Source organism: Adiantum capillus-veneris, chromosome 22 (genome assembly GCF_014529385.1).
Source record: "Adiantum capillus-veneris isolate H3 chromosome 22, ASM1452938v2, whole genome shotgun sequence".
NCBI lineage: Eukaryota > Viridiplantae > Streptophyta > Polypodiopsida > Polypodiales > Pteridaceae > Adiantum > Adiantum capillus-veneris.
Window position 1 is genome coordinate 148,835,994 of NC_140952.1, and position 72,089 is coordinate 148,908,082.

At 41.1% G+C, this 72,089-nt stretch overlaps 1 protein-coding gene across 1 annotated transcript; it reads left to right on the forward strand.

The window, feature by feature from the left end:
- The first annotated feature begins 23,294 nt into the window (after positions 1-23,294).
- Positions 23,295-27,324, forward strand: LOC147430413 (uncharacterized). The gene is made up of 12 exons (XM_086495137.1): positions 23,295-23,458; positions 24,259-24,364; positions 24,419-24,472; positions 25,500-25,790; positions 25,870-25,959; positions 26,031-26,129; positions 26,217-26,285; positions 26,386-26,490; positions 26,572-26,652; positions 26,740-26,814; positions 26,890-26,952; positions 27,052-27,324. The coding sequence occupies exons 1-12, from the start codon at positions 23,295-23,297 to the stop codon at positions 27,322-27,324; spliced, it is 1,470 nt and encodes a 489-aa protein (XP_086351263.1).
- The last annotated feature ends 44,765 nt before the right edge of the window (positions 27,325-72,089 follow it).

Below are 72,089 nucleotides of genomic sequence, written 5' to 3' on the forward strand. Positions count from 1 at the left end.
TCCCTGTCCCTGAATTCGCAAGGAATGGCTCTGTTGAGCCAGCAGAGGATCACACCCGCATTTTTGCTCACACCCATCATTTTGTAACCATTGATTGTAATAAATGTCTTTCCGACATTAATTTTGATTTGAGCCATTCATTAAGTAACGGGACTCAATTGAATTTCCAGCCTGTAATCCCGACTTAATTTCACCTGCTGATGTAAATAATTAGAGATGTTCTCACCTCCAAGGCTGAGGTATATAAGCCAAAGTTTTGTAACCTAAGGGGGATTCAATTTAATCAAAGTGAGTTTTGGAGCGCCGTGACTGTGTCTGAGAGAGAGAGAGAGAGAGAGAGAGAGAGAGAGAGAGAGAGTCTTATCTTCTTGCTACGCGAGCTACGGGGCCGCCATTGGAGAAGCGACACCGTCATTGTGTTAGCAATGGTGAGAGCTACGCACAGATACCAAGAGTGCGCGCCATCGGCTTCTACGTGTGGTAAGTTCCTACGAGCTTCGGTGTGAGTTTTCTTCCAACTCGTGTGTCGGAATAGAGCGTGCAGCATATCTATAGAACCACAACGAGTAGAGCTACACATTAGTACCATCGGGGTCAAGTTTCGGTCACCTGTATTTTTCGGCCTGTCTTCATACGCGTTTACCGCACGGAGTGGTTATAGGTTGATTTTGCAGTTCAAGTCTTTAGGGTGTTGTTCTTACCTAGTGTATAGACTTCCCCTTGAGTTTGAGATCGATTCCATGATTCTAGATCCTGTTTCGTATAGCATTCGTTCGTAGTACGGATTTCAGTCACTTGCGTCTTTTAGAACTTAGATTTGATTTCCTTAGTAGTGATTGTCATTAGAAGGTCGAGTAGGTGATTTGACACCCACCTAGTTGTTTCCATGCGCCTGCGGGTCAAGCTCCGTCCTCGTCTGACAAATTCTGTTGTTGGTTGAGTTCTCGCTATTTAGCTTCCGCTAGCGGCGTAACCGCCTTAACATTTGGCGCCGCTGCCGGGGACGAGAGCCCTAAGTAGGTGACCTTAGACTAATCCTACGAGGTGAGTCGTATAAACTACTTTGTATACTTTAGTTAGAAAAGATCTAGGAGTGGTGGACTCCGAAGGTCTCGAGAGATACTAGGAAGTGGGGTATTCCTGGGGCTTCCGTGTTGACAGTATTTTTAGTTTAGCTTAGATTAGATTGTTTTTGATGGTGTTTAAGTGGTTGTTGACATAAAAAGCATTTGCTACTCCTTGTGTGGTAGTAAATCTCTTTATATTTTCAATTGCAAAAAATCCATTTTATGATTAGAAGTAGCTTAGGTAGGGCCTGATTTGATCCTGATCTAGAGCTATCAATTGGTGTTCTATTTGCTTGATGTGTTTGATTGCATGTTAGATCACTGAAAAAATCGCTTTGGTAGTGAAATATGCAATAAACAAAGTTCAGAAAAATTTTCTGTGTAACTGATTGTTGCTGAGCACTTAAAAGAGCTATTGGAAGAGTTCTGTGCTGAAAAACTGGAAATCTGCAGCTTTAGACATCATACGCGTATGATGTCTTAGGACCTAAACAGAGACTAAAATTGAAAATTTGACATTGCCAGAGTGTTTAGAAGGGGGGTTTTACCCTAAGATCAACTTAAAACAAGAGCATTAACACTCAAAGAAACCCAAAAAGACAAGTCGGAGTCCAAGAAACGCAAAGAATAGGAAATTTTGGATTCAAATCTTGTTTTTACATTCAAACCTGACAAAAACACTTGAAACTCAATTATAAACATTGGAGAAGGCTTAAAACCAAAAATAGTCAAAATCTGGGACAAAAGACATCATACGCGTATAATGTCTTTTGGCACATCCACTGCTTATTTTTGAAATCTGACCTGACAAGATTGTTACAAACACTGTAGAAAGCATAAATATCAAGTTTGGACCCAAATTGATGAAAAAGACATCATACGCGTATGATGTCTTTGACCTAATTTTGGACATATTTTGATACTTTGCTAACACAGATCCATTGTAATAGCTATCTAGAGGTTATATTTCAAGTTTCATACCATTTGGATCACAATTGACCCAAAAAACAAGTCAAAAGCGGAAAATTGCCAAGAAAAGCCTGAACTAGCCATAACTTGCTCAAACAGAGTTCAAACTGAATTTTGTGAATGAACAGAGCATAAAGGGGCCACTGAGAGTGAGCATAACCAAAATAGTCAAAATCTGTGAAAAAAGACATCATACGCGTATAATGTCTTTTTCAGCATAACTGCAACAAAATTCTCACCTGATGAAACAGAAGTTGTCCCACTGACAAGATTAAACAATTGACAAAGAATCAATCAGTTTGGATCAATTCTGACCACAAAAACTTGGGGAAAACAAATTGCCGAGACGGAAAAGTTACAGTCCTTTAGGGGAATTGATGAATTTGAGATCGGGCAGGAATCTCCGGAATAATCAACCAAAACAAGGGGAACCAGCAAGTGTCATATCAACCGAGGGAAGTGTAAACCAAAGTTGGGTGCAACCATTAGAGCCGATCTTTGAAGGAAGTGTCTCTGATACTTCTTCGGAGAGATCTTACGAGATTTTCACCGAAAACTTGGAACACTTGAACCTGAACAACAGAGAAAATATGGCAGCAGGATCATCAAACCCTTCCGCCACAATGAAGCTATTGTTCATAAAATACCAGTACAAAAATGAGCAAGGTGCCAAGATCTTCAAAGATGGAATGGACCGCTATTGTGTAAAGATAGAAGATAGACCTAGTGAGTTCAAGGACTTAGTGCCTGTGAGCTATAGCGGAGATAGATATCTAGATGACGAGGGTACCATGTACTTGGTAGTCCTAAACCCTAACATTGTGGACAAGTGGGGATTGATGGGCACCAAAGCCAAAATAGATGAAGAACTTGAGGAGAAAGCACCAATAATGAACTTCCCTAATGCGAGGTTAAGAAGAGAGAATGAAACTACAAGGATCAACACTGATAACATCTATGTGGGGCTGTACAAATATAATAATGGGGAGCAAGATCTCTATTATAGATGTGAAGAACCCTACACCGGAGAGTTGACAGACCAAAAAAGACTTTATGTCTTTACCTACACAGAGGGATCGGAAGTGAAAATTGCCGCTTACGATAAGTATGGCAGGCAATACTCAACAATGGGCAAGAAAGAATTAGAAGGATATACATACTTTGGGGGACCACTACATCAGTATTATGTTACTTCTAGCTCACATAGACCAGCACCAACAAATGGAGTGCAAAACTCAATGACAACAGGAGGACAAAGAACTCAGGTTGCTGACTCTTTCAGTCAACCTTGGGACTCGAAGCTCGGACCAATGGGATCATTACATTCCAGAGAGTCAATGGAGACGAATCGAGGTAGTGCAGTTCCAATCCCCACCTATACCACGCCAGGTCCAAGGTTTGAAGCGGAACCATCACATTTACCTCCTAGTAGTAGATTCAGGGCGGGGGAACCGACAAAGGTAACCCATGAAGTCCATGATGCTAGAGAAAGCTTTAGCCGAGACACAGGAGCAATGAGATTGGTAGCAGATCATAGACGTATGAGACCATCTCAAGTAGCCAAGTGTATGCCAAAGAAGTATGGTGGTTCAGGAGATCCGTATGCACATGTGTCACTCTTTAAGCAAGTTTTAAGAGCTGAGCAGATAACAGATTTCCATACACAATACGAGGGATTTGGTCTTACTCTAGAAGGTACTGCATTGACATGGTTTCAACCAATGAACATTGGGGGATTCCATGACATCGACCATTTGCTAAGAGAGTTTGCCGAGGAATTCTCAAAACGAGGGATTAAGCACAATACGGTCTCACAAATATATGCTTTTAAACAGAGAGAACACGAAAAAGTGAAGGAAGCTTCACTTCGCTTCAAACAATACATTGAGAGATGTCCAGTACGTGAAAGACCACAAGATGACAGACTATCTGTTCTCTTTATTGAGGGACTGAGGAACGACACTCTCAAGAAGGACTTGCACTTGAAAGCTTGTACAAGTTTCGAGCAAGTAACAAGAGAGGCATTGTACTTAGTGGATAACTGTACGGTTTATGGAGAGGTGTCAGCGGATACAGATTTTGCATCCAGTAGCTCCTCCTCCGTAGCGAGCGAGACCACCACTAAAAAGAATGTTCAAACAACAACCATGCCAAATGTAGAGCAAATGATAGAAGATGCTCTAAAAAGGATGGCACCATACCAAAAACCATTGCCAAAAACACTGAAATGGTGTGCTATTGAACAAAAATGGACAAATCATCCAACAGAGGAGTGTTATTACAACAAAGGGTATGTAAGGGAGCGCCAGTACGCACCTCCTGCTCAATTAGCACCACCTCAAGTACATCCAGTACCTCGATACCCAACGGGAAATGTACCTGGACCTATGGGGATAGAAAGACCGCAACCGGTATTGGGACAACAACCACCTTTACCAAGAGCAAGACCAGTGGGCATTAGATATGCACCAACCTTAGAGAATTAGGAAGAACAAGCCTTAGTGCCTATTCAAGCCTATTACGAAGAATCGGGTGCACACATGTCTCCGACAGTTTATTACCCACCAGAAGAACCAAAACAACCAGAACCATGGGGCATGATGGGGAATGTTGGAACACCAACAGTTACAAGTGCTTCTGATGAAGAGAGATACAATTTGGACGCAAGGACCTTGATGTTCATAGCTCATGGAGGGTTAGCAGGACAGAGACCATCCTATCCACAAAGGACGAATCAAATGGGACCAAGACCAGCACTAGGACCCTGTTACAAGTGTGGAGGTGACCATCTGATGAATGTTTGTCCACATACGGAAATCATTCGAATTAACGCTTATTGCACTGAGTGTGGGGTTACTCACTTCATTGAGGATTGTTCAAAGAATCCAAACAAAGTGCAAAAGACGACATTGAATATGTTAGAAACTATTCCTACCAGCAGTGGGTCTGAAAATGAAACTCTGATACCAACGCAAGTTGTTACTAGAGCTCAAGCTAAGAAAACCACTAGAGAACCTGAGAATGGAAAGTTAGCGACTGAAGTGGTTAGTCAAGGACCGCGGAGTCAGAAAAACACATGGAAAGCTAGAAAAGCACGCATGAAGTTGAGAAAAGAACGTGAAGATGCTATTCTAGCTGAGGAACTAAAGCAAACTAAAGCTAGATTAGAAAAACTTGAGAGTCAAAACGGGAAACGAGAGATGAGCCCGGAAAGAACGAAACAAAAGAGTATCCAAGAAACAACGAGTTTAAGCTTAGGGGGATCAGTGCTAGTCGACAAAGTACACGAACCATTGGACGCACTGATGAGAGCTTACGAAGCTAGGTTAAAGAACAACCAAACACAAGAACAGAGGTGGATGACATACCCAAACGCAGAATTGGAAAAGCAGAGACTTGAAATGTGCCAGAGAATGATCGAGACTGCACAAGCCTTATTAGAACCACCAAAAGAAACAATGAATTGTGGAAAGGAAAACCCAATTCAGCAAGAGACTATCGTTTCACGGGTAGCTGAAAAGACTCCTAGTGCACAAAAGCCTGAAGATACACAAAAGGATGACCGCATAGTATTGAACACAACCGATCAGGAGATAGAGAGTTTTCATCCATTCATACAGAGGATTTACGGAAAAGATGAGGATTACAATGAATTTTGGAAACAAGTGAGAGAGGCAAACTTTGCAAACGAGCTAAGTTGCCAAGCTAATCAGACAAATTGGGAAAAGGACATCAGGAATCCTCCCATAGTGGAATTTGAGGCAGGATCTCAAGTAGACTTGGATCTGCAATCTTACTGGGAAGATGGGGGCTCTGTTAGAACAATGGAGAGCAAACCTCATTCACTGAAAACCTTACCTTCATACTTAGGAGAGTATGAAGCAAAATCCGAGATTAGAGCACTTCCCTCAAGAAAAATCTCATCAGAAAAAGTCATGGACTCGCAAGGATTGATAGAGATTTTGTCAACACCAGTGACATGCACTATCACTCTAGCTGAGCTTTTGAGGCTAAGACCACATATGTGGACCACTGTAGGAAAATGCTTGGAGAAATTCGGGATAAAAGATCCAACATCGAGATTGCAAGAGAGCATTGAGGAGCTGAGCAAGCCACCAAAGAACGCTAAGCATGTACCCTTAAACAAGGTCGGAGAGTATTGCGAAGGTGAAGAGGGGAATACAACCTTACCAGTTGAATTCCAAGGAGTGAACACAATGGCAATACTAGACAGCGGAGCTGGGGTAGCCATAGCTACAAAAGAAATCTGGAAAAAATGGGGGAAACCAGCAATAAGGAAGACTAGGTTGAAACTCCAATTAGCAGATGGACACATGGAGAAACCTATGGGGTTATTAGAGAAAGTTGTAGTGACTTCTTGCGGCATTGAATACGAACATACTTTTGCTATTGTCGATTTTGGCAAGGAGAATAACTATGATATCATACTGGGAAGACCATTCATGAGACAGTTGAAAATGGTCCAGGATTGGGGCTACGATCACATATACCTGAGAAGTATGGAAACCACTACACGTGTGAACCTGAAAGACCATAGCTACAAAGATGTGAACCGAACACCAGTAGAGAAGTTTGATTCAGCTACTTTGGCGGGATCCGAATTTCCAGCTTGGTTAGGTAAACCCAAGGAGTTATGGATGTGTGGAGCTTCGAAATGTGGAAGTCTGAAACGAGAAGAATGTGTTTTAGAAAGGGCTATCGAAGACGAAACTTATATAGGAGAACCCTTTCCAGAGGACACGTTTGAACCATTAGAATGGACACACATTCTAGCAACCCTAGATGTTTGTGCAATTCCGGATGGTCCCACAACGAAATTTTGCGACAAGGACGGGTACGACGTGGTTCCGTATTTCATGTTGAGAACTGTACTCGAAAATGAAACTGAAAAAAACGATACACTGGAAAAAGAAGATGAAGAAGAGGTGTTTCACGACATTCCCAATCATCCAGAGTGGGGAAATGAAGCAGACAACGAGTCAACGGACAATTCAAGCGGAAACGAAGAAACTATAATGGATGTCCGATTTTATGATTTTCCGAACCAAACTAAACAACGCCAGAAACACTATAGAGCAAAGAAAAAAACAAAAGGGGTTAGAACCAATCCGATGCCTAGAATAAGAGGAAAAAATCAATTCCTAATGCTAGTAAAGGCTGAAGATTATGTTAAGGATAAGATTTCTGGAAGAAAGAGAGGCAGTGACCAAAAGAGCTTACGAAAAGACAAAAGAGGCTCAAGAAATCAAGTTCAAAAGAATGGAACGAAAACTGAAACAGAAAAATCAGAAAAGAACAAGCGCAACAGAGAACACACGGAGTCCAAGCTAGAACGTAGAAACAAGTACCGAGAGCTCAAGAAAACTCTGAAAGAAGTTTGGACTACAGAAATTGAGAGTGGAGAGGACAAAAACGCCAAAATCAAGGAAAACATGGATGTTCCCTCTCACTATAGGAAATTCACTATAGAGGATAGGAAGGTGATATTAACCCCACCTATTCGAGAGAGGAAGGAGAACGAATCTTATGACGGACCGGAGGATGCAAAAAAAGTTGATTTAGCAGCTCCAGGTGAGACACCTAGACCGGTGTACATAGCCACAGATTTGTCTCCAGGCGAGGAAGAGAGACTTTTGAGTCTTCTTAGAGATTATAGGGATGTGTTTGCATGGTCTTATAAGGAGTTAAAGGGAGTTGACCCATCGATATGCCAACACTCAATACCATTGAAACAAGACGCAAAGCCTAGCAGACAGAGACCATACACATATAATGAAACGTTTGCTAAGCGAATCAAAGAAGAAATAGATAAGCTAATGGAAGCTGAATTCATATACGAGATTGAACACACTGATTGGGTATCTCCGATTGTGGTAGTACCTAAGAAGAACGGAAAACTCCGAGTGTGTGTCAACTTAAAGAAAGTGAATGCTGCAACAATTAGGGACAATTATCCCCTGCCGATAACTGATCATGTTCTAGAGCGTGTATCAGGGAAAACAGCATACTCCTTTCTTGATGGTTTTTCAGGATATAACCAGCTAGCCATAGCACTGGAAGATCAACATAAAACAGCTTTTGCAACGGAGTGGGGAATTTATGCTTATCGAGTTATGCCTTTTGGTCTAACCAATGCTCCCGCAACCTTCCAGAGGCTGATGACGCATGCTTTCAAAGAATACTTAAGGCTGTTTCTCGAAATATACATGGATGACTTATGTGTACATTCTCTACTGAGAGATGAGCATCTAGAACACCTAAGAAAAGTATTTGAGAAATGTAGGACATATCGCATTTGTCTCAATCCTGAGAAATGTGTGTTTATGATCCAACAGGGCAGAATTCTGGGACATATTGTCTCACAAAACGGAATATCCACGGATTTAGAGAAGATAAAAGTTATAGTGGATATGCCTAGACCAACCAATGCGAAACAAGTACAGAGCTTTATGGGACATTGCGGATATTATAGACGATTCATTTACATGTACGCTATAATAGGCCAACCACTTTACAGGCTAATAGTGAACTTTGAATGGACAGAGGAGTGTGAGGAATCATTCAAGAAATTGAAAGAGGCACTCATTACTGCTCCAGTCTTGAAATCACCAGATTGGGAGAAGATATTCCATGTGCACATAGATGCTTCTGCATATGCAATAGGATGCATTCTGGCTCAGCCAGAAGAAGGAAACATGGATTTTCCTATCTGTTACGCCAGTCGACAGCTCAACCATGCAGAGAAGAATTACACCACAACAGAGCGAGAGGGATTAGGAATGATATATGTTGTGAAGAAATTTCGGCATTATCTTCTAGCTAACAAGTTTGTGTTTTTTACGGATCACCAAGCCTTGCTCTACCTAGTGAATAAACCATGCAATACCGGGAGAATAGTGAGATGGTTCATTATCTTACTGGAATTCGACTTCACGGTAGTAGTAAAGAAAGGAAAAACACATCTTAGAGCTGATCATCTTTCGCGATTGACGAATGGAGAAGACCCTATAGGAGTAGATGACGACATGCCAGACGCGTACTTGTTCAACATATAAATGATACCTAAGTGGTCTCAAAATGTCGTTGACCTATTAACCTATGGAGGAGAGTTTGATAGAAGAGAATACAACCTGAAACATATTGCTATTCAGCAATCCAAGAATCTTCAATTGATTGCAGGAAGGTTGTATCAATTAGGAAATGATCATGTTTTACGACTATGCATCAATCCTGAGGAATATAATATATATCTGCGTGAAGCACATATTCAGGAATGTGCATTTCATTGTTCAAGAAGGAACACATATAGGAATTTGTTACAATTGGGAGTCTATTGGCCAGGAATGAAAGAAAGCGTACATGAATATGTCACTGTATGTATTGTATGTTCATCAAAACCTCCAGCCGAGTATTCGACATTATATCAGATAATGATCGCTCCAGAATGGAGTCAGTATATTGTTGAATATCTCACAAATAGAACTTTCCCAGAAGGAACGTCAAAAGCTCGTCAGAAATCTGTAGAGACAGAATTACATTACATATGGACGCTAAGGAATATGTTAAACGGTGTGATGACTGTCAGCGGACCAAAGTACCACTTAAAAGAGATGATATGCCTCTTAGACCAATGATGGGGGCAAGGGCTTTTGCAAAATGGGGGATTGATTATGTTGGACCCATTTCACCTCCTGCATATAAGACTCATGCACAATACATTATTGTGGCTACAGACTATCTAACAAAGTGGGTCGAAGCAAAGGCAACTCAAAAAGCAGATGCCAGGACCACGGCACAATTTCTGTATGAATACGTCTTTGTACGATATGGATTGCCAATAGAAATTGTGAGTGATCGAGGCACACATTTCATAAATGAAGTGATAAAGATCCTTCTAGATGAATTCATGGTAATCCATAGGAAATCAGCCCCGTATCATCCACAAGCAAACGGACAAGCTGAAGCAACAAACAAAACCATATGTACGGTCCTCACGAAGATTGTATCTGAGTCGAGAACTGACTGGGACCAAAAGTTACATTCAACATTATGGGCATATAGGGTGGCGTATAAAACATCCATAGGAACGACCCCATATAACATGGTTTTTGGGCTAAATGCTATCTTGCCAATAGAATTCTTGATTTCAACCTTAAGGGTGGCTAAGGATCTAGAGTGGACAAGGGCACGAGCTCTCTGATAGAATAGATGACCTGGAAAAGCTAGATGAGCTTCGCCTAAAAGCAGTAGCTTCCATCTACGCTCAAAAAAGGCGACAAAAGGAATTTTTTGATAAGCATGTGCGGACTAAAGAATTTAAAGTTGGGGACTATGTCCTAGTTTACACTCTGAAACAGCATGCTAAGAAGCTTAAAAAGCGAGGGATGGGTCCTCTGGTGATTAAAGATCTATCACCAAGTGAAGCCATCAAGCTTGCTACATTAGACGGAGAAGAAATGCCCAATTGGATTAGTGGATGCAGAGTGAAAAAGTATCCGTTGCCGCTAACCCAAGACATGCTTCTCAAAATACATCAAGAAAAGCTGCGTGTCCAAAAAAAGAAAAAGATTGTAGAGGAAGCGCAAGCTGAGGCGAAGGAAAGAATGGAGAAAAGAAGACTACTGCGTCAGAAACAGCGCAATGAAGGAACAATACGAATAAACGCAGTTAGTATAACAGAAATGGGGAATGACAAAGAAGAACCCATCATTGAATGTAAAGTAGGAACCAACCAAATCAAAGCCAGAGCACTATTGGATTCAGGAGCTCAAGCTAACCTACTGTCACTCAGTTTGTATAGACAATTGACAAATGACACTAAACTACAAACTGCCAAGCAAGAATTAAAAAGTTACTCTGAGAATTCAATCAAAACTGTCAGATGCACAGTTTTACATATACAGATTAACCAATATGTGTATCCTCATATGTTTTACGTGGTTGAAGACCAAGCTACACAACATCCATTATTGCTAGGACAACCATGGCAGAAGCAATACAATGCAATGATTGACTGGAGTTCTAAATCAGTGCTTATCAAACGCGAAGGTGAAAGTCAATCAGTTAAGTTCACCAAAGGAGAAGAGCCAACTCTAAAGGACGATTCCAAAGACAAAGATGAACAACAAACAGAGGAAAAGAAGATGCAAGGGCAACCAAAAGTTTCTATACAACCGGATTACTCGTCGACGAGGAACTCTCAACAGTGGATAAGGAAGACAAGCAATAATATAACAGCTCAACCTTGGGATAAAACGGAGTCAACGTTGGTATGGAGACCAAAAAAGGTGATGCCAGAAAACACAAACAGAGTCTTCAAGACCAGACAACAGAGTGATCCCCAAAAATCAAGGACAGTGAAACAGATCTGGATTCCAAAGAAGTTCATGACGGCACAAAGCTACAGCAAGCAAATTTGGATCCCAAAGATTTGTAAACAGGAACTCCCTTCAATACAATCAACGGAAACTCCTAGGTATTTCAAGGCGAGGAAATCAACACACAGAACAACACAGGTTTGGGTCGCAAAGAGTTTGTGGCAAGCACAAGCAAAGCGGAGGCAGATTTGGATTGTGAAAAAAGACAACAAGGTAATGAAGAACCCATCTACTGATTCTACTACCGAAGTGCCAAAACCAACCCAAAACCCGACCACCAATCCTTCAATCAAACAAAGAGCAGCTTTATTGGAAAGTATGTTGTATCGTCGCTCTACAATTGCATTGGGAACTTATGACCAAAACAACTACAATGCTTCACCCACAGACACTTCATAGTCGTCCGGGAGGACTCAGACTAGGAGGGGGGGAGGTATACAGGAGCTACAAAGCAGCTACAAGCGGAAAAAACAAAGAAAAACAAAAATTATATTACAAGGGCAGTGTCTTACATGATTTTGCAATTTTTTATGTTTGATTGCGGATATTGATAATATTTATGCCCTTATATACCTTGTTTTGCAACAAGAAGAGATCAAATGATGAATTTGGGTCTCTAGATGTGTAAATATCACTAAATAAGAGTGTTTTTGGAGCTAAAAAGTGGAAAAAAGTGGTAATCCAAGTCCAGAAATCACAAAGAAGTGTATATTCATATACACAGGGTTACCAGCTATTTATCATGTATGTTTGGAATTTTTTGGCTTCAATTTGCTATTTTTCTTTATTTTTTATGATTTTCTTAATAAAAATAAAAGAAAAATAAAAAAGCAGGTGAAATGAGATCGGAAAAAAGAAAAGAATAGACGGTGATGATCCTAATGACAAGGGCAACCCATGGTAAAAATGGGGTACAATTCTGAAAAAGTTGCGGAAAGCCCGAAATGACAGAATTTTGGCAAAGTGGACAGATTTCTCAGAAACAGGTCAAATGGAGTCCAAATTGAGAAATTTCAAATCCTAAAGTGCATTTCACGACGAGATAGGAGCACGTGTCAAATTTGGTAACAAGTGATCCGGGAAGCCCGAAGTTAAGTATTTTTCACTTCACTATCAAGCTCATTTCCACTATTACCTTCTTGGAGAGAGCAAAGAGCACACAGGAGCATCCGACCTTCTACCGCCTTCTACGACTGCTACGAGAGCTCAGAGGACACCAGACATGAGAGGTAGACTCGTTGCCATAAGCTTTTGATGCTTATCGTTAACTTTTGTCGCGAAAACTCACCAAAACCAAGAAACAAGAGCAGACGAGGAATGGGGAAGAACGCTAGGTAGGGGCACAACCGCCTAACCAAACCTTGCAAGAACTTAGAGGTGGGTTACCCTAACATAGAAGATGAGTTTCTAGCACTCAAAGCTCAAGAAAGAACGACTGGAAAAACCCTAGGTCAACAGAGCCTGCAAGAGGCAAACAGAAAAAAGTTGTCGGAACGACACAAAACTTCTCAGGAAGCTTAACAACATCAAGAGCAATGCAACCTTGGAGTATCTCGGGGTTTGAATCACCAAAAGTAGGTTGGAACAACCGATTCGGCGGCGGACACACAAAGCGTCATTTTGGCATAACGGCTAAAATTGACGACCAAATGACATGAAACTTCACGAGCAGTTTCAACTATACATGGATGACTTATGTTTGCAAGCAAAACCCAAAAGAAAGCTGATTCACTTACTGATGGTGAAAAAGACGCTTTCGGGCAACCAAATGGAGAAAGATGGAGAACGGGGAGCCAAAGTCAAGTCCAACCAACTGGATGGCTTCACAACATATCCAATGAGCTGGAAATGCAACTCTCAAGAAGAAAAGTTGAAGAAATTCAACTCCAAGGCAAAAAGACGACTTCGGAGACTGAAATGCCTATAAGGGGGCTTTTTAGCTAAACTGATGACTTTTTAAGTTGAAAACTAGCTAGCAGGGCTTAGGGCACTAGCACAAAGCATTCTGTGCACAAAAAGACCAACATTTCAAGAAAAGACATCATACGCGTATGATGTCTCACAGCATGATTTTCACATTCATTTCAACATTTGAGTGCATAGCCTCATTCCACATGTTAATCACATCCTATGAACCAAGTATCATGAGAATTGGAGTTAGAAAACCCAAGGAAAACCAAAAAGACGCAAAGTAGGCCATAAAATTGATTTTTGGTCCTAATTTTGTCAAAATAACTCCAAACTCATTGAAACTTTGTAGGATTGTTGATTAACACATCTACAAGCTATCTGGAACCAAAAAGCACCATTTTGACACAAAAGACATCATACGCGTATGATGTCTATTTGCACTTACAGAGCCAAAAATGCTCATTTGTCATCATACATCCATTATATATATCTAATACATGCTACATATGAAGTTTGGAACCATTTGGTCAGGTGGATCACCCCATTAGCCCAATTAAGAGAAAATCCTTCATACAAAGCCTATTTTTGTCCCAAATCCAACATATTCAAGTCCAAACCAAGATTTGAGTGTAAACAGTCCTTCACTAGCACATGGAGAGTCCACAGAACCAATCCCATGAAAAATTGATGAAAAAGACATCATACGCGTATGATGTCTCCAGAGCCATTTTTAGCCCAAAATCTATCCAAACTTCATAAATCCACTGAATAAGCCTATCTAAAGCCAAATCCTAGCTTATAGAAAAAATTGGTCCAAAAATGCACTAAAAGACATCATACGCGTATGATGTCTCACTATGTGATTTTGGCACCTCAGGGCTTCAACCACCAAACAGAAGTGTTCTACATGCCATTTGAAAGTAATCCACCGAGTTTTACCCAATTTGGATCATAAAATCCAATTCCCTTTCAAAATTTTGCCAAGAGCCTGAATTGGACTAAACTGGCCAAAACTTGACCAAATGGGATCCAAACTCAAATCCAAGCATATGACACTCATGTATACACTATCAGCTACAAGCACAACCAATATGAAGTCATTCTGACACAAAAGACATCATACGCGTATGATGTCTCAAGCATGTTTTTGAGCCCAGTTTGCATATTTTTTCACCTACATTGCATCCTTAGGCCCTGAATAGCTCATGTTTCAATTTTCAAGTCATTTGAATAGTTAAAAGCTTCATTTCGGCTTTCAGTACTAAAAAGACGCTAACTTCTGTAATTGGAGTTACAGGATCCATGGATTCCGCTAAGTCATCGGCAACTAAGAGAAAAAGACCAACCATCAAGGATGCTCTTGCAGAAGCAGAACCTTTTGATATTCCAACAGAAACCCTCAAGCCAACCAAGACTTGGATGGAGGAAGCAGTACCAAAAAAAGAGGGAATAAAGATCTACCAGGGGACTTTCAGAGATCCTCAAGGGCAATCAGTCGATGTACCTATGATCCCACGAGAATTAGTGGACTATAGCAGATCAGAGAACATCAGCAGATACCTGGAAAAGGCTGACTTACACATGTTCTTCACCTCGAGACCATCAGGTGTAGACACAAGAAGAGTGTATGAGTTGGCAACATCCATTCAGAAGGATGGGAAAGCCACGTTGACCGCCATGGATGGAGAAACAGTTGAAGTACAGATCACTCCACAGCTCATTGCAGATGCACTGAAGCTGCACAACAAAGGGAGTTCTGTCAGAGAAAGAAGGGAGGCCATAGAGGTCTATGGATCAAAGAAACAAAATACAACCTACGGAGATATGGCAGATCAACGAGCGGCAACCCTTTGCCGGTTATACAACCAGTTTTTCCATGTGTGCAGTAAAAGACCGCAGAAGTATACTACACCACCCCATGCCATTGCGACAACCATCACATGGGCACTAAAGAGCAACATGCCAAAAGAGGTGAATTATGCTCAATACATCCACGAGCAAGTAATCGCCATGCACAACCAGAAACCAAAGTACATAGGAGGAGGAGAAATCCTAACAAGAATAGCTTATGAAGCTATTGGAGCTAGAGATCAAGGGCCACGGATTCCCTCCCAGAATGAGTGGCTTAGAGAAGCCGATGAGGAGGAAGAACAGCAAGAAGTATCCAAGAGGGCGTCCACAAGAGCACGCCGAAAACTAGAAATAGTTTCAGAACCTGAAGAGGCTGTGGACGAGCCGCTCAAGAAGAAAGTGAAGAAGAAGGCCGATCCCAAGCAAACCAAAAGTCAAAAAGCCGCAAGAATGGAAAGGCTGGTAGAGCAGTTTAGAGCGGAAAGAGCTCTAAAGGGGGACTTTGAAGAAATGTGGGTGCCAGACCCCAGTAAAGTCGGAACTAGCTCAGCCAGGCCACATGTTGATCAATATGATCAATATATTAGAGCTTATGAGGAGTCGGAGGCCATACTGGAGCAGCAACCTGTCGAGCCTTATACTGAAGAGGAAGTACAGCTTTTAAAAGCTGAGCTGCAAAAGGACGACAAGGGGAAGAAAAAAATAGATGAGTCTACTGAACCTAAAGAGACAGTAAGGCAAGCAAACAAAGGGAAAGCCAAGGTGACTGAAGACAATCAGCCCTCTTTTATTGTTGTACCAAGCCCGAAGAAGATGGAAATTATTGTGGAGGAAACCACAATAGAAATAGAAACAGAAATTATGGAAAAGCCGGAGGCCGGGACCAAGGAAACGGAGATAGATCCAGTTCAGCAAAAGAAAGATGATTATGAGGATCTGGTAGCGATCGGATACAGTGAAGAAGAGGCCCTGGAGGCATTTTATGGGATATCCCTACGGAAACAAGATGATCGGAAAGGGACGAAGGAAAAGACAAAGGGTACAATGGAGAGTAAAGAGAAAATGGACGAACCGAAGCCATTGGAGGTGGTGGCACAAAGAGCTGTCAAGTTGACAGATGAAGATGAAAAAGACATGCACATGGTGCATGAACTGCTCAGCAAGATTAAAGAAAGATCCAGAGCAAAGGAAGTAGCACTTGAGACAGCAAAACAAAAGGAAGCAGAGTTGCAGAAGAAGTTATAGAATGCTATGACTGAATCTGAAAGTCATAAAGCATCACTCTACGATGCAGAAAACGAGAGAGACGGCTTGATACTCCAACTAGCCGAAGCTTCAAGAGAGGTAACAAGTTCACAGGAAGCAAAGGAGCGAATAGAAGATGTGAGCTGGAGGCAGCCAAGGATGAGCTCATTGAGCTGAGGGAAAGAGTCGAACTTCAAGAAAGGACAATCACGAGACTCAGGACCACCCCTAGAGCTAGCAGAGCAGGAACAGAACAAGAGGGAGCCCTCGTACCAGCTCTGGAAGAGCAGTTCAGAAGTTTGCAAAGAGAGCTGAGGTTAGAGCAAGTACAAAGATTGCACATGGCGGAGGGATCATTGGCTGCAGAGGAGAGACTTACATCAGAAAACCAAACACTAAGGACAGAAAATGAGGCCCTCCGCAAACAGCTCCAAGACATCCAAGAGCAACAAAGAAGAGAAACAGAGACACCACAAGAAGAAGCAGGGGGAGCAGCCATAGAGCTACCTGAAACTGGAGAGACAACCACAATTGAAGATCCAGCCCCAGTTCAAGAAGTGGCCTCGACTTCAGGAATCTCTGAAGAAGAAGAACAAAGGCTCCAGGACCAAATAGAAAAGTCAACAGAGGAAAGTGCCAAGGCGGAAATGGAATGGGAAAGGAGACTCCTCATCTCCATTAGACTTCAAGGTTTAGACACAAAAGTGCTCCATGAAGAGTGGATGCAACCCAGCCTGCCTTTCCCTCTGATGAAATTTGAAGTGATAAAGACGAAAAAGAGAATAGAGGAGGAGCAGTATGTCGCTCTTTACGAAGGCGACATCACAAAGGATGAACAATCAAAGAAGATTGTAGATTCTCAACCTAGATGGAGGAAAGGTTGGCTGAACAAATACCCAGCCTACCTCATCTACTTGGTAGAGGCTCCAAAGGAGATTCAGGAGGATGCAACCTTCTGCCCGGTGCCAAGAGTCAGAAGCTGGAAAGAGCATGGCAGGATTGCAGAAAAGAAGCCAAATTGGCTTAATTACCCCAGGATGCCAGGACCAAAGGCAGGAGAGAGAATAAATAAAGCCTACATGGTGAAAACCCTAACGGGCACCATCAAACTCTTTACTGGCTCTCCTGACCTTTCGTGTCAGATGCTAAAGAAAATTTGCAGGACTCTCTTAGCATGCATTGAAGTGTTCGCGCCAGATAAAGCCACGACCTCGAGTCTACTATCGACGGCTGACACAGTGACGGATATGATGTATGATCTTTCATTGCAACCATCACCAAAGGTGTTACATCTCTTGTACCAAAGAATTATGTTTTTGCCTAGCTTCCACATGCAAACATTCGAAGAAGCTTTCTACACCGGCTTTTTCACTCACAAAAGCAAAATATTCGGCCCAACCTTGACCATCGGCAACCTACGCTACGAATCACATTTGCAGATGCTCAAGACGACAGGACTCTATTGACCAAGCCTAAAAGTCATGTCAGGGACGACATGAACGCGGAGGGGGGGAGTGTTGAGCCAGCAGAGGATCACACCCGCATTTTTGCTCACACCCATCATTTTGTAACCATTGATTGTAATAAATGTCTTTCCGACATTAATTTTGATTTGAGCCATTCATTAAGTAACGGGACTCAATTGAATTTCCAGCCTGTAATCCCGACTTAATTTCACCTGTTGATGTAAATAATTAGAGATGTTCTCACCTCCAAGGCTGAGGTATATAAGCCAAAGTTTTGTAACCTAAGGGGGATTCAATTTAATCAAAGTGAGTTTTGGAGCGCCGTGACTGTGTCTGAGAGAGAGAGAGAGAGAGAGTCTTATCTTCTTGCTACGCGAGCTACGGGGCCGCCATTGGAGAAGCGACACCGCCATTGTGTTAGCAACGGTGAGAGCTACGCACAGATACCAAGAGTGCGCGCCATCGGCTTCTACGTGTGGTAAGTTCCTACGAGCTTCGGTGTGAGTTTTCTTCCAACTCGTGTGTCGGAATAGAGCGTGCAGCATATCTATAGAACCACAACGAGTAGAGCTACACATTAGTACCATCGGGGTCAAGTTTCGGTCACCTGTATTTTTTGGCCTGTCTTCATACGCGTTTACCGCACGGAGTGGTTATAGGTTGATTTTGCAGTTCAAGTCTTTAGGGTGTTGTTCTTACCTAGTGTATAGACTTCCCCTTGAGTTTGAGATCGATTCCATGATTCTAGATCCTGTTTCGTATAGCATTCGTTCGTAGTACGGATTTCAGTCACTTGCGTCTTTTAGAACTTAGATTTGATTTCCTTAGTAGTGATTGTCATTAGAAGGTCGAGTAGGTGATTTGACACCCACCTAGTTGTTTCCATGCGCCTGCGGGTCAAGCTCCGTCCTCGTCTGACAAATTCTGTTGTTGGTTGAGTTCTCGCTATTTAGCTTCCGCTAGCGGCGTAACCGCCTTAACAGGCTCCCATGTACTTTTCTTCCAGTAAAAATTCTCCAATGTTTGCAACGTGTAGTACAAGTATAAGAAAGTCATAGCCTTCTTGACTCCTTCTTGGTATCACACCAAAACATCCCAAGTAACATCGTAGCAGAAGTTTTTGTGTTAGATCACCAGAAACCTGACAGTACCTATTGAAAAATACTAACCTCTTTTCACATTTCACCTTCCTTCCACACAGTTTTTCCAAAAAGCTCCTTAGATCAACAGGAGAAGAATTGTTACCCGACCTTTAGCACTCTTGGATAGCCAAGAAGTTAGTATCATGAACCTAATCAGTTCCCCCCTGGGGTCTTACATATGGCTTCTTGCATGCATTCTCCAAGGCATACAACACCTTGAGAAGCATACCATTGCTTTGCAATATTTTCCCAGCAGCTGCCTCACCAAGAATGGGCTCTACTGTATCTATGTTGAAAAGACGGTCCCTTTCCTCACTCACCACTACACCCATCCTCATATGGCTTGCCACCAGGGTTTGTGCAACATTTGAGAAAGCCACCACCTCAAGCCCAATGCTCGTCCCTAAAATTCCCATTGCCATGTCCTCACTCAACGACTTATCCAACATCACACTTTCTAGAGAGCTACCTCAGAGCAGCTTTTGGATTGCATATGAGACAACATCACTTGTGTCCACTTCACCTTCACCTTACAGGCATGCACGCCAAAGAGGCCTACCAATAGAAAATAGCACTCTTCTAGCCTCCTCACCATCATGTATCCCGCAGTGCCAGATCCTTACTACAAAACCAAGGCACACTTGTTAGGCATAGGGGTGTAAACATCTTAGTCTCGAGTAGCTTGCTCTTCAGGCTGGGGTTTGCCAGGCGAGTGGGAGCAACCATCTGCTGCTTAGAGGACGTATCCATCAACACTGCAAAAATTGAGTCCTCGTGAGGAAAGCATGAAAATGCTCTCTGCATGGTCATATACAAATTCTCCTCTCCTTTAAACAGTGACCCTGCTTCATCAAGACAAAATAGCACCTCCCTCCTTCGTTGATAATTTTAGGCCTATCTTTTCACACGATTCCTTTATGCAAGATTCCAACCATCGACTCAACACCTTGTCCTTCCATGCATCTAAGGTTACTCGAGCATGCCCCATTGGTGACTTGTCCAAAAATTGGTCAAGGATGAAGTTTGCTTACGTATCCACTTTGCTAGAAAACTTGTCCAGCAACAAGCAGCCCGCCGGCTTTTCCAACTCATCTAAAAACCAATACATGCAACCCAAAAAAGCAGTCACAATTTTTCCGACATCACCTCATACACTCTTAAAATACGCCTTGGCATTTGGTGTTCCTCGTGCAGGGAAGAATCATTGAATGAGACATAAATGACACACACACCCTTACTTCAGAGCTCACAGATTGTTCTTGACTTCCCCCAACCTAAACTCTAGATCATGCATGTCCACAGGGAGGCATGTGTAGTAGATGCAGCCCATTGATTAGCAAATTTATCCAGAGTGTGCAAAAAATAGTAAAGAATTGGGTTGACTTCATAGGTCTTCTCCCATGCAGCATCCAATTTTTCTGCTACGGTCACAAGGAGTTTTTGACATGTTACCATATAGAAATTCGTTTTGGGTTCCATGTACTTCCTAGATCTAAGTAGGAAGTAAGGAGCTTTTTGCTAGATTGAACTAGAAAATTCATAAGTTACTATATGATAGGTCTATAATTGCTGGATGGAACTAGAAACTTTCAAGTACCTCTAGATTTCCTATATAGTACTAAGTGGAGTTGCTACATAGAAGTAGTAAATCCTTGGTCTAATGCAATTACTATATAGCAACTATGTTGAGTTGCTAGTTGGAAGTAGTAAAACCCAATTCCACACAATTACTATATAGTAACTATGTTTACTTGCTAGTTAGAAGTAGCAAATCCTAAATTCAATGCAATTACTATATAGTAATTATGTAGTCACTAGTTATAAGTAACAAATTCTAGCTGGTCCAGCCCACTTACTAAGCATGACTTTCCACATCGCAATATAGTGATTACTTTATACTAAGTACTAATCATAATACGTATTCTTTTAATATATGTATGTACTATGGTACTTATACTATGTTTTATTAAGCTATTTTGTGATGTTTTTATTTTTTCTCGTAATTCATTTTTGCAAAGAAGCATTGGACTGCATTATAACTCTCATATTCCATGACCTTGAAAAAATCAATACCTAAGTTTGGGCACTTGTCTATATCATTTCTCATATCTTAGAGTTTTTTTGTCTTTTTAGAAGGTATATTGTATGGTGAGATTTTTCCAAGGAAAGTTGTGCAAGACCTATTTAGTGTGTCTACTTTCAAAGGAGAGATTGTGGTGCCATCTCTTACTTTTTTATGGTGTGATTATGAAAATACTTATTAGTGTATCTTAGAGGTGATACAAGTACTGCAAATGGTGCTACACTCCTTGAAACTCATTGCATATATATCTAGTTCAACGGGAGAATGTATTCCCTACTACAAGAGGCAATAGAATATTGAAAACTTTAAATGTCAAATATCCATATTAAGGCTTATAAATTCCATCTCCACTTGATGCTTGTCCATACATTGGGGGCTTTTTACAAGGAAGATACTCTTTGTTGTGAGATCAAATTTCTCCAATAAAAAATAAAAAATTGTATCTTTTCATAAGAACAATGATCGTCTATCAAATCAAGATGCATATCTAGAATTTGAGTTGACTATGTAGGCTTTGGAGATGATTTGCTTCATTATTTTTAGGTATAAATTGTCCTTTTTTGGAGGTAATTTGTGGAAAATTACATCCCTAGCAATGGCAAGCACTCAAAAACGGATCTCATTTGTCAAAAAGGAATAAAGATTAGAAAATAACGCACAAGGGTATGTCGGGAAATTTTGAAATTTGCGTATTATGGGAATTTCCACAAATTAAAGGAGTATTTTGGTAAATTTTCCTATATATATATATATATATATATATGTTGTTTCACATCAGGTGAAGGTGTAGTGACAATGGGAGATTGTTCATGATTGCTTATCAAAGCATGATGAGAGAGCTAAGAATGGAAGTAACCTCACAATGTGGAGCTCATGCCTTTCTGTTGTGGTCTAGTTCATTGAAGCAGGAGACATCAATCAACTTGTATTGAAGGTGTCTACGATGAAGCTAAGTGCCGATATCTTGTGTGTGTGATTCTTGGCATATGAAGCACAAGAGAAGATTGAGGAAGGTATGAGGTGAAGACACAGGAAGGTACACATCTTTTCCTACGTCGAGGGATGCAAAAATAGCGGGAGAAGCATCCTATGCCGGGCTCTCTCTCTCTCTCTCTCTCTCTCTCTCTCTAAATTGCAAATGTTAATACTTTATCAAAAATTGGAAGCATGCAGAAAAATGAACCTCTAGGCTTTGGCTATGTTACATCAAAACTCAATAACTTTTCATGTAATCAACCCTATTTAAAGGCACTTCTAATGAGCTGACATACATCAAGTTACATCAACAAGGCGATATGGTTATCGATTCATGATGCTTCAATTCCTCCTTTCCTTTCTTGTGACCCCCAATGTAAAGCCAATCTCTCTCTCTCTCTCTCTCTCTCTCTCTCTCTCTCTCTCTCTCTCTCTCTCTCTCTCTCTCTCTCTCTCTCTCTCTCTCTCTCTCTCTCTCTCTCTCTCTCTCTCTCTCTCTCTCTCTCTCTCAAGTGTGATCAATCACCATACTTTAGCGAATTGGATAATTCCAAGACATGCCAGATTGATATCCAAACATTCAAAATGAGATGAATATCAACTGTAATTTTTTGACCACAGAAGTATAGATACAAAATGGGAATTACACCATGCAGACACTGGAGGAAGATATCATGTATGCAATAGCATTGTCACACTCCGTTGCCTGCACTCATTAAATGCAAAGTTTGTTAGTCATCTCAAAGCCATAAAACACCTACGAATTCTTCTGCAGATTAGGTCCATCAATGTAGCTGTCAAGCTTTCTCACCACGCAAATGTGGCCGCAATCTACAAGCTGCACAAAGAGGGTATAGGATGGTAGTTTCCCAATTTATTGGCTTGGGAACATCTCAGAAGTGTTTGGGTCACATATCCGACACTTCGCGGGGCACGGCTCACCACACATCCCAATACAAGGATGACCACATTTTAGAGCTTTGCCACAAGGTGTGTCACATCGAGACCTTGTGCATATAGAACTGCAAGGAAGACTACAAGAATAGTGTTCACACATCCAGGACATGGCAATTAAGGTTTCTCACAAGCATGGGACACAAGGTTTCTCACAAGTATGGCACAACGCTCATGCACACAACAATTAAGGCATGGTTTCTTGAGGCCACAGGGCTTGCATGGTGCACCACATGGCAACTTGCATATGTGGAAACAGGGCAAGGGAATTGCACATGGGTGGTTTCAAATGCTCACACGCTGCTCAACTTGGCACCTTGCACACGTACTACTGCAGCTTTGTCCACAAGGCAGCTAATGAGAGCAAGGGTAGGAGCAAGACTACCACAATCCTGAGGTTAGTCGATGGCATTGTATAATAGCTTTATGGCCGCAGAGCAAGTTCGCATCGACCATCGAACGACATTGTATTGAGGAGATATGTTCCGCTAGACTGCATACCACCACCTGAATGTACCTTTGCATTGCAACTCATAATTTTTCTGTTACTGCATTTTGCTTCTGCGACATGACCGCAAGCTATCTGCATGCTGAGAGAGAGAGAGAGAGAGAGAGAGAGAGAGAGAGAGAGAGAGAGAGAGAGAGAGAGAGAGAGAGAGAGAGAGAGAGAGAGAGAGAGAGAGAGAGAGAGAGAGAGAGAGAGAGAGAGAGAGAGAGAGAGAGAGAGAGAGATATGGCTTGAGCCATTGCAACCCTAGCTGTGCGTGGTGGTTCAACATGGTATCAGAGCCTCACGAAGATAAGCGAGGAGTTTTGCAGTACCGAGAGCTCTGCATGATAATGATATCATGGAATTGAAACATCACAAAAGATTACGAAGATGTCTGTAATACTATCATGGCGTCATGAGTCTGCCTGTAGTGTGACACAACTTCATGAGGAGCATGGTTCAATCACGTAACCATGAGAGATTATTTTGTGCCAAGATCCATGACTCATGATGAAATTCTACAGCTCAAGTTCCCTTACATTGATGCCCTTTTGAAGAGCTAGGATCTCCTTGACAAACTATATCATCGTGAGTTCTTTTTCTCATCTCAACATCTTCCATTGCCACTTGTCTTCAAGATGCAAGCATAGGTGGTGATTGCTGTAACGGTAGATGGTCTAACATGCTCTTTCTAACATTGAAGCTAGCATTCCTATTGCAGAAGTTAAGGCGTATGACAAGGTTCTCTTCAGAGGGGAAATATACAAAGTTGGCTCTGATGTGGTGGTGAAGGTTGATGATATAAATCAACAAGTAGAGGAAAGGGGCCATTGGAAAGCTTGTATAACTTCTTTTTTCTCTATGCAGCATCAAGGAAAGTCCATGCTTTTCTTTGCAGGGAGATACTATAAGCAATGCATTGTAGGTGATACTCATTCAGAACGATTACTTATTGATACAGTTACAGGAATGAGTGTCCTTGAAAAGATACCGTTGCCCTTCACTTGGGATTGTATTCGCCCAATCTCATCTTTGCTACATAAGTTTATTCCAATGCCATTATCGCGAGGACATAAGTTCATAGCTTATGAAGTGAAAGACTTAAAGAGAAGGGATAGATTGCTAGAGGAAGGACAATGTGGAAATGTTCCTTTATGGCTCCTAGAGCATGATATAGTAAAAGTATGCATCGAAAATGGAGGTGTGGAACAATTGAAGCATGCCGTGGTCAGGGAAATAAACTGTGAGGAAAAAATGGCAAAGCTTGCTATACTAAAGCCTCCTATGCATCAAAGCAATATTTGGAAAGTTCAAATAGAGGAGAATGAATGGAGAAGTTGGGATAGTTGTCTGTTTCTGCTCGAAGGTTGGGTTGTAGTGAAGAAGAAGAAGATCACTAAGCTAGGGGAGCTTGATCGTTGGGTACCTATTATATGGCGCTCCAATGAATGATTATATTTTGTAATTCACTATTTGAACATGTCTAAAATGTGTCAAGTTTACATTTAATTTTGTACCCCACTATTTGAGCATGTATACAATGTGTCAAGTCTATATTTAATTTTGTAACCCACTACTTAGATATGTCTATATTGACTTAAGTCTCTTTTTTTTAAAGTGATTTAATTTTTTTTATTGGTGGTTGTTAATTATTTTTATATGTGTGTTCTTGTCTCACTTTGTTAGGGTAAATATGAGTTGTCCGCAATCTATTTTAGCTGCATTGCTTTCGAAACCTCATGATGAAGCTCTCAAAGAGTTGAGTGTATGGAGAGCCAATTATGCTGGGAACAAAAGAATTTTAGGAAATCCTACTAGCATTACTACACATGGGGATCCACCTTGTGCAACTAAATATGATCCAGAGATATATGACCAGGTGTTTAGACCTCCACCTCCCACACATAGAGATGGAGGGAAGCTTTATGGTAGAAATTTTCTTTTGAAGTATCATCCGGATCAATATAGAGTGTTATACTCTAACTATGGGGAGGTGGGAAAATGGTTTGCAAAAGTTGACTCTATTGGTGACCTTCGAAACAATCTTGAACGAAAGAGTCAAGTTATGAGCATCATTGGAGACAACATAGGCAAACTCAAAGACATTGTCATAGATGGAGCGTCTTATCCTTGGAAGGAGGAGGATATTTATTTATGGTGTATCAAGTCTCTTGCCGCTAAGCGCAAGTATACCAAACGAAAGGCCCACCAATCAACGTCTTCCTCGAGTGGATCTACGGTATGGTTATTTAATGCATTAATAAAGATATGTTTTTTGTGTGTTTTATACTTACAAGATATTTTTAATGCAAATATAGTCCATAAATAATGATTTACATGATAAGGATGTTGGGATGCAACATGGAGAATCCAATGACTTGGATAAAGATGATTCTCCTAACAAAATGGTAAGATAGTTAGCATGAATACTTAGTGGCTTATTTGATGCTTTTTTTCATCTACATTTTATTTTCAATAGGTAGAGAATGCTCACGATGACAATGCTTTGGCAAAGCTTACTGACATGGATACTATTGTGGTAATTGAAAACAAGATGGAAAAGGAGGCACCAGCTAATGTGAGTCATTGGTTACTACACATCTTGAGCTTCTAAATGTGTGTTCTTAAACTTAAATTTGTTTATGGTTTATTTATGAAAACTTAGGAAGATGTAGAAGTATATATTCCAGAAATTCCTTGGCAAAATAATGATGAAGAAAATGATGCTTATGAGGTATGTTCAAAAGTACTCTCTCTCTCTCTCTATCTATATATATATATATTTATTTATTTATATTTATATTTCACTTAAATTATGATTATTTTTTATTTAGGAGTATCAAAGATTTATATCAGATGGGAGCTTTGGGGTTGCTTTGGAAGAAAAAAAATCTTATGAGAGTTCACATGGTGTTGATCATAACCATGTAGAGAACAAGGTTTGAGTTTGAAGTTATGTTGTTTGATGCATAAAATACATTTTTTGTATTGCTTGATTATTGTGATTGTTTGGTATATAGAAAATGAAAGATAACACTTCAAGTGAATTTTGCGATTCAAACGTAGATCTGCTCTCTAGAAAAAGTGTGCGAAAAAGAAAGGTATGCTAGTAATATATTTGTGTTGAGTAGCTTGATCGATATTGGATTTTACTTTCTTTTATAAGTTGTTGTGTGTCGTGTTTTTAGGCTACGAGTAAGCTTCAGGAGCTTCTCAAAAAAAAGGAGAAAGCTTCAAAGGTTTCCAATAACAAAAAGAAAAAGGTAAATTGGTTAAGTTAAGCTATATAAATGAAATCTTGGTAACTAGGATTAAAACTATATTGTTTTCATGTTTAGGAACTATCAAGTGGATCCAGAGAAGAGAGTATTATTGATGAAAGCTCTGTTTTAGAAAAAAAGGTGTGTATTTTGTTAGGTGTACTACTTGCACTATACTTTGACTAATACACATAGAGTTTAACTAGAAGATGACTGATACTCTTTGTTATTTTTTTGTAGGCACGAGAGTTATGTGTAAGTGATAAAGAAGCCATTCTAATGAAATGTCTTGGTACTAAGAAGGTTGAAGACATTTATCATCTTGTAAAACCTACTTATACTGCTCTCAAAAAAACACATTCCTTCTTCAAGAGGAAGACGGGTGACACCAATTCTTTTACCATGTGTGAGGATTTAGTGACTTGGCTCTTAGTGAAGAGCATAGTTTGTATCAATTTTGATAAGGTAGGAGCTTTGTCACTCAAAGATGTGGAGTTGGCAAATGAAGATTGAGATTTGTATCTTTGAAACTTTTATGTGTTTGAAAGTGACATTATCTTATTGAACTTTCATATTTGGTTACATGTACCTCTCTTGTTAAGTTGATTAAATCATTTCCTGAATCACTTAAAGATTTGACTTAGCATACATTCTACTAGTTTAGATTTTCTATATGTCTACCTAGTTTAAATTTTCTAGGTCATTAACTAGTTTAGATTTACTTGGTGACTTATTAGTTTGGATTTGCTAGATGATTAACTAGTTTGACACACTAAGGTCAAACTAGCAAGTGTAAAGAGTTTCTAGTTAGATCTAGCAACTTAGTTACTATATGGTAGTACCATTTGCCATATAGTAACAAACTTACTAGATTGACCAACTAGAAACTGTCTCACAGTTGCTAGTTTGCACTTTTACTAGTTGTGTGTATTCAAACTAGTGAATCATCTAGCAAATTTATATTTTTTTCTATATGGTAACATGTCAAAAGCTCCTTGTGGGTCGACGAGAACCATGATCTCCCTGCTTCTCTGCGACCTTGTACCTTGGGCCACCCGAAGCAGCTAGATCTGATCTTGCAAACGGGCCTCCCGCTCTTGGGCCTACAGCATCTTCTACTCCCCCTCTTGGGTCTGTAGCATCATCTTCTGCTCCCACTCTTGGGCCTGCAACATCATCTTCTTCTCCCCCTCTTGGGCCTATAGAGTCATCTTCTGCTTCGCTCTTGGGCTTATAGCATCATCTTTTGCTCCGGCTCTTGGGCCTACATCATCGTCTACTCCCGTTCTTGGGTTTGATGCATTAAGGAGGCCAGACATGGTCGGGAGCCAGACACCACTACTTGCCTTCCTGATCTTGGTCATGACACAAGAGAATTCGTGATTGGATAACCCTTGGTTCACTAGATATCAGTGAGTTCAACATTAGAGGTATTACGACCGAAAGAGAGTGGCAGAGGTCCAAGCCCTTCAACAATAGTGGGGACATCGCCTATGATAAAAGAGAGAAGAGCACAAACAATAAGCAAAAGGATATCCAAGCTACAACAGAAGAGAACAAGCAGACCACTCACCAGCTATGAAGTGCTCAAAGGATTCTTGGAGGTCCTCTTTGAGTTCAGGATCCATAGCTAAGTCAGTGTTTCTGACATACATGATTCTCTCTCTCTCTCTCTCTCTCTCTCTCTCTCTCTCTCTCTCTCTCTCTCTCTCTCTCTCTCTCTCAGGATGTCCATTGTCACCAACTCTCTTTGGTCTATGCATCGATCAATTGGAGCAAATGGTACTTGACCTCATGCAAGAAGAAGGCATTGGAGAGGTCACTATTTTCAATGCGATAATCATGCTTTTGTTGTATAGGGATGATGTAGTGCTTCCAGCACACACATTAGAGGATGCACAAAAGCTTATGGTTGTTCTTGAGAACTTTTTCTTGCATAGTGGGCTGATTGTGAATGAATACAAAACAAAGGTTATGCTTGTGAAAACCAACCATAAGGAGAAACCATGCATTGTGTACAACAATGAGACACTTGACCTTGGCCTTGAGGTTCTGGCCAACCACAAGTGGTATGAGTGTGCTATGCGTCATTTGGAAGCCGGAAAGCGAGCATATTCTGCATTTGAGAACATGTGCAATGCGGGAAAAATCAAGTTTTGGGTTCTCAAGAAGTACCCTTTTGACACATTGGTCACACCGGTTCTTCTTTATGGAGTTGAAGTGTGGGGCGGGAGCATCTCAAAATCTACTTGGAAAGAGTTTGAGAATGTCCAAAAGCATTTTCTTACAAAATTTCACGAAGTTAAGACACAAACACCATATATGCTCCTACTTCTTGAGTCGGGATCTCTTCCAATTGAGGTTATGGGCATGGAAAGGGTTGCAGAGTACATGATAAATATGCATCAAAACCCCTCACATCGACTTCTTACAATTGCATGGGAAGCAAGCAAAAAAGTTCAAAAGATGCATGAAAGAAAGATCTTGAGCACAGGATGGATGCAAGATAGAAAGAAGTGGTTTGGAAGGTGGGATGCATTACACTTGCTACATGATGCCTCAATAGACTCCCAAGTGAATAAAGCTTTTCCACAACGCCAATGTATTACGGCTTGGAAGAAATCTAGGGGGTCACACTTCATACATTACACTACCCATGTTGCCCCAACTACATAACCATGTTGTTTGTTGAAAGAGTAAACTGTACTCACCCTTACATGTTTGAACCTATCCCCTTGTCATCGATACGCACTATTGTAGTCAAATTGAGTGTGCACATTATGCTCATTGCAAGTTTGAGAGTTTGAGTACCACACACTACTGGAGTTCTCAACGTTTCGTCACATCCGAACTTCCTTCCCTCATATTTTCAGCCATAACTTAGACCTACACACTTTCCTCTCCCAGCCACAGTGTGGGCTCTCGATTGCAACCCTCATCACCACAATTTTGGAGCATCGAGAGTGACTCATCACCAGCCACACACATACTACATCACATGTAACTTTGGTCCCATAGGTCATATTTGACCTCTGAGGACGATAATAAAATCTCTCTCTCTCTCTCTCTCTCTCTCTCTCTCTCTCTCTCTCTCTCTCTCTCTCTCTCTCTCTCTCTCTCTCTCTCTCTCTCTCTCTCTCAGGTGATGGACAAGGACGAGTGTAAGCACCGATGCCTCTGGCGAGGCCATAGGCGGGAGGCCATAGGCAATGGGGGCAATAGGCTGGATGGGAGCAAGGTGGTGGACCAGGGCTCGGGAAAAACTAAAATTTGAGCTAGCAAAAAAAAATTATCAGCCTAAGGCAGGGTACACACTACGGCAGTGCCCGCTACTTTCTCATGCATTCACCAATCATGCTCGTCCAACCGTGAAAAGGTGCCTGCTGTACATACACACCGCCAAACATCCTCGTTCACCAATTCCTTACTGAAAGCTAGATCGACACAAAAACGCAAGTGGATTTGAACGGGACCTTGTCGCAGCCCAAACATGGCGTAGACGTTGCCAATTTTCTTTGACCAATCAACACCTTCCTTTTTCATTTCCTTAAAAAATGGCAATGTGTAAAATACACACTTAAAGCCCACCCTCCATTTTCCATTGGGCCACCATGTTTTCAATGGGTGCCCATTTGAAAATCGCGATGTGTAAGGTCCCTAAGGCATGATATCAGAAGCGAGCGGATTCTTCCATGCCTTTGCTCCAATGTGATAAAGCACCCATGGAAAGATTTGCATTTGAATGTGCTGCAAGCAAACACTTACTTTGTAAAATTACCACAGCAGAATATTGTGGTAGGCGAGGGCTAGTAGAAGAGCGCGTTAGAACTTAGGATCGAACAACAACCAAGCGTGCACCTCAACAACTAGCTTGTTGCAGCCGCATGATAGAGACATGAGATGTGTTATCATTGGGGATAAGACGCATTGCAGCTGGGGGCCGCTCTAATATTTGCCCCCTTACCTTAAAATGAAACGGCTTGACATAATTTGAAGAGGCAAGAACCTCCTCAACCTCAAATGAGATTGAAATTTTCCCTTTCATCCAATTTCTAGACTCCTTGCAACAGCGTAAAGAAAGATGGTAATTAACTTCTACAACATCATACCATAGTGCAAAACTATAAATTAAGAGAAAAACAATCGAATTTTACCTTAGCCCCTTGTAAATTTGTAAAACCTCTAAAATATGCTCTTGCATTACTAATATGCAAACATTTAAACACAAACCAAATAAACACAAAACCTCTAAAATTCGAATTCAGACAATGATCTAAACCAAATTAACATAAATGGTATTTGCATCATAGAAAGATTTAGTAGTAGAACGATAAATTGAAAGTTGAGGGCCCAAGCTAAGCTTCAAGCCTTCAAAAGTTCAATCTTGGCATAATCTAATAAACTAAAGTCATGCCTACCCAAAGAGAGTATAACACTTAGAAAAAGGCATAAATTACGAAAGTGAGTACTTTCAACTTGAATTTAAACATGAGGGAAGATACAAACCCTGTGTCCTCAAGAGTCAACTATTAGCTAATAGAGTACCAATTCTCTACATACCAAAAGGATCTACAAACACTTGTCAACTACACATGAGCGAGATTAATATGACAATTTGCTATGTGTCAATTGCAAACCATAATTATCTACAAAAAAAAGATTGACCATAAGAGGAGAGAAAAAGGGAATTGAACCCCATCACCATCTTAGATGGCTACTCCAAGCTCTCTTGGGGAAGAGGAAAAATAAGTGCACTTCAACCAAGAGCATTGGCAAAGTTTATCCACTCCATCTTTTCCCAAGACTTTGTAATTCCATACTATTACACAACTTTGTTTTTATGAGGGTGCGTGCACTAAAGACTCGTTCACAAATGGCATTAGAAGAACATTGTACCAAAGCAATTTGTCATAGAGTCAAAATGTTGGGATAAGAGTCTCTCCATGTTGCATTGCATGCTATTGCAGATGCAACATCGAGGAGGCTAAAGTGCACCCAAATTATAGATGCTTGTTGTTTAAAACTACGAAATTCATTGATAAAATCATCCTCACTAATCAAAGGTGCACAATTCACTATTGCCAAATGATTTTTCCTTATCATAGAAAGAGGCAATTTTCTAAGTCTCCGACTTACCACAATCCTTGAGAGCTTTCTCGAGCGTAGGATGTTATGCAGGTATTAAAACTCATAGTTTTCTTAGTACAGAGTTATCTAAAAAACTAGATTCAAGATTTTTGATGATTTTCTGTGCAAACAAAACCTGAAACTCAAGAGCTTGAGTTAAATCAACTCCAGGTACATCTCTGTCTATCTCGATATCAAAGTACTTGTTTCCATGCAGGGCTCCTCTCAAAGTACTCGACCTTTATTAGATCCATACTCCAGCAAGAAGAGGGCGAGGAGAGGGGAAGTGAAGAATCTTGCTAATTTAATATCATCCAATCCATTATGTTTATTTATGTTGACTATGAGTATGTCTGGGCTCCCTTTTAGAAATTCAGATGGATCCCTTGTCACTTGTGCCTGAAAGATGGAAAATGTAAAATATCTTGTACGTGTAGCAAATAAACGATAGCTTGGGACAATTCTCTCTCTCTCTCTCTCTCTCTCTCTCTCTCTCTCTCTCTCTCTCTCTCTCTCTCTCTCTCTCTCTCTCTCTCTCTCTCGTATTCTCCCCATTGCTCTACAATTCCACATTGTTGACTTTAACATTGTATCAGAGCTCCATGGTTGATGACCTTGGGAGGAATTAGGGGCAAAGAAGAGTAATGGAAGGAGTGGCTACAACATTTTAAGACCCCTTGACCATTGGCAACATTTTCCCATCGGCAAGTTGGAGTAGCATTTTGATGCTGGCAACTTGGTTCTTTCAGGAGTGTCCTGAGAGGCAGGCATGATAGATCCCTTGGGTGTCAATTGGCATGATGGACACAACAATTTTGGGAATTAGGGGCAACAACAAACCATGTCTATAAGACTACAGGATACTAGACCATGCAACTCTCCATGCGACCACACCCTATATAGGCCCTGTGTGCTAATAATAGGCCCCCCTTCAGCGCATGTCCGTCCTGACCGTTGGCTTGCCGCCTGATATTACCCTAGGCCTGACATTACTCCCCCTTGGAGAAGCATTTTCGTCCTCAAAAACATAAGTGATTTTATTTTCATAAGAACACTAATGTTTTCCACAGTGGCATCCATCATGGATCCAGCTATTCCTTTTATCGGAACATGGTTTAGCAGGAGGTTCAATGAAACCAAGAGTAACATCTTGATTCTCAACATTGTTGTCCTTTTGCAATCGTCTTGTATAACTGGCTCATATACAACATAGCGTGTAGAGTCCATTTAGATCTCACTTGAGTATGCTAAACGAGTTAGCACAACTAAGATGTACCCGAAAGAGTACCTCTTTTCACTTTACATGAAAGTAACTTGTTGACGTAACTCATCACCCAAGTTTAAGTCCTTGACTTGTTATCTACTCGTATCAGTAAACAACCCCACTATAACCAGTGTTCAAGGTCAAGAACCTGAATTATACATGAAGAGACTAAACCTAGTCACAAACATGCTTTAACTTACGATAAGCAAACTCCAGCCATAGCACTAAATGCTTTATAATTGTATTGCTTAGTACTAACGTACGCACTTCACATATCATTTAGCACAGGATTACACTTTGTAATTTTCTTATTCTCTTTGGATAAATGATAGTACTGAGGTAATCTGCCTATCTCCCTGGATACTAACAGTATTGAGGTGTGTTTCCCCATGGTTTACAAACAGTCTTCCAAAATGACTGGTTAATAGGGATCACTGTCCCTTCCAACATTTCTGAAACATCAACAATGTTATGAATAACCATCTTGGTTAAGTGGAAAGATCCATAACCACCCAAACCGAGCCATGACCTCTATTGGTGATTAGTAGATCCAAAAGTAATTTCATAGAGATGTTGCACATAGAGTGCAAAATGCTTCATAAGAAACTTATGTGATGAAGATACATGCCGCTCCAAACCAGACTTTTCTAAACACTAGGGCCCATAACACCTAGTGTGCAGGCATTTAGGAGAACCTGCATATTCATGATTATACTTGCCAATCGTTATGGAGAATGTGATGATCCTAGCATACATGAAAGAGAAATGTAAATAGTTCTAAAAAGAATCTAAATACGTTCGATTGCCATCATTTGCAAGCCTTACTGAAACGTTTGAACTATAATAGAAGGTGAAACATAAATCACTTCTAGGTACAAAAAATGAAATATTTTCATTATCAACACTTGATATATAGCCTTGCTATATGCGTAAACAACCATCCGTTAATGTTGTTTAGCAACACTTATAACCTTAACAAGTCATTCTACACATTTGACAATTTCTGGCCCATTGAAATTGTTCATGATACAGTGTGCTCAAAATGGTCTATAAAACGGATTCGACCAGCACCTATGGACTTCGTTGCGACACATAATTGAAATAGCGGGCGTCAGTGTCAGTCCTAGAGACTCATACTCAACATGTGGAATATGTCTCAACTAAAGATGTCTAAAAGAACATCTTTCAAGTACGAAATGTACCTATGTGTGGAGGTAATTGTAAACACGTTACGACGTGCATGAGAGGGACCCTCATTAAACCTGCTCCATGTTGGCTAAACTAAACTCTTTGAGTTCCTAGACCATGTTGTATCCCATGTGACAAGATGTGCCAAATCAATCCCTATAAACATTTATTTTGGACACTATGACCCAAAATTCTTGGGTCTTTCATGGCCTTGTCATCTCTCTGAAGAGAGAAAATGGATGAAATCATTCAATCTTATTCATCCGACTTGAAAAAGTCAAACAAAGTCTATTAAAAAATGAAACAAAACCAAGAGATTAGTACCTAGAGGTTGAACATAGTGTTCACTTACCTATAGGCAAAGGCACCTGGCCAAATTTCATGCCTGCAGAGGCCTAGGAACACCAATTGAAAATTAGTGAAATGCAAGCAGTATTGCATATGTAACCTTGGGTGTTGGCTTTGCAATCAGAACCCTTTGGTTATAAACTTGGGTGTTTCCTTAGAAATTCAAACTCCTTGGTTATCATCATCATTCCCAAACTCCTTAGTTAGATGCTGCATGAAAACTACTCAACCTAGTAGTCGATGATGACCAACAATGTCTATCATGTCTAATAGTGATGAAAATTAACTTTGAAAGTTGAACTTGTCTACTACCCTTTGGCACATTGCAAACTTCTTTCCTTAAAAGTACAATTGTGATGAGATCAAGCTGTGATTCTCAACATATACGGAGTGATTGTGTAGTAGCTGGGTCATACCCTTGAAAATGCCACCCCTAGAAACAAAATCGATGCTGCAACTAAGCAACATATAGTCTACAGTTGGAATCATATTCACAACCAAATAGTGAAGGAATCTGCTTCCTCCATGAAAAGAGATTACCTATGTGAAGGCTCTCTTAAGCTATTCATGTTGTTCCATGAATGACTGGCTTGATAGCAAGGCCATGCCTAACTTACTATCCTCATGAAGTATAAAATTTATTGGTTGCACCTTCTACATAGTGCCAAAGATGTGAAGTGCATGTCCCTATATACATATACAACAATCACAAGCCCATCGAGCAGCCTCAAATCATCGGGAACAAAGTAGCTAGTATTATTGCAGAAGCGTAAATAATATTTTAGTGGAGAAAAAATCCAGTATATCAGCATGCCATGCATGCATATCAGAAGAATATTGTAAAAATCCCTTGGCTATAGTGATAGTCTCAACCGTGTGAGCAACTGTTATGCGTGCCCTACACCAATACACTGACATGGATACATCATAGTTCATTGTTACCAACCATAAAATGTGATTCTCAACAGCTTATATCCACTTATTGCCAAATATCGGTGCCATTATCTTTGATCTAAAATGAATGGATAATACTGTGGCACATAATAGAAGCCTTGCTTTACATGAAGTCTATCAAAGCACTTTGCTTTGCGCATTGTGCTTCTCATGGATTCTGCCAAAGCACTTTGCTTTGCACAGTCGAGAAATGTTGTACATGAAAAAAGTTAAAAACATGAAAAAGAAGTTAAACTTGAAATGTACTAACCTTGTTGCCCCTCAAAGCTAAGTTACTTGCTCTTGATTCTGGCTCCTAGCCATGTATGCTAAAAAATTTGGAGATATTGGAGATCTGTGCATACCCTGTGGGCTTGGTTCAAGCCGATCGCTAGTGAAAAAAAAAATTCATACATGTTGCAAAGTTTCTCCAAGTTCGTATGCTTGATAGCATATTCCAAACTTTCGGAGTGCCAATGGAGGTTGTCTAAAGTGAAACCATGCTTCCTAGAATTGAAGTCCATCAAAAAGATGAGTCAGAATTGATTCTGAGTGTTCATAACAAACATATGCTTCGATTGACACACAAATTTCAAGCAAAAGAGAGTCCTTATCGAGCTTGCGTAGAATATCGGCCTTGCCAAAATACATCGTAAAGAATCCTTAGATTTGTCAATATTGAAAGAGATAGCAGTTGCAGCTTAGCTATCACATGTTATCTCTTGCCAAACTCTACTTGAGCGAAGCAACATTTGCTTGTCAAGTTGGTAGTGTAGAAAGTCCTACAAAAGTGAATAAGTGCAAAATAGAAACGTAAAATTAACATACTTATTGATTTTGGAAACTCCGATCGTTGGCACTGGAGTTCATAGTATAGTTGTTGATGTCAAAGCGCGTCTGCCTTGTACGGATTTTTCCCGCACTATGGAAAGCTATGTTGTGGAGTGACCATGCATCCAATGTAGAAACAAAGATATAGAGCCATGCTCCTAAAATCCTTGTTTTCCATAGTTTTGAAAATAGTAAGATAAGAGGTGTCTACACAAGTCGGACGTGTAGGAGCCCCATACGAAGTCCTACTCCATCTGAAAAACATGATCTATGTATGTTGGTCATACAAAGACGTGCTCTGATTTTTCTTTGATCATGTCCATCTTCCTAATTGAGATCCTAATATGATTGGATTTGAAAAGAAATAGAGCCTTGCTCGTCTTTGTATAATGTCGTTGCTTGAGATTCCGGTCCATGCTTTCAACCAACATTAGAAAATTTTGGAGGTCATTTGGAAGGCCTTGTAAGAAATTGTATTTCTCTCTCTAGAAACTTTTTTTAAAATGCACTTGCACCTTGTGAGTACGTCCAAAAGGACAACCAGACACTCTAAAAAGTAGATTTATATTCCCAATCGTCCTTGAAAACGGTCACTGTTTTATTTAATGCGAGCGTCTTTTTCAGGAGGCAGGTGCGACGCATTCAATGCAGCTTACGTCATCACTGAAACTTGAAAAGTCACAAACTGTCAAATAGTGATAGATTATGAGGCTTTTGACACCACCAATGCGTCCGGAATGCCAAAATACCCTAAAAACGAATGTCTACTTGTCTCATTCCGACATCCGGAGAGGCAAAAAATGTCAAAAAACCCCAAAAAATGGGCTTTTTACTTAAGGCGCGCGAGGAGGCATTCTAAAATTCTAGAATGCCCCTCTGCACGCCGTTAGTACAAAGATCCTTTTAGTGGTTTTTGGACAATTAGCTTTCAAGAAAGCCCCTTTTTAGAGGTTTTTTGACATTTTCCTCTCAAAAAGCTCCCTAAAAGAGGAAAAAAGGGGCTTTTTACTAACGGCGCGCGAGGAGGCATTCCAAAGTTTTGGAATGCCCCCTCGCGCGCCGTTAGTAAAATGTTCTTTTAGGGGTTTTTGACATTCTTTGCCTCTTTGGATGTCGGAGCGAGGCAATTGGACATTCATTTCTAGGATATTTGGGCGTGCAGGACGCATGCATTGACAATATCAAAAGTTTCAAAATCTTCCACCACTTGATAGTTTTGTAACTTTTTGAGTTCTAGTGATGACGTAAGCCATATCAAATGCACCGCATCTACCTTCTGAAAAAGGTGCTCGCATTAAATGAAAGAGAGTGATCGTCTTTAAGGACCACTAGATTATTAAATGAGGAGAGGGACACCTTTTATATTTTTGTTAATATCCATCTATTTTTCTACGTAACGTAGGCTCTTCTCTCATTGGAAGAGCTTATTTTCCTCTCTCTTCGAAAAGGCCCTCCAAAAGACCTCCGAAATCTCCTAATGCTTTGTTACCCTCCCCTCATCGAAATTGGGAAAAGGTTTGTGCTAACACCGGCTTGATGAATGTAATGATTTCATTTCTATGTTGAATCTGTGAAAATTTCAGGGCTTCCCAACAACTCAATCAATTCATGCTAAATCTACAAGCCCTTGGCGTGGGCCACAACTCTTATGTGGGTAGGGTGGGTATGAAATTAGGGTACCTTTCCTGTTGAACCCAACATGGGGCATGTGACAAAACCCTTAGGTTGGACTTTAGGGCACCCCAAAAAACAAGAAATGTGTAATTTTTTTTGCAGTGATGGTTGCCGCTTACGCCGATGACTAAGGCCTCTACAGATCCACCCCCTTGCTCAGGTGGCAGCGATGTAGAAACGAACTTTTCATATCTCGCCGTTGCACATCGGCCAAGCCTAAGCATGGGACAAACGCTGCAGGTCGACCTCAACCTCGTGTTTTACACAAGGCTGCATGCTCTGCAGGTCATCGAGATTCCTCTGTCAAGCCGCCCTGAGAATTAGGAGACCATGTCCATGACCTTCCCCCCTTCTTGGGAGGAAAACATTCCCACGGTTCCTCCATGGCTTCTAACTTGATGACAATAATCCCGCCATGAATAATCAAGAGGGAGAGATCCACACCAAAGCAGCTTTTTATATATATATATATTGTGAGGTCCCTACCCCTTGTCGAGAGGAGCGGATCATCTTTGACAGGTCTCCAATCCTGAGAAAGAATAACCAACAGACATTGCCTTAGCTACCACATAGCCACAGGCATGAATCGTTAGTGAAGGATTGGTCCTATCTGGCTATGGCGGAGCGTGACCACCATAACCCTATCTAAAAACTATCTATAATAAATTATACCTAAAGGTATAAATCTTGGAGTGACCAATGTGTGCGCTTTTTTCTCCATGTTTCAAAAGCACAATCGCCAAGGCTTGTCTCTTTTTAGATTTATGACTATTAAGAAAAACAATTCCTAGCGTTGGAAAGTAACCCGACTCACCGGGTCCACCCGCCCATAGAATGATACCATGAGGGTATCATTCTCCCACTTTCCACACCACACTCACCCTTCATTTGTTATCTAATTACTACCACACTATTTAAACATACATGTTCCTTTACTTTATATATGATATTTGTTCGTTAAAATAGCCCTTCAAATAGTATTACAAACAATAATCAAACAAGAAGTCATCCAATTTTAAACCAACAACCCTTGGATTAGGTTCACTTAAGAATATCTATTGGCGCTATTATGTCCGGTCGGTATATACATTATTTATAAAAACCCTTGTCATCATGAGCGTCCCATACCGCTAGACAAGTACTCATTCTGCTAATCTGGACGTACTCCCACCACAGCAACAACTGTGCCAATCTGGACGTCATCCTGACGCCACGGCAAACAAAATTGCAGTATCCAGTTAGGCTAATGTGGGTGTACTCCCACCACAGCATCAGCTGTGCCATCTTGGGCGTCATCTCATGCCTCAGCAACTGCCACATATTGTCAGTGCTAATAAGTAGAGATACTTGAGAGAAACCATACCGAAGGTTTTGGACAAACATTCTTTCCTATAGCAACCAGTTTAACCAGACATTGTTTCCTACTTGTCAAACATATGCCGAGTTCTTGGGGTTAAGCCTCTTGGTTTTGGTCAGTGTTTTCTTTTCATAAGGTAAATAATATATTTCTATGGTCTCGCATATGCAATGATGCATAACTTGAAACTACAATTTACTAACCTATACCATAGCTTCGAGTGATCCGATTGGTGGAGACATAGCATGTTCCGCAGGAGTTCCCCCATTACTTGTACCGGCTCCATGATCATTAGCGCCTTGGGTTCGAGCATGCTTTGGAGCCATTTCTTTGTACTACACTTACGTTATACACTTAGACTTACTAATCCACTAGAGTTTTTGCTCTCTTAGTGGTTTGTGGACACCTTGTCTCTAAGAGAAGTGGCAGCACTTCGTGAGCACTATAGAGGCAATCTCTATGTTTAAAGTGTGAGTATGGATGTTGTATTTATAGAAGAAAATAAAACGTCCAACTTTTTTCTCAAATTTTTATTTTTTTTTAAAAGAATTCCTAAAATTCATACCCGCGTTTTTGGTTCCCTTGTGGTACCCATCAGCTTCATCAATTTGTCCTCATCATCAATAGATAAGGCCACACATTCCCCCCTCATTAAGATTAGTCAAGACTAGCCTCTCCTTTTCATGTGACAATGTGTCCCACTTAGTCCCCTGCTATGTGAGTCCAGGTGAGTCCATGTGCATTCATGTGTCATCCATGTGTATTCTTTTGTCTTTATAATTATTTTATTTATTTTCTTAATGATAATTCACTTTACATTTTCAAGTTAAACTTTACAGTCTTATACTAACTTTACAGTAGTAAGAGAAAATTCTATAATCAGTAAATAAGTCTTGCAATAAGTTAGTTAGTGATTTGTATAGCTAAACATGTCAAAATTTTGTAGCATAAAAAATTTTAAATTCTAGGTTTTCTTAGCCTACGATTCATAATTTGAACTCGAATATCTTAAATAATGATTGATGGTTAAAAAAAATTCAAATGCGTAATAGAGCTTGTGTGAAATTCGGAAGTAGGTATAGTAGAGACCTTACATATATATATACACACACACACACACACACACATAGAGAGAGAGAGAGAGAGAGAGAGAGAGAGAGAGAGAGAGAGAGAGAGAGAGAGAGAGAAAGAGAGACCATGTGAGACCATCAAAGCATCCATAGCTACTTTCCCCCTCCTCCATGGCTCCTCCTCCACCTTGTTGTTTTACCAGTATAAGATTGTAGGAGATTGGACCATGTAACTCTCCAACTGAGAACACCCTATATAGGCCTTGGTTACTAATAATAGGGTCCCCTTGACTACATGTCTTGGCTTGGGATTGCAAATCCAAAATGATAGTGGAAAAGGCAAGCATGATGAGAACAAAAAAAGTAGTGTTTGAACTGAAGAGATTAGCAAAAGTATTGTCTCTACTTCTCTAGCAGTGAAAAACCAAGATCAACTCTCGGATATGGAAAGTGCATCCGCCAATTCTCAATTAGCAACCTCAGCATTCATGAAATCCTCATGGGGAAAGTGGCTTCATGTGTCTCTTTATAATGAAGCCAAATGCAAATTCAAGATCACAATAAAGGACAAGGAAAATTCAAGATTGCAGTAAAGGAGAAAGGCAAAGGCAAGCTTGACGAGGACGATATGGCTAGTACACAATTAGCTATCTCCGCACAGTTGGAGTCCTCAAGGAAGATGAAGATTCTCTATTTCTCTTGGGAATGCAAAGCCAACGGCAAATGCAGGAGCTCACAAGAGGACAACGGCAAATGCAAGCTTGATAGAGATAGAAGTGATCAAGGCTCAACTCGGAAGGTCAACAAGGCACAAATTACAATGGCCACAATGCCAAATTTCTAGTTAGGTGAATGAGTGCCAAAGAGTGTCAACCAAGGAGCACGTGGCAAGATCCCTTAGGTGGAGGATGAAGGCAAGCTCTGAGCGTAGGTAAGCACCCTTACACACAAGGAGTGGTTGGAATCGACCTCTATGAAACTGCAAGCTCTTGAGCTTGAGATCAAGCTCTTGGGCTCGACCAGATCTCGGTAGCCTGTTGATGAGCATCGGCCATCATGGGATGGAAGCATGATGAGGAACACCACGTGGGCTGGACGTGATATTCCCTGCACAGTAGATGCCAAAATCCATCGTTGACTGCTGCTGTTGTCAAAAATTTTAGGTCTTGGCCTTCACACATTCACACATGGCCAAAACCTTTAGCATTTGAAGAGGTGATTCACCATGTTTTTTAAGGAGAATTGTCTTGAGAACGAGTATCTCAAGGAGAATCATCTGCAACCTCGTTTGGGAGTAGAAATTGACCTTAACAAAAATTGGGTAACTTCTTCACCAATCAATTACAAAAAAATTTGCCTTCCCATAAAGTGAGACTATATATCTATCTATATGTATGTATGTATGTATGTATGTATGTATGTATATATATATATATATATCCAGGCAAGGACTTTCAATCCTATTAAGAGTAGCATGACTATGTTTGATTGAGGTCGTTCGTACTTTTTGCAATCGGCAATGCTCTCTTTCAACAATAAGATTTTGGTAGGTTACTTTATCAATTTCGACGATAAACTTGCAATGGCTCGAGATTCAAGGAAGGTCGTCACCATACACCATGTGGTCGACACGACAAGTCGATTTATGACAATGGGGTATACATATTTTTTGGCATTTTCCTTGTTTGGTTAGTTCCAATTAAGCAGTTGGCATTTGAATTTTTGGAGCAAGGTTTAGTTGCCCTCCGAAATGGGATTTTAATCATGGAGCAAGGTTCACTAACTGAATATATACAACTATATTCAAAAACACTCAGGAGTTGGTCCTTGAGACTTTTTATTATGCATGGCATGTGCTACATCTCTAAGGGCAATTCAAAAGCAAGGTTTTATTTTTCATGCTTATGGTATAATACCTCCCCACAATTTGGATTATGCTATTAGCTTATCAATTTCGGGGAGCTTTACCACTATATGGCATGCTTATCCAATGTGTACATCTATTATATTTTAAGACAAGTTTAAGGAAAAGCATCATCATTACTATGCTACTATGCTATGCTAAGCAACAAGAGTGATGATTAAGTGAGGAACTATTTCTTTCTTGCAAGAATACTTCTTCTGCTTCTTCCCTGCGAGCTCTCTTCACCTTTCAAGGTGTTTGAGGTCTTGGGACTGAGGCCGGGGATAGTTAATGCTTTCACAAAGGTTATGGGCATAATTGTGATGCATGGAGATTTCCATCTTCATTGCATCACCTAGGTCTCAAGGAACACAAAGCTTGTATTGTACCAAGTCTCTCTTTATGGGAGAATCTATAATACAAAAGTATTTTGGAGGGGGGACCGGCTCCAAGTAAATCTGGTCCTCTATTGTTGTCAATGTCTATAAGTGAGGATTGCCCCCTTCCTTGGGTAGGTCATACTTTTTGAAAAGTGGTCATCACCCTTTGAAACCAATTGTTTTAGTTGTTGGTAATAGGTGAGTATTTTTGCAAGTAGTTTTCTATTACCTTAGGTGCCTCATCGAGTTACGAGGGTGGTGAGGTACTCTCCCAAGAACGAACTTGAAGTGGTTCATCAGCTGATTCTTGAACAATGGGAGGTGTAAATTCCTTTGTAGCTTCATGGAGGTCCACTATTGTAGGTGGAGGTTGCGGAGAAGCTTTTACCTCTATGGATGCATTACATATTGGATGTGAAGGACAATATAAATGGAAACATAGTTTTTATCATACGCGTATGCTTGCTGAAACATACGTTTGCAGACGCATACTTTCACATGCGTATGATATGTATAAACTCGTTAGGTAAAAAACTGGTTTACATAACCAGTAAAAAACTTTTAACACTTATTTCTAAAGGGGATCGGGGAGCACCACAGACGGAGAGTGAGAGAAGGAGACACACACACACGATGTGGGTGGGGAGACTGTGAAGTGGCAGCTCCCCCTATACAGTATACTCACTAAAAGTATAGGGTAACAGTGGGCGGGCGCCCATGACCTGGGCGACCGATCAAGGCACATAGGCCTTAACCCCAACAACCTCCCACTTAAAGGCCAATGTGCCTTTAAGCAAGATCTACTAGTGTACAACTAATAGAAGGTGAGAGATTCTCTCAACCTATGCCCACTGACTCTGGATGAGCTAGTGCATCCGGCTCTACTGATAGACAAACATCCCGCTGCGGAAGCCACACAGAGCTAGCTCCAAGCTCTGCAAAGAGTCTACAAGAGCTCATGCACTCCTGCAAGTATCGGTCCAATACCTGCAAACCTCCCCTATGCTCTATGTCGAGATCAGTCATCGAACAACTAATCAATCCTGCTGCAAATTCTCCCAATGTAGCTGCTATGTCGGGCCTCGAGATCAACATCTCGTACATGAGGACACCGAACGTTGATGCAACCCTGGCAATCTCTGCCACCTCCAACTCAGAACTCAACTCATGGCAATCATGTCCCCTATCATAGAGACCATGGCACTCTGACTCCGAGCTCTTGAGTGACTCCTCGTGCCCACCACATATCACATGTGTGCCAAGAGTATCCATCTTTCTTGAATCTGCATCAAGCTCTGGCATGAGCATATCAAGAAATGACTCCACAATCGTCGACATCTCAACATCCATGTGAGTCATCTCTGTCATCACCTCTGATGACTCATCCTGTTGTGACTCACTAGAGCTGTCCTGCTCTACCTGTGCATCCGTAGACGCAACCTGCACAACAAGGTCACTTCTCTACACTCCATGCAAAGCATCCTGCAATCCACAAGCAAAAGAGACTTGCCTGCTCTCTCGCTCTCTACCTGGCTGTATGATCACAGAGACAACACCGTCTCTCCCGTGATCCACATGCAATGGGTAACCTGTACCACTCCTAGAACCTCTCGCAATCACTAGCGAACCCAAATGCATCGCAAAAGATCGCTCAAGCAGCGATACTCGACATCCACTATCCCGTAACTGTCTGACTGAGATCAAATCCCGTCTCAGATCTGGCACATAACGCACATGACGCAGGGTAAATCTCATACCACTGGCCAAGGACAAACATACGTCTCCTGCACCCTCAATGTCATACACAACACCATCAACCATGTGCACACAACCAAGTCTCCCACTAGAAAACGTGCTAAACCACTCACGATGCGACGTGACATGGAAAGTAGCATCTAAATCTAGTAACCAATGTGAAGACAATGTGCAATCCGATATGTAATCCGTAGACATAAGATCGTCTGAAGACAAGCTAGATATAAATGTGATATCGCCGTCACAAGCATACTCAGTAACCACCGTACTGATCTCACTAGCATCTGTCATGCCCAAATCTGCATCACGCATATGTCGCCTCTGTTGTCTCAAACGCCTAAAACATCGACGCCTAATGTGCCCTCTATGTCCACAATGCCAACATGTCACCAGCCGGCATACTCGTGAATGTACATGTCTCACATGAGTCCTTGATGACTCAGATCTATCATACATATCATGTAATCTGCGCCAAAGTGCTCTCGAAGTAGTCTCATACATAACAAGAGCATATACAGATTCCGCAAGGTGCTAAGAGAGTGTAGATAGTGCCATCTCCTCTAGCTCCTGCCACTGATCGTCAAACATGTTTGAAGGTCTACCTGCATCACCACTCAATGGTCGATGCAACCCTCGCTGTGTCGATGCATCAAGCATACACTCTCTCCATGCCGCAAAGTCTGACCCATCAAACACGCACATCTGTGAGAGGTCACAATCTGATCGATCACCTGTCTCTGCCATGAGCACAAGTGACAGGCTAGATAGCAAAACCACCTCACCAACAACACCTAGAAACTGTCTACAAATATGGCCAGAACCACAATGTAAAACCTGTGAGACACACTCCAAAATAGAGCTCCCGCAATGTCAGTACAAGCCTCGCTTGCTCTAGTATCACACTACAATCTGTGAGCTAATCACCAAGCCCACATTGTGCGGTATCGATGCATACACACGCACAAATCTCCCACCTGCAGAGAACACCGCACGCAAATGCTGAGTGCAACCTGCAATCTCTACCTAGATCGCATAAATGATACGCATAAAACTCCTGGGAAAATTTCGCCAGAGTTTCGTCAGTAAAACGGCCACAAAACCAGTAACCAAACTGACTGCATGCTCAAAACCATGAGCAACCAAAGCTCATCAAACCGCACTCCAAATGCATGCACCAATCTCCACACTTTGCATACATCATTGCAAACACCTGCAAATCTAGTACACAAATATTTGCTCTACCTGTGACTGCCAAAAAACATGCTCAAGGCATACATTGCCGAGCTCAAAATGCAATCACATTAGTCTCCCTGAGCATCAAACCACATGAGGCATACATCGTATCCTCCCATCTGTGAGGAAACTTGCAGCAAATATCACTCTCACATCTGAGAGCAAACCATGTGTGGAATCCTCGACACACAATAAACAACTGCTGCTGCAGAAAATTCAGCATTCAGAATTTTAAAGTTCTGATATGACGAACGCGTCCGGAGCATGCCAAAACCCCAAGGTAGACTCCTAGATCACATGTATCCAAGTCGGGTGTGAAAGCTATGCCAAAAAACCTCCGTTTCGACCCAAAAACGTAGCGAAAAAGCTCAAGACACCTGTTGTGTCGAAACCGGTATGCAAGCCAAAACACTACAGAAGATGTCCTCAACTGCAAATGGCAACACCTGTGGGAGTACTAGACTCAACCTGTAGCCGGGAGTCAAAACTGGAAGCTCCAAATGGCCGAGCACACATAGCTCAAGACCAAAAAATCAGAGCAAAACATGCTCGCAATGCACCACCCAAAAGGAAAAACACTCTCCGCTGTCGTCGTGACTGTGCACACATGCGCTCCCTCCGCACCTACGCTCTGATACCAATTGAAGGGGATCGGGGAGCACCACAGACGGAGAGTGAGAGAAGGAGACACACACACACGATGTGGGTGGGGAGACTGTGAAGTGGAAGCTCCCCCTATACAGTATACTCACTATAAGTATAGGGTAACAGTGGGCGGGCGCCCATGACCTGGGCGACCGGTCAAGGCACATAGGCCTTAACCCCAACAATTTCTCACTGGTATACATCGTGGTTAAGTGTTCACATGTACTGGTCAAGTGTTCAGATGTACTGTTTTTCATGTTAGATAGGTAAAAAACATATCAGTTTGAAAGGAAAATACTGGTTTACATATCCAATAGATTTTTTTTAACACTTATTTCTCACTGGTATACATCATGATTAAGTGCTCACATGTACTGGTTAGGTAAATAGCATACCGGTTTTAAATGAAAAGACTGGTTTACATCAGCATTCAGAACATTTGAACTGGTTGACACTTATATACCACTGGTACGTACCAAGGACATGTGTTCATTTTTTTTAACACTTATTTCTCACTGGTATACATCGTGGTTAAGTGCTCACATGTACTCGTTAGATAAATAACATACCGGTTTTAAATGAAAAGACTGGTTTACATTAGCAGTAAGAACATTTGAACTGGTTGACACTTATATACCACTGGTACGTACCAAGGACATGTGTTCATTTTTTTTAACACTTATTTCTCACGGGTATACATCGTGGTTAAGTTCTCACATGTACTGGTTAGGTAAATAACATACAGGTTTTAAATGAAAAAACTGGTTTACATCAGCAGCAAGAAAATTTGAACTGGTTGACACTTATATACCACTGGTACGTACCAAGGACGTGTGTTCATTTTTTTTTAACACTTATTTTTCACTGGTATACATCGTGGTTAAGTTCTCACATGTACTGGTTAGGTAAATAACATACCGGTTTTAAATGAAAAGATTGGTTTACATCAACAGTAAGAACATTTGAACTGGTTGACACTTATATACCATTGGTACGTACCAAGGACATGTGTTAATTTTAAATGAAAAGACTTGTTTACATCAACAGTAAGAACATTTGAACTGGTTGACACTTATATACCACTGGTACTGATAGCCGTTTTTCGGCTCTCCATAATTGCCATACTAGATTACTCCACCCTACCAAATTCACCCAAACGCTATGGCTATCCCTACCATTTCACTGTACATAGGCGTGTGTGAGTTAGAGGGCTTTTCCCATATCTTCTTAAAAACCCTCAGCTAGCTAGTCACTGGGCTAGGTGAGCCAAAAAAAATAAAAAATAAAAATAAAAAATAAAAGTATATTATGGCCTCTTTGTGTGTAAATATTTCATTGTATATATGGCCTAAATATAGGGATTTTTTATAATTATTTTGGTATTTTATTTAAATATTTCTACTTAGGTGTGTGTTTTATTAAACCTATGTACACCTTCTTTCATCCTCTTACACCATAAGTATATTTTTTGCCAATATGTATATATTCTAACCTCATTTTTTTCCTTTATACAAATCACTCCCACATTTTCACCCACCCTCGTGAAAACAAAAAATTGATTTCTACTCATTAGTTACGTTTATTATATTATTTACTTGCATACCTTTTCCTCTTTCACCCAAAATAATTCAAGGAGGGACCATATCATATGATTCCAATATCTTTCCATATCCATAACTCCTCCATATTTTTATTATTATTTTTACTCATTATTCTAACACCATGTGCTCATTGAGCTAAAGTCCATGAATAGTCCATACACTAGTCCCACCATGTTTATATTTCTTATTTCACCAATAATCCTCCTCCATGCATGGGTCAAGGGCAACTTGAATGCTATGTATTATAATATGACAAAGGAGGGGCTCACTCTTGGATGCATTGTACAAATTCAACAAAGGAGGGGGCCACTAAAAGACTTTTGCAGGCATAAAAAACAGGCTTTTTGGTGAGAATTTTGGCACCTATCTCCACTCCGAATTTGGAGCGGTGGTCAAAAGAGAAAATGTAGCCCACGCTCTGAATAATCACCTCAAATTTTTTCATGAATTTTGGAGCTACCAGCGGTGAGCTATGATTTTTTGAGTGGACCCCAGTCTGCCCACTTTTCTCACAAGTAGCCCTTAGTCTTCTCTCACCCTTCCACACACCTACTCACTCTTACACATCCCTCCCTCTCCTTCCCTCACTCAAACCTGCAATTTCCATGGCTTCTCCCACCCTCTTCACCATTACCCTTCTCTCTCATCCCTATAGTTCTTTTATGAACCTCTACATACATACACCCTCTCCATGTCTCTCTCTATTGCTTCTATGTTACAATTTCATTTACCTCTCCTAAAATATCTAAAATTCAGCATCTTAACCATGATAACTTCTGCAAATTGAGGATTTTTCATCAACAAATCCTCTTTTCATCGTGGTGGTCAACTGTGGCGGCGGCGTAAAGAAGCGAAGAAGAAGAAGAAGACCAGCGGTCATTTTTTCCACAATCTACACAAGGGTGAGTTCAAGCTTCTTCAAAGCTTCACCATCTCAATGATTCTCTTTTAATTCACCCCTCTTCCTTCATCAAATCAACTCACTCTACCCATTGTAAATGTAACATTAACTTTCTAGTGATTACTAACGACTAACATACTAACACAAAATAGCATTGACCTAACCATAAAAGACACCTCACCTCAAGACATGTATAGTAACTCTCTCTCTCTCTCTCTCTCTCTCTCTCTCTCTCTCTCTCTCTCTCCCCTTCCTTAAAACTTACTTTCACCTTATCTAACATCAATAATGCTCTCTTTTGAGCCCACACCCATGACTCAAGCAGACAAAGAAGGCCCGCAATGTTTTGATATTCAAAAAAATCATAATCCTGATTTGTTAGCTTGTAAATTAGGATTTCCAATAATCTTAATATGGGGTCTCCAACCTATAAATAGGCCCCTCTCCTTCTTGTAAAACAACCTCCAATATCTCACATAGCACCCCAACACTCTATGCGTGAGGAGAGACTTAGGTGTAGCAACCACTTGTGAGCTTCACTCTTGGTGTGAGAGAAGCCTTCAAGCTACACATTGTAAGTGAGAGAGCGTGAGTTCCACAAATCTCAAAACCACTATTGTATATGCTCCTTCATCATCAATAAATTGAGTTTTGGTGCATCAAAGGCGTGATTCGACGTTCAAATCTTCATCCTTCCATTTGTGCAATACGGTTCGGTGAATTCAAGGTGACTTGTGTATTTTGAGTTTTTATCGGTTGATCTTGATTTAGAAAGTGTTTTAGTGTGTTTTTTTCATTGCCATTTTTTGTCCATTGTAAGAGGGTATTGTGGTGAGAGGTCTCCCACACCCTAAGACAGTGTGTGTGTTTTGGCAATGTTTAGCAATCACTAAGCATTGAGTGAGTTTTATACAAGTTCTACGATAGCATCATAACGAACCATCTTCATTTGCAAGTCACAAATAAGGTATTACCCAAGATCCTTTTCTCTCTCTCTTCCCTTTGCTCTAGCTCTCTCTGGTCCAGTTTGTGTGTGTCTTGGTGTGAGGTTGTTTGTGTGTTTTGTGTGGTGCATCTTCTTGGTTGTGCCAAAATCTCTCTTGCGTCCTAGTTCGCATACCATAACTAGGTGGTGCCCCTATCTTGTTTGGGTTTGGCTGTGGGTTTGTTGTTGTGTTGTGCTTGTGGTTTCACCAGCCCCAATTGAGCAGCACGGGAGCCTTGAGGGGTGTTTAGAGGTCGCCTCTCTTGTTGCTCGCCCCGGACCGCCTCAGTACATACCAAGGATATGTGTTTATTTTTTTTAACACTTATTTCTCACTGGTATACATCGTGGTTAAGTTCTCACATGTACTGGCTAGGTAAATAACATACCGGTTTTAAATGAAAAGACTTCTTTACATCAGTAGTAAGAACATTTGAATTGGTTGACACTTATATACCACTGATAGATACCAAGGGCATGTGTTCATTTTTTTTATTTCTCACTGGTATACATCGTGGTTAAGTGCTCACATGTACTGGTTAGGTAAATAACATACCGGTTTTAAATGAAAAGACTGGTTTACATTAGCAATAAGAATATTTGAACTGGTTGACACTTATATACCACTAGTACGTACCATGGACATGTGTTCACATGTACTGGTTTGCCTAGCCAATTAAGTGAAAAAACATACTGGTTTGAAATAAAAATATTGGTTTATAGTAATGTAACATTTTTCTTCAAAGATAATAAAAACCTGCAGTTTTCTTCAATGTTCTTTAACCATATATGTCTTTCTTTGTAGGTGGAGCTCTTTCTCAACAATACCGTGAAATTATAATAAGGCAGCGTGCGTTTGAGTACATGAAGCCATATTTTGTGCGGAAATTGAGAGACCGATATACTTGCTACTGCATTTCACATGTTCAAATGTCCTTCCTAAAGGATGCCATAAATCACATGAGAAGTTCTGTATTCGGTCTACATGGAAAAGCTTGCCAATGTCAATGCAACATATGCAAAGACAATGGTGGATGCAAGGCACCAAAAAACCCTATCAAGAGTGTAACAGCCTTATTGGACTTTATACTGTGTCCAAAATCATATACGTCCACCTTCCATGCCCTTGCTTGCTTGAGTGGTCAATGTAAAAGGTGTGGCCCGGATAAGTTAGATTTTTGTGCTGCAGAGGCTGCATTTATTGCTAAAAATATTGTGGTGAAGATTTTTGAGGACCTAGAAGTAGGAACTTAGCGTGACGGTCATAAGAAGAAAAGTCTTGTCGCATAAGAAAATATCATGCCAGGATCTCTCAGTCATGTTCAAAGACCATCTTAAGAAATACATAATGCATAATTTTGTGTATAGATGGCAAGCATAACAATATAAGGAATGTATACAAAGATTTCCAGAAGATGTTGTTGTGTCAGTTGTTGACTTTGCTGAAAATTATAGTTTCAAAGAACAAAATGAGATTCAGTCCATGCACTGGTATTCAAATCAAGTAACTATTTTTGTGCACATAACATATTTTTGAATTGCAGGTAACGACATCACCCTAGATCAGTATTATTTCTTTTGTATTAATCCTTTAATAATTTTTTATTTTTATATTATGCAGGTGACATCCACAAGACAATTCACTTCTTCATTTCAGATGACAAGCAACATGACACACATTTTGTTCAACACTGTTTTCTGAAACATGTGGAATGGCTAAAGCAATTTAGTCTAAACACAAGGCGTCATTGGGTATGGTCTGATGGAGCAGCTTCACAATTCAAATCAAGAAGACCATTCTATTTCCTTGCCAGGTATACCATGTTCTGACAAACATTATCTGAAGGTGGTTTTAATATAGAGACCTATAATATTGGCATTAAAGTTGTAATAAAATGCTTGTCTAACATCAGTAATATTATAATACATGTTTTTTTTGGTAATTTTATCGTGCCAAGAGTATATTAATCTTCTTCTATCCATTGAATAAAATGCAGATACAGTGTTTTTACGGGATGGAAAATGTCTTGGAACTTTTTTGGATCCGGCCATGGTAAGGGAGAACACGACGGTGCGGGAGCAGTGATAAAAAGGTCTTTAACTCAATACCAATAACTGCCCAAAGATAGACTGTGTTGCAGATGTTGTGGCATTATTGAGACGGACCTTGTCAGATGGTGCTACAGCCACCTATGCATCCCAAACCCGTTATGTAAGCAGGATTTTTTGGGTGATTGAATTAGGGGATGTCAAAAGGGGAAAATTTTGGGATGTGAAGGCTGTAAAAAATACCCGCTCAATGCACTCTGTTTCTGCATATTCAAAGCATGATACAACTGCTTTGAGAACACGTTCACTGTCTTGTTTCTGTAGTGCATGTAAACAAGAAAAGTGGAGGAGATGTGTGAGCAAGTCACACGTTTCTTTCTGGACATACCCTATTTTGGAGCCTACAGAAGAAGGGGAAGACGATGACGACGAAATAAATGAGGATGCAACATATGAAGGACACTATGACACCCTCAGTCAAGCTCTTATTGTTGGTGATAATTTTGTTGTTCCCGCACCAAATGACAATGAAGAAAACGTGGATTTCTATATAGTGAAATTCACTGCAACTATTCAGGAGTTTCATTCAGACGTTGAAGATGACTGGGGCAATATCATTGGGCGAGGATCCTATGCTATCAAAGGGTTTTACTATCGTATGATAAATGAGCAGACCTACGAGCTTTTGGACAAAAAGACAAAGGTGTTCATATATTCACATCTTGTTCGGGCAATCAAAATCCCCATGATACCCCATCCCAGCAACTCAAAACTATATACAATATCACTTGATGTCAGTGAGTCTATCTACAATAGGATGCCTTTTGAGCTGTAACCATCTTAAGAAATACATAATGCATAATTTTGTGTATATCTACCTTTAACTGTAACCTGAACTGTGTTTGAAACCAATCACTTCTCAGTATCATACCGGTATCATACAAGTCCCTCTCTCTCTCTCTCTCTCTCTCTCTCTCTCTCTCTCTCTCTCTCTCTCTCTCTCTCTCTCTCTCTGTCACTTCTCAGTATCATACTAGTCATTTCTCAGTATCATACCGATATCATACATTCCCTCTCTCTCTCTCTCTCTCTCTCTCTCTCTCTCTCTCTCTCTCTCTCTCTCTCTATCTCTCTCTCTCTCTCTCTGTGTCACTTCTCAGTATCATACCAGTCACTTCTCCGTATCATACCAGTCACTCCTCAGTATCATACAAGTCCCTCTCTCTCTCTCTCTCTCTCTCTCTCTCTCTCTCTCTCTCTGTCTGCTACAGAGACAACTTACACAACACCCCACCTAGATAGGGCCATGGCTACAACCATTGAAGTGTTTTCTTGCTGCCACAGGTCTCTTTCTGTCTTTGTCACTTCTCAGTATCATACCGGTATCATACCAGTCACTCCTCAGTATCATACCGGCATCATACAAGTCTCTCTCCCTCTCCCCCTTCCCCCCCCCTCCCTCTCTCTATCTCTCTCTCTCTCTCTCTCTCTCTATATATATATATATATATATATATATATATATATATATATATATATATCTGTGTGTCACTTCTCAGTATCATACCGGTATCATACCAGTCACTTCACAGTATCATACCGGTATCATACCAGTCACCTCTCAGTATCATACCGATATCATACCAGTCACTTCAAAGTATCATACCGGTATCATACCAGTCACTTCTCAGTATCCGACTCTCTCTCTCTCTCTCTCTCTCTCTCTCTCTCTCTCTCTCTCTCTCTCTCTCTCTCTCTCTCTATGTGTGTGTGTGTGTGTCACTTCTCAGTATCATACCGGTATCATACCAATCACTGTGCAGTATCATACCGGTATCAGACTCTCTCTCTCTCTCTCTCTCTCTCTCTCTCTCTCTCTCTCTCTCTCTCTCTCTCTCTCTCTCTCTCTCTCTCTCTCTCTCTTTTATTTGCAAGATACTTCAAATATAGAATACAATGTATTTTCATGCAACTTGCTTGTAAATGTATTATACATGAATTCTGTTACATTGATTGACAAGAAGGCTGAGTAATTCTCCATTTACATCCATCGACAAAAAAATACATCGACAAAAGTCGCCCACTTCACAGACTTTATGAAGCTTTTTTTTATTAAAAAATATGTTCCTTTCTTCTTGAAAAATTCAATCCACCATTTCCAATAAAAACGACGCACATAGGTGTCGTCAGGTTGTCCGTCGACACAAATTACAGTCCTCTTTGTATACTCAATTCTGTCCTTAGAGTACAACCAATGTGCCAGCCAATTTATGACAGTGGTTGACAAAAAATAGGCGGGCACTTCTTTAGACTTCTTTTCTAGCTTTGGAAAAAAAAGAAATGACCCCAATGGATTAAACATTAGCTTATATCCAGAATCATCAAAGATAAGTGTGTCAGGTGGTAGGTCACGAAAAGTTTTGAGATTCTTGTGGAACACCGGTTTATCTGTTGCACCCAACTTAAAAGGGGTCCTTGTGCACTGCACCTGACTTACCACTCTATTGAATCTTTTGTGGTGGTCAGGGAACACTGTTGCTAGCGTGCGTTTGAGCTTCTCAAACTCGCAGCAGCTCTATATCCACACTTCGAACCATCTGAAACAAAAATTCAGAAACACTTCTGCATCGGGTCTTACCCAAAACTGTGTATCCCCTTCAACAACATACCGCATTTCTGGCCAGTAGGGCAATTCTTCACCATATTTTCCATCAAATTTCTTGAGTAGTAATCCATTAAGGTCCAAAATGAGAACCCTGCACTGGACGTTCAACGGAGGTGGTGGCCTTGGCAATATTAGTGGGAGTCTTTTAATTAGTCTATACCATAGAGGAAACAGGAGCACTGCAGGAGACAACACACAATTCCATATTGCACGAATGTCAGCCCTGCCATTCTGCTTGTCAGCCCTGAACCTATCTGCAAGGCACCATTCTTCAACTGAAAACATATCTGCAGATGCAAAATTACACAAGACTCAAATTTAAATATGCAATTAGGACATATCTACAGATTGAAATCATACAATAAAAATACACAATGTCCAAAAATTAGGCACAAGATGAAAGAGACGTCGAATGGGAAAGAAAGTTATATTAATTTCAGAAGTGGTTACATAAAAAGAAACATAGATGGGGCAAACTATAATCTTTTGTAGGCTCTGGGTTTAGGGTTAGAACTTGTGTCGGTATTCTACATCTCCTTAGTGTCTTCTATGTCCATCTCCTATTCTGAATGCGCCTGGATCTCTTCCTCTTCCTTGCTTTTTTGCTCCATTTCAGGCTTCTCATCTCCAGTCTTCTCGATTTTTTTTCTTTTTACCTTTCTTATATGCTGAGCAAGGGTCTCCTCGGGACCTCCCTTCAGCCTGACATCTATATGACCATCAGCTTTAGAAAGCGGTGCAGCAAAAGATCACTTATTAGAGCCTTAATCAATGAAAAAACTTACTCTTTCCACGTTGGCCTCGTTTTCTCAGGGTCTTTGATCTTGTCACCCGCACGCCAGTGTCTAGCAACACATCGTCTTCCTCACTCTAGGTTTTCCCTTCAGCACCAGTCGTACTCTGCTCCTTTACCTCAAAGTTTTGTTCTTCTTTTGTTGTTTCCGAAACAGGTTTCTAAGCATTACCAGGGACACTTTCATCAAGAAAAACCTCCACAGGTGTCTTGTATGCAGGCGTGACTGCATCGTCCCTGTGTCTTTACCGGCAGTAGTTCTGAAGCAGCTTGACTTTGAAAAAACATTAGAGAAGACAAAAATCAACCACTTGAAAAAACATCAGAGAAGACAAAAATCAACCACATGATTACCCATTAAACAATTTTCTCACCTGTTTTTGGGCATGGTTCAACTGGCTTCTTCTTTAGAAGGAATTGGTCTTCTGCAAAAATAACACCGGGGCAATCCTTAAGCATGCACTTTCCTTTCTCAGCCAAGTGATCATAGCATAATGCATGGTATGCATGTGAACAAGGCAATAGAACAACATGGCTTGAGCGATTGTGATCATGAATTTTTACACCACAAGCATTGCACACATCAATGAGAACAACACTATGTCCAGGAGCTGAAACTCGTGCAGGCAAGACTATGGTTTAAGGTAGCATTGGTTGACTAATCATGTCTGTCACAAACGTGACACAGAGACCAAAGGTTTCCTCATGCTCCAAGCATTTGGATAATTCTTCCTATAGGCAAGAGATCTCTGTTATCAAACAATGTCAAACAGGTATAAAATCGGTATGAATGCTTGAAGATTGGTATAATGATGTTATCATGCCGGTATGATTACATCCTGCCAGTATGATGTTATCCCACCGATATGATGTTATTATACTGGATAGTATAACATCATACCTGTAGGATAACATCCGGTAACATCATACCGGTAGGATAACATTATACCAGAAGCATAACATCAAACCGGTTGGATTTTATCATACCGTTGGGATCTAACCATACCGGTCGGATGTAACCATACCGGTAGGATGTTATCATACCGGTAGGTATGACCTACCGGTATGATTACATCCTACCCATACCGGTATGATTATAATCATACCGGTATGGGTAGGATGTAATCATACCGGTAGGGTATAATCCTATCGGTAGGATTATACCCTACCGGTATGATTACATCCTACCCATACCGGTATGATTATAATCATACCGACGGGCTAAAATGGAAATTATTGGACAATATGAATAAAAAAACAAGTACTGAATGGTGAAAAAAACATTTATTCTTTATTGATTCGAATATTACATCATGGTCGATTGGTGTTTCTACGAATTACATCTTTGGGTAATGGACAAATGGTTGACTTGACACCAAGGGATTTTACAATTTCCTTTGGCTTTGTCAACCTTGACCTAGGGTCAAGGCGCAGTGGGAGAGGACCGAGCCTGGGTGTTTGCCTGTAAAGGCATACAATGCTGCCTCTCGATCCACCAATATGCATTTATGAGTGTTTAAGGTGAGAGAATCTTCAGCGAGTATGCCACTTAATGCTTTAAAATTTAGCAGCTCTGCAGAACCATTCTTGGAGAACTCTGTGTGAGCAACTCTAAGAATCGATGGCCCCAGATGGCTCAGGTAGTGCCAAAGAGAACTATCTCTACCCGTGGAGACGTTGTGCGAGCCTCCAGTATGCATTGCGAACTTATCAACATGATAAGCCGTCTACAAAGCATTTTAATTGATATTAACACTTGTAGTAAGGAATACTAGAAATTCTACCAGGTTTAGATTTATTTACCTCAATTTCTTCATCCCTCTCTTCAAGATTTTTCTTTGTAAGATCAATGCTAGATCGATCATTTCTACCAATTTCAATCAGTGGTTTGTGTGGTGAAATGCGCTCTTTGGTACGCTTTCATAGAAAGAGGCACATGATTTTATTTCTACTAGTGTACTTGCTACTGCTTGCACCAACTGTTGTTCGTTTTCACTAGGGAGGAAGGAGAGGCTTGCTGAGAGATCTTGGTCTTCGAAATCAATTTGAAAATTGACTTTCTCTTCCTTCCCACTAGGATCCTTCATGCCTGCATAGATAGCAAACACTGCAAGTGACTCATCTTCTCTGAGTCCCTAACGTTTTGGCAATGTCCCCAAGGAACAGAAACTGATGATCATCCACCACCACTGGATGCAAAGTGAGAATTTGGAGGTTCGAGATCTCTTCCAACACTTCATCTCCCTCTATCATTCGATCTTCCTCCTTAGTGGTGCTAGGATCTTGCATGAGTACGAGTGCCATAGATGCTTCGGCCTGCTCATCTATCTCTTGGGTAACTTTATTTGATTCCTCCACAATGGTCACAGGAGGTCTTTGGTTGACCTTTTTCTTTGATTTTCCCTTGTCCATGCCCTCAAGCACAAGTAATGTTAGAACCATGTCCCATGAAATAAATTGGGTGCCTATGCACCCCATGCCCAAATCCATGAGATCATCCTCATCCTCTGTCTTGAAGTCCCATTCCGTGAGGCCTTTAATAAACCTCAACAAGCGAAACCGGAAGTTTTTGTCAGCCGCATAGAGATGCTTCAAGAAATCCACTGGCAACCACGCCTTGTCGGATCCCTCAAAGATTATGGCATATTCCTCCATGTGTTGCGCCACATAGTCAAGAAAGCGTCTGAATGCCTCTGCATGAAGGTTGGTAGTGGCATGCATGTCAATTGTCCCCTCGAACACACTGAGTAGTTCATTTGCTCAATCTACGAGTCCTACCCTTTCTAATTGTGTGAGAAGTGCATCAATAGACGTTGACATGGGTTCGTGTGCGAAGAAGATGCGAAGAGAGGTTAGAGCTAGAGTTTTGTGAATGTGAGAAATGAAGTTAAAAAACTAGAAAGTCACTTATATACCCAAAGTCACTTTTTTAAAAGCACTTAATTAATGTCAAAATAACTTAAAACTTTTATTTTAAGCAAAATCATGCGACAAAGCATTGAAAGACACCAACATTGAAAACATTTGTGCTCCAAAACAAATAAATTGCGCGTTTCAATCGAAAACTTGAACAAGCTGAGAATAAACAAGTATGCGCAGAAACGAGATTCAAAACACCGTATGTATTAATGTGGACAAAATCCATGTCAGTTACAAGCTTTTACAAAAATACATCACGGAAACCGAATGTTCTCACACAGAACGCTCTTCTCTTTCCTCGAGCAAACAATCTTTTCATTGATTACGTACAAAGAGATATTGTTTGGCCAAGGTATATATGAGATTAAGATACTCGCGAAGGTGACTAAGATGCCAGTCATTGTTCACTGTAATGTGATGCACTGCATCGTCGTGGAGATGTATTTGAGGTCAATCGATTCTCTAGCAGCAATCTCAGAGTCTAGTGCCTCCCATTCTCCCATGGTCAGCTTCCATCTTCTATAGGGAAAGACCATCGACAAGCTTTTCTTTGCAATATGGTATCTGAACACCACCTTGTCAGCAACTATAGAGCACTTGATTCTATCTCCCTGGTGGTTGATCACCTTAGTTTCCCATCCAGCTACAAGAAACCCGTTGATCGCACTTCCCCCTTTGCAAGTCCACATTGTTGGTGTCCTGTGAACACTCTGAAGTCGAAATATAAACACAAACACATGAAGAGACATAAACCATGTTACCGTGGATTTATGGGAACCATAGGTGCACTTCATTGCTACTTGCACATCCACCTCAATTTTCCTTTTGGTTGCTGCGATCAAGGCACTGTCTGGCTTAGGCCATTCCAAACTCTCCAAGGTTGGCGAGTGAACCAGAGATATTACCATATCCATTTCGCCTAGGTGTGACATAAGTATGATAAAAAAAAAATGTAACATGAGGCAAGCTCAGAGTACTGACAACCAACATAGAGCAATTTTCCAAGCTCAGAGTGGATGGCCTCAAAAGTTCCAGTGAAGGACTCTATTGGCTCTCACTCTACAAAATCGGATGTAAAAACATCTGTAAACATGAACAAAAAGCCGCACACACGTGCACAGAACCTCGAACATGCAGGCACCGGGCGGCCGGGAGGAGCGTCTTGGAGATAATTTTGTAAAACGAGGCGACGGGGGGGGCGTATGGGATCAAGAAGGGCATGTGACGCATCGGCGATGCCAGGGGGGGGGGGGGGGGGGGGGGGGGGGGGGTCGGAGGGTGCAAAAAAATCCCTTGTGCACCACCTCGTCACCCCGTTTCACAAAATTATCTCTGAGACGCTCCTCCCGGCCGCCCGGTCCCTGCATGTTCGAGGTTCTGTGCACGTGTGTGCCTCAACGGGCAAAAATGGACCCACGGTGGCTAACTTTAATTAAACATATCCAACAATTCAAATACATATAAAAAACAATATACAAATTAAAATTGAACAATTGCTCGGAATGGTAGAAATTCGCCAGTTGATATTATAGAGAAAGATTACAAATCTCATGAAGAGAGAGTACATGGGATAAACTACATCTTATGAAGGCATCCTTCATTTCTTAAATTTATTGCTAAGGCTAAATCCGTATTTTTTAAAGTTACACGCTTTGCATGTGCCATACAGGAGACGCCATCTTGAAAAAGCTGCACCAAAATGTCTTCAGCGGCATCCTGTAAGGCCAGTAAAGTTGAGTGTTGTATTCTTATAACGGAATCACTGTATTCATCTATCATCTCTCTCACCACCCGAGAGAAGGCCGCTTTGGGTATGATTGGCTCAGTGCTCTTTTGGTATTTCTTGATCTCACGCAGACACACTGTGCCTGGCCTCCATCTCCGCTTTTTCTGTGTTGTTGGTGGTGGTGGAGGAGCCGCCTGCCTAGCCCATTGAGGAGGATCATCTTTGTATTTTTTCCTCCTCTCCTCTTGGGTTTGCTGCTCTTCTGGTGTCACCTTGTCCCTTTTTCTTTTTGCACATTGCTTGGCTCTCTGAGGGATTTTTGAAGGCTTTGAGCTCCCAGCCTTTGCTTGTTGGGTGGCTTGAGCTCTATCTTCTGCCGCCTTCTTCTCTGCCTCTGCTCATGCTTGTAAGTTGGCCAAATGAGCTCTCTCGGCCTCAGCTCTCTACCTTTCCTCCTGCTCTCTCTGTCTTCTTTGCTCTTCTTGTGCTGCCAGGGCTTTCTTTTCAACTGCCTCTTTCTTTTCCCTCTCCCTTTGTCTTTTCCTCCTCTTGGCCTCTTTTTATTTAGATACCGGGTCGCCTAGTATTACCTTGATTACTCTTTCTTTGATTCGCGGTGGAAACTTTCGCGGCGTACTATGTGGGATGGCCTGAGCACCAGTGGTTGTGGCATGAGGCGATGGCGGTGGATTTTGAAGCGGACCTAGATATACCTATTCTGTTTCTTGTTTTGCTCTGCGAAGAGGTGAAATCGGTGGGGGATCTGGAAGAGGTGTGCGAGTGGCATGGGTTAAATCATCAAGACCTCCAAATATGTGTCGCATGTTGCTTTGATCATTTGGATTTGATGGTTGGGGAGGCTCTTGGGTGTTTGGAGTAGACTGGGGCACAGGGTTATCCACTTGTGGTCGTGGATGTGGATTTGAAGCCATGGATTCTGCATGGATTTCCGGCTGCGGATAACCCGGCGTGTACGTTTGTGCGTTTGTGCTCGAGTGGATCTTCTAGAATGTGCAAATAAGAAATGAACTTCAAGTTGTGAGTTTTGACTTATATAGTACTAATTTTTTTTAAAAAAACTTAAAAACTCAATAATACCATTAAAAATCCAAAATAACTCCAAAATTGTCGAAATTTGTTACATGAAACCACTGATTGGGCATCAACAAATCACGTGGCATTACAATGTAAGCTTAATATGGGAATGGTTAGTGTCATAAATTTATTGATTTTCCACCCAACGTCTGCCATTTCGTCGCCTTGTCGCCAACCACCGTCGAAATCGATCTTTTGCACTAGAAGCATGATATGATTGCGATCGCCTCACGCTAACCACTTTCTCTATTCTGCATTTCAAGCTTCTTGGCACTCTAGTCTTCTTCCTTTCTCTTCCAGCTAAAACTCGGTAGAACCAATTGAACATTTAATGCAAGGCGTTGCTCTTTTTCCTCCCACCTCCATGCCTTGTATTTTTAAAATACACTGCTTTTGCTTGGTAGTGTGAGCGCTCCATTCCTTGGCTACTCTAGATGCCCAATGAGCCGAATGTGTCGAGAAAAAATGAGCTATGAGCAAAAAGAATATGCTGCAAAAATATAAACCTTTCGTTTAAACACTGATGTTTTTTTTAATCCAATGACAAAGTGTTCAACCGACCATGTAATGTGTTATGTGTGTCTCCCCCCAAGCATCCACCATTTGTGCTGTGAAACTATTGATTACAAACTTTAAAGTGGATATCTCAGCAGAAGTTAGATTTGCCTTTTCAAGAAAATGAAAAATATCATCTATAGATTGTCACACACGAGCACACTTAATTCCTAGGGCTGCTTCGTTACCTCTATAGGTGGTAATGTCACACACCTTTTTCCACAATTGAAACTCATTGGGACTTTGAGAGTTAGAATAGTCTGAAAGCATATGCCTAGCTTTACTACCACCCATACATATTTTATTAGGACGATCCTATGTACTTCCAGATGCCTTCCTATCCTTTGATAGCTCTACTGCACCGCCATGAAGGCCAACGCTTGATAGAATAGATTCAAGTTCTCTGATACACTCTTCCCTTCTTTTTGCAAGCTCCATATTCCAAGAAAAATTAATATGGAGCATCAACAACTTGTCAAGAATTCATAGACGGGCATGAAGAGTGCACACATGCACATTTTTCAGAGGAACCGGTAGAATAGGATCCCAATTTGGATCATCCATGTCTCGATTAGGGGGTACACCCTGGTTACAACCGAGGATACCTTGAAACCATTGTTGGAGTTCTTTACCCATTGTTTGTGTAGTGGTCACACCTTTCGCAGAATCGACTGTAGCTTTGCCACCCTTACCCTTACCCTTACCTTTCGCAGAGTTGACTATAGCTTTGCCACCCTTACCCTTACCCTTGCCCTCAGTTCCTAATGAGACTTTACTGTGGCAGCAATAAATGAATGGAAAGAGGGTCATTGCACCTTGCTTGCATCCTAACATACACTTGAGAGTTTTCAAGTCTCCTGCCAAATTCCACTCCACTTGGAACGTACCCAGACCTGAAACCTACAATCGTTGTCCTTCTTGTTGTTGCCAAATGACGTCAACGATTGGGGTGTGATTAAAATACCATTTGAGAGACTCATGTGTCTCATGTGGGAGATGAAAAGCTGCCAACCACCAAATATTCTTCTCGGATTGAACACCTAAACAAGTGTTTCCCTTCTCGCTGGCATTCAGCTCAACATCAACGCCCACCAAGGCTCTGTTCATAAGCGTAACGCTTACCCTTTCAAGCCGTTGACCTTTGACAATCTGGCACTCATCAAGTTTCATGAAAAATATAACTTTGCCATCACACTCTTCCTGTGTCAACCCATAAAATTTGATCCATTGACTCTTGGAGCTTCAACAAGTTAACATAGAAATTATTGAGCTCATTGTAACGAAAAGATTTGTTCTCTTCTAGTGGTAGGACATCCTCCACATATTGAAATCCACCCAACAAGCTTGCAACATCATTATTGGCGCACCTTTTTGCGACGCTAACATTGTAAGGCATTGGCAGCAACCTAAACAAACCTTTTTCTCTATGACCTAGTGTGACAAGCCTATACAAAGCTTCTTAGGCCTTGAAACTTATTCCTGCGCTGTCACACACCTCCATCATCTCTTGAGGTAAAACAATGTTCTTCAACTCACTGAAATACTTCTGGCGCAAAACTTTAGCAATGCCAACATTGGATGGCTCATCCAATAGCAGAGTATGTCCGATCGTTTCAGCACTAGACTCGATTCCCATCATCATCCGAGCCAAGTTCCTACATATTGAAATAATATTACAGCAACCTACAAAAAATGTACGAAATTAGAAGCTTGCATTTGTATTCCTACCGAGTTTGACGGATACGTTTCTTTCGAGCTCCACCGCTTGAAGATAGCATAGACATCGCATGCCTCTTGCGCTTGCGAATGTGATAGCCCAATGGAATGTGTGTGAGATGATCGATTCGCCGGTGCATATTACGTGCAGTGTGTTGTAGCTAAACATAATTGTATAGACGACGCTCTTGCTCCATTTTTTGATGCTCTGCCTTTGTAATAAGCTTTGACATCTCGTCATTAAGCTGCTTTGTCTTCTCATTATTTTCCTCTTTGACTTGCTGAATGTCTTTCACGTACTTCTCTTGCAATGAAGAATAGGCAGCACAGAGATGTTTTTTTGCTTCCCTTTCATTGAAAAAAGCTGAATGTAATCTCCACTAGTAGCCAAATAGTCTGTCTCTCCCATCTCCAATAAATTGCAGTAGCTGAGTGACATTACAGAAAGGCGGTGATGCATTGGTCATTGGATCACAAGGGTAAATATGGCCATCAACCCATAAGTTGATTGCCTTGCATCCATGGTTCCGTATAGCCGGTCTTCAGCATTGGGATTAGATGTGCCAAGTCGCACAGTTGCATACTCCGGTCTGCTCTAAATTAGCATTTAATCGATATCGTTTTCATTTGTTAGTAATGTCTTGCAGTGGTGGGGGATTGAAGAACATTGTGTTAGTTAATCAAGCAAATTAGTGAGAATGTGTAATGGTGACTGCTACAAGCAGGTGAAGGTGGCTATGGAGGAAAGAAGTGGAGAGTACTCAGAGTTAAGAGAAAAAGATTATGTTGTGGAGGGAAGAAAGAGAGGGAGTGCAGCTCAATCTCTTTTGAATTCAAATTGTTGATCATGACTATAGAGAGAGAAATGCTGCAGCACACAGAGGTAATGGAGTTTTTCATTGCACTCGGCTAGAGTTGGAGTGGGAGAAGCATGAGAGAGAGAGAGAGAGAGAGAGAGAGAGAGAGAGAGAGAGAGAGAGAGAGACAATAAAGGAAGAGAGAGTGGGAGAGAGGACAGATCGGCAACCTTGGAGGATCTGCACTTTTTCAAAAAGAGACAGCCAAGAATGTTCCTTAATGATTGGAAGAAGAAGTGACATGAGAGAAAAGGGGGGAAAGAGAGAGAGACACACACACACACACACACACACACACACACACACACACAGAGAGAGAGAGAGAGAGAGAGAGAGAGTTGGCTCACGTTTTAGAGAGATAATGTAGTGAGAGAATGTTAAAAATCTTTCTTTTCTGGCAGGGGGGCTAAAAAGTGCCTCCTTTAATGAGTTCTAAGTTGAGAGAGTGTTTTATATGTTAGAGAGAGAAGAGGGGTCGGAAAAAGACATTTGAAAATTCATTTACCCCCCTCTCTTTTGGGTTACTAAATAAACTATTTTCAAAATTCAAAATATGGAAATGGCTTTTTTTAAAATCTCAGCATAGGCCTTTTTGCCCTCTCTTTTAGGCTTGGCCAAACTTGGCTTAAGATTTAAGCATTCCCTTAAACTGCCAAATAAAGAGGCCCTCCTATACCCCATTGACTTCCTAATGCACCGTCTTAGACGCCAACAAGAGGCTAATCTGGGAATCACGCAAGCATTTTTCAAGGACACTGATGACAATTCATTAGAATTCGAGCCACCCCTACGATACCCAATTGAGCTAAATAGCCCCTATGGGAAAGTGCTATATAATGCCTTATTAGATATGAGAGCTAAACACAATTTTTTATCCTATGGAGTTTGGTGTCAATTAGGAAAACTGACCCTATGCCAGAGTATGATGCAAGTCAAGGGAATTAATAAAAAGAAAATTTCTACTCTTAGAGTCCTTCAGACCCCTATTGTCTATGAAAATGGAAGCATAGTTCAGAGCTTTATAGTCATGCCCGCGGGAACTATGGAGGGCAACATAAACCTTGGACGCACGTGGATGTTGGCAACCAAACGTACTACTGATTGGGGTACTGGTAGTGTCACGACACAACCACTGACTCTTACCCCTACCATTGCAGACTCTAGTGAAGTTGCGGGATATTCAAGATTCACAAACCAAAGTGTTTAACTCGTCTTTGTCGGCTTCCCATGAACCTAGCACTTCAACACTTGTAGTTGTAGAAAGAACTAATATTGCAAGGACTCAACCTGCATGACCTAAGAGTACATATCAATGGGTCCCAAAAGCCTTACTTCCAAATACCTCAACTCTTCCACACATTTCAAGAAAAACTTCTCATAGAAAACCAAGAGCATTCTCTAGGAGAGTGAAGACCAAATCATGTTGGATTCCAAAACGAGTATTAGAAGCCCAAGGCTACTATGATGGAAATGATCAAATTTGGGTGATCGCATGAAATATCTGAGCTTTGGGAGTGCGATCACGTTGGCAAGCATCCGAAGTACTCTCCAGCTTGATGATCTGTGAAATATTACCAGGGTTTGAAAGATCTTTGATACTCCTTTTCGGTTCTGTCCGGCTTGCTGCTACGCGGGCATATTGCGTGGAAAAGAACTGGTGTGAATCTTGAGAATTAGGCATTGGACCTGCTGTATATCATTTCCATGAACATTGAAGGATGGCCGAGGGCACAGGGTTGTTGAATCTCCATGAGCTATATACTTGGAGCAGTATAATGCTGGTCATAACTAGTAGGGCCTATAGAAACGAGCTCAGTAAGGTAGTTGAAGTTGGACATACTGTTCAACTAGCCACTAGGTCTTGTTGCACACAAAGTTGCTATGACTGCTACGCGGGGAAGGCATAGAGGCTTCACTGCAAAAGAAGGTCGATTCCAATATGCCAATGAGGAAAACAGTGACATTGTCGACCTTCTACTGCTGGAATGAATAGGGAGGAGCTTGTCCTATAGACTCTATGCTATTGAAGAATGCTCTCTCTCTCTCTCTCTCTCTCTCTCTCTCTCTCTCTCTCTCTCTCTCTCTCTCTCTCTCTCTCTCTCTCTCTCTCTCTCTCTCTCTCTCTCTCTCTCTCTCTCTCTCTCTCTCAAACAGCGGCCAGAGACAAACCTGCAGACAAAGCTCCGAGCTGCTTCTGGAACCTGCGAACCGCTTGTGGAGAAGATCAAATTGCTGCTGAGAGCCCTCTCTCTCTCTCTCTCTCTCTCTCTCTCTCTCTCTCTCTCTCAAACAATGGCCAGAGACAAACCTACAGACAAAGCTCCGAGCTGCTTCTGGAAACCTGCGAACTGCTCGTGGAGAAGATCGAATTGCTGCTGTGAGTTGGCAGTTGGTAGCTTTTGACGGCGTAGTTCATCGCTAGGGTTTTGACGGGGTAGTTTTTTTTAGAGCTTTTCAGCGCGGGAAACCTACGAATTGCTTCTAAAAACCTGTGAACTGCTTGTGGAGAAGATCGAATTGCTGCTGAGAGTTGGCAATCGGTAGCTTTTGATGGCGTAGTTCAGCGCTGGGGTTTTGATAGGGTAGTTTTTTTTAGAGCTTTTCAGTGCTGGAGCCACGTGGGCTAATGACAGGCTAGAGAAACCTATGAACTTCTCGTGGAGAAGATCGAAGTGCTGCTGAGAGTTGGCAGTTGGTAGCTTTTGACGGCGTAGTTCTGGGGTTTTGACGGGGTAGTTTTTTTTTAGCTTTTCAGCGCGGGAAACCTACGAACTGCTTCTGAAAACCTCCGAACTGCTCGTGGAGAAGATCGAATTGCTGTTGAGAGTTGGCAATTGGTAGCTTTTGACAACATAGTTCAGCGCTGGGGTTTTGACGGGGTAGTTTTTTTTAGAGCTTTTCAGCGTTGGAGCCATGTGGACTAATGACAGGCCAGAGAAACCTACGAACTGCTCGTGGAGAAGATCGAATTGCTACTGAGAGTTGGTAGTTGGTAGCTTTTGACGGCGTAGTTCAGCACTGGGGTTTTGACGGGCCGGGGTAGTTTTTTTTAGAGCTTTTCAGCGCTGGAGCCACGTGGGCTAATGAAAGGCTAGGGATTGCGAATTTCCCACTATGCTAACGAAGTAATCACTCCACAAAATGCATGCACACTAGGTGTTATAGGCCCTAGTGTTTAGAAAAGGTTGGTTTGGAGCGGCATGTATCTTCATCACATAAGTTGATTATGAAGCATTTTGCACTCTATGTGCAGCATCTCTATGAAATTACTTTTGGATCTACTAATCACCAATAGAGGTCATGGCTCGGTTTGGGTGCTTATGGATCTATCCACTTAACAAAGATGGTTATTCATAACATTGTTGATGTTTCAGCAATGTTGTAAGGGATAGTGATCCCTATTAACCGGTCATTTTGGAAGACTGTTTGTAAACCGTGGAAAAAAACATCTCAATACTGTCAGTATCCAGGGAGATAGGCAGATTACCTCAGTACTGTCATTTATCCAAAGAGGATAAGCAGATTACAAAGTGTAATCCTATGCTAAATGATATGCGAAGTGTGTACGTTAGTACCAAGAAATACAATTAGAAAGCATTTATTGCTCTGGTTGGAGTTTGCTTATCGTAAGTTAAAGCATGTTTGGGACTAGGTTTAGTCTCTTCATGTATAATTCAGGTTCTTAACCTTGAACACTGGTTATAGTGGGGTTTTTTACTCATACGAGAAGATAACAAGTCAAGGACTTAAACTTGGCTGATGAGTTACGTCAGCAAGTTACTTTCATGTAAAGTGAAAAGAGGTACTCTTTCGGGTACATCTTAGTTGTGGTAACTCGTTTATAATACTCAAGTGAGATCTAAATGGAGTCTACACGCTATGTTGTATATGAGCCGGTTATACAAGATGGTTGAAAAAGGACAACAATGTTGAGAATCAAGATGTTACTCTTGGTTTCATTGAACCTCCTACTAAACCATGTGCTGGTAAAATGTACAGCTGGATCCATGATGGATGCCACTGTGGAAAACATTAGTATTCTTATGAAGATACAATCACTTTTGCTTTTGAGGACAAAAACGCTTCTCCAAGGGGGAGTAATGTGAGGCCTAGGATAATATCAGGCGGTAGGCCAACCGCCAAGATGGACATGCACTCAAGAGGGGCCTATTATTAGCACGCAAGGCCTATATAGGGCATGGTCGCATGGAGAGTTGCATGGTCCAGTATCCTGCAGTCTTATAGACATGGTTTGTTGTTACCCCTGCTTCTCAAAATGTTGTGTCCATCATGTCAATTGACACCCAAGGGATCTGTCATGCCTGCCTCTCAGGACGTTGCTGAAAGGACCAAGTTGCCAGCATCAAAATGCTACTCCAACTTGCAGATGGGAAAATGCTGCCAATGGTCTAGGGGTCCCAAGGTCATCAATCAAGGAGCTCTGATGATACAATGTTAATGTCAACGACGTGGAATTGTAGAGCAATGGGGAGGATACAAGAGAGAGAGAGAGAGAGAGAGAGAGAGAGAGAGAGAGAGAGGGAGACAGATACCTAATGCATGAGAGAGAGAAGAGGGAGAGTTTGAGTGACCACTCTCGCATGCGGCTTTAGCACCCTGACGTGCACACACACACACACACACACACACATAGAGAGAGAGAGAGAGAGAGAGAGAGTTGTCCCAAATTATCGCTGATTTGCTACACGTACAAGATATTTACATTTTCCATCTTTCAGGCACAAGCGACACGGGATCCGTCTGAATTTCCAAAAGGGATCCCGGACATACTTATAGTCAACATAGATAAACATAATGAGATGATATTAAGTTAGGAAGATTCTTCCTTTCCCCTCTCCTCGCCCTCTTCTTGCTAGAGTATGGATCTAATAAAGGTCATTTGAGTACTTTGAGAGGAGCCCTACGTGGCAACAAGTACTTCGATATTGAGATAGACAGAGATGTACTTGGAGTTGGTTTAACTCAAGCTCTTGAGTTTCTACACGTACAAGATATTTACATTTTCCATCTTTCAGGCACAAGCGACACGGGATCCGTCTGAATTTCCAAAAGGGATCCCGGACATACTTATAGTCAACATAGATAAACATAATGGGATGATATTAAGTTAGCAAGATTCTTCCTTTCCCCTCTCCTCGCCCTCTTCTTGCTAGAGTATGGATCTAATAAAGGTCATTTGAGTACTTTGAGAGGAGCCCTACGTGGCAACAAGTACTTCGATATTGAGATAGACAGAGATGTACTTGGAGTTGGTTTAACTCAAGCTCTTGAGTTTCAGGTTTTCTTTGCACAGAAAATCATCAAAAATCATGAAGCTAATTTTCCCGATAACTCTGTACTAAGAAAACTATGAGTTCTAGTACCTGCATAACATCCTATGCTCGAGAAAGCTCTCAAGGATTGTGATAATTCGGAGACTAAGAAAAATGCCTCTTTCTATGGTAAGAGAAAATCATTTGGCAATAGTGAATTATGCACCTTTGATTAGTGATGATGATTTTATCAGTGAATCTCGATCGTTCAAACAACAAGCATCTATAAGTTGGGTCCGCTTTAGCCTCCCCGATGTTGTATCTGCAATAGCATGCAATGCAACATGGACAGACTCTTATCTTAACATTTTGACTCTATGTCAAATTGCTTTGGTACAGTGTTCATCTAATGCCATTTGTGAATGAGTCTTTAGTGCACGCACCCTCATAAAAACAAAGTTGTGTAATAGTATGGAATTACAAAGTCTTAATGCATTAATGAAGATAAATATTGAAGGTCCCTCCAAGATTTGTGATACAAAGTTAGAGGAGAGCATGGTCTTATGGGGTGCTAAAGCTCATAGACATTGTACACTTCACAAGGCATTTGTAGCTTGATTATACAATGATGAAGGTATGCATTTCTTTAGCGTTTTTTGTTATCTGATGTTTATTCTCCTTACTTCACATTACTAAAAAATCTTGGGAAAAGGAGGAGTGGGTGTACTTTGCCAATGCTCTTGGTTGAAGTGCACTTATTTGTCCTCTTCCCCAAGAGACCTTGGCGTAGCCATCTAAGATGGTGATGGGGTTCAATTCCCTTACTCTCTCCTCTTATGGTCAATCTTTTTTTTGTAGATAATTGCAGTTTGCAATTGATACATAGCAAATTGTCATATTAATCTCGCTCATGTTTACTTGTTGACAAGTGTTTGTAGATGCTTTTGGTATGTAGAGAATTGGTACTCTATTAGCTAATAGTTGACTCCTGAGGACACTAGGTTTGTATCTTCCCTCACGTTTAAATTCAAGTTGAAAGTACTCACTTTTGTGATTTATGGCTTTTGCTAAGTGTTATACTCTCTTTGGGTAGGCATGACTTGAGTTGATTAGATTATGCCAATATTGAACTTTTGAAGGCTTGAAGTTATCGTTCTACTACTAAATCTTTCTATGATGCAAATACCATTTATGTTAATTTGGTTTCGATCATTGTCTAAATTTGAATTTTTTGTGTTTATTGGTTTGCATATTAGTAATGCAAGAGCATATTTTAGAGGTTTTACAAATTTACAAGGGGCTAAGGTAAAATTCGATTGTTTTTCTCTTAATTTGTAGTTTTGCACTATGATATGACTCTGTAGAAGTTAAATATCATCTTTCTTTACGCTGTTGAAAGGAGTCTAGAAATTGGATGAAAGGGCAAATTTCAATCTCATTTGAGGTTGAGGAGGTTCTTGCCTCTTCAAATTATGTTAAGCCGTTTCATTTTAAGGTAAGGGAGCCAATATTAGAGCGTCCCGCGACTACAGCGCTTGTAATCCCCAATGATAACACATCTCATGTCTCTGTCATGCCGACTGCAACAAGCTAGTTGTTGAGGTGCACGTCTGATTGTCGTCAGATCCTGAGTTCGAACGCGTTCTTCTACTAGCCCTCGCCTGCCACAATATTTCATTCTGGTAATTTTGCAAAGTAAGTGTCTGCTTGCAGCACATTTAAGAGAAAATATTCTCATGGGTGCTTTATCACATTGGAGCAAAGGCATGGAAGAACCCGCTCGCTTCTGATATCATGCCTTAGGGAGCTTACACATTGCTATTTTCAAATGGGCACCTGTTGAAAACATGGCAGCCCAATTGAAAATGGCGGGTGGGGATTTAAGTGTGTATTTTACACATTGCCATTTTTAAGAAATGAAAAAGGAAGGTGTTGATTGGTCAAAGAAAATTGGTAAAATCTACGCCATATTTGGGCTGCGACGAGGTCCCGTCCAAATCCACCTATGTTTTTGGCATCGAGCTAGGTGCCAGTAAGGAAATGGTGTGCGAGGATGTTTGCCAGTGTGTAAGCACAACACGCACCATTTCACGGTTGGACGAGCATGATTGGTGAATGCAGAGGAAAGTAGTGGACACTGCCGTAGTGTGTAACTTGCCTGAGCCTGAGAACGATTTTTTACTAGCTCAAATTTTAGTTTTTTCCGGGCCCTAGTCCACCCTGCTCCCATCCAGCCTGTTGCCCCCATCGCCTCTGGCGTCGCCTTCGGTGCTTGCACTTGTCCTTGTCCATCACCTGAGAGAGAGAGAGAGAGAGAGAGAGAGAGAGAGAGAGAGAGAGAGAGAGAGAGAGAGAGAGAGAGAGAGAGAGAGAGAGAGAGAGAGAGAGAGAGAGAGATGTAACATGTGATGTAGTATGTGTGTGGCTGATGAGTG

What these genes read in the sequence shown, in the direction of transcription:
- LOC147430413 (XM_086495137.1), top strand. Translation starts at nt 23,295, where the DNA reads ATGGCAACTTGCATATGTGGAAACAGGGCAAGGGAATTGCACATGGGT. An exon ending in AAGAAAATGATGCTTATGAG is followed by an intron (nt 26,286 to 26,385) that starts GTATGTTCAAAA and finishes TTTTTTATTTAG; the next exon opens with GAGTATCAAAGATTTATATC. An exon ending in GCTCTGTTTTAGAAAAAAAG is followed by an intron (nt 26,953 to 27,051) that starts GTGTGTATTTTG and finishes ATTTTTTTGTAG; the next exon opens with GCACGAGAGTTATGTGTAAG.